This window comes from Terrapene carolina, unplaced genomic scaffold, assembly GCF_002925995.2.
Source record: "Terrapene carolina triunguis isolate 2854851 unplaced genomic scaffold, T_m_triunguis-2.0 Scaffold85, whole genome shotgun sequence".
Taxonomy (NCBI): domain Eukaryota; kingdom Metazoa; phylum Chordata; order Testudines; family Emydidae; genus Terrapene; species Terrapene triunguis.
The window spans coordinates 63,816,737-63,887,870 of record NW_020664436.1 but is presented as its reverse complement, the minus strand read 5'-3'; the positions used below and the strand labels follow the sequence as shown (position 1 = coordinate 63,887,870).

Genomic DNA, 71,134 nt, shown 5'->3' with positions numbered 1-71,134 from the left:
CATGCATTGTCATTACATCCAATCAGAACCCCTAAGATTGAAGCATCTGATGTAGAATCTGAAGTCCAGGACTTAATGCAAATAGAGGTTTGAGAATGTTTGTTGTACTAGAAGTACAAAAGGGGGGGTTGTGGAAGCAGAAAAAGAACTGTCAGAAAAGAACTGCAATGCATGACAGTTTGTTAGCAAGAGTTAGGCTAACTGTAACCCTAATAACGCAAGATTTGTAGAAGCGAGGAATGTGGAGTGGGAGGCAAGTGGGAAAGAACTGTGTGAGAAGTTGTTGCGACCTTGTCTAGATAATATGGAATGTAGACTAAGAGTCTACATTAGTGAGCAAAACAAGATATCAAAATGACCTATGTATAAACAAAATGCAGTTGTTGCTCATTATTGTCTGTAACAAAAGGTATAAATGCTTGCTGTAATTGTTTACCTGTTGGGAGACCTGCTTAGCTCTCTCCCTCTGCACAATTGTGAGAGTTAATAAAGCTTCTGACTTGCTGTACCCAAACAAAAGAGTGAGAACTCAGTTTTTCTCCGACAACTTGAAAGGGGTTGCTAGTGTAGCTATACCCAAGTTTTCTGCGCCAGAGTTTTTCAACTTTAAGAGGCCACAGAATGGCAAAATGGATACAAGAGTCTGCCATCAAATTCAAAGAGGAGGACGGTGCCACCACGGTGAGCTCTCATTTATGCCACAGAAGATGAACACATTTTCAGAGCTTGTGTGTTTGAGAAGCAAGCACAAGTGAATGACTGAGATAGTCCTTCAGAAATTTAATGATTACTTTGTGCCTGAACAAAGTATTATCCATGACAGATCTTGTTTTCACCCACACAGTTAAAAGGTTAAAGAATAAGCCAAAGCATTTGTTAGAAATGTGCCCCTTCTAATGGAACAGAGACTTTGCACATTTGGAACAGAAAACTAATTTTTTTTTTTAAAAAAGGATTTCTGAGAAGCAGCAGCTATCAAAATTTGATCTGGCTTTTGAGAATGCATTTGAGATGGCATGCTCTTAAAAGAGATTAAAAGCCCAGTAGCTAGTCAAGAGACTACTAAAAAGGCTTATTGATATTCTTAACTTACACAACCCCTTTGTGCAGACAGCATTCGAAAGCAGCACCATGCACATGGGACTATTGTGACTCACATATACAGGCATGACTATCCAGCATTGAATGCAAAGGGCAGAAAATGCCAGTCATTTTGCAGTAGAGTGCAGAACAAAATGGGTATCAGAGGTAAACCCTGTGCATGACAATTAGGGCCTGCCAGAAAGCAAATTCCATCTCACCAAAAATGTCAAGGTTTTGAAATGTTGTTTCCATTCTAATGAGGAAAGGAAATGAATATTAAATATTTTTCATGAAAAGTGTATGAGAGAGAGAGAGAGAGAGAGAGAGACACCCCAGCATAACCAATAGCCCATCTGGTACTTCGGGCATGCACGTGGAATGTGGAAAACACAGGCCTGCAAACCTGAGTTTCCCATTTGCTAAGTGATTGCATTAACCACCAGAGCAAAAAAATTCAACTGGCTCCAATAACTAAGCAGAGCCTTTCTTCCTAGGGTCAGTTGTTAGGACACTGAACTATGGATATCAAATGTATTAATTATGACACAGTAGTTGGGTGGGAAGGAATTAATGGGTGGAGGGCATCCAGTTCACAAACTAATAAAATTTGGACAAATTCATTGGCTTAATTTAGAGTTTTGCTTGGACTTTTCAGACTGTATCTGAGAATTGTGTGAAGAGAAGGAGGGACACAGGTCAACCCAAGCTGGCCCAAATCCTCCTAAAGGTTCACTTCCATAACGAAACCCAAGAGCAGGTGTGTCCTGGTTACAGGTTTCATTATGAAAGCTTTGCCTAGGTTTACTTAATTTATTTTATATCACATGAGACTTGATAACATTGTGAAAGACCAGGTTCCTTTCCATTGATGCCAGCACTTCACATCTCACTGTAATTCTATGGCGTGACAAGATTTGATCTGCTTGGACATGTTTATGGTTCTATACATTAGCTGTAAAGATATTGACAAGCCTCACTTTAATCATTTCCTCATAGGAAAGGAAGAGAATATTGAAGTCATCCCAGTGTCTGTACCTCCCTATGACATAGTCAAACCATAAGCTTCCCATAACTGTTAGAGAAACAAACCAAGAAACAGATGTTAATAAACAATCTGACCACTGCCTATTCCATGAGCTATCAATGGGATGTTTGGGTTTATAAACTGGATTGGATGGAAGTTGTGAACTAATTGGCTGATTTCAGCTAATGGAATTACCTTTCCAAATTTAATTACACTCATGTTGGATTACAAAACCTTTTCCCCCCAATCAGATCACAAAATGCTACACCCAAGCCTGCTGTAAATATTCATGGAAAAATGAAAATACAAAATATGCACTAAAAGAACAGGAGTACTTGTGGCACCTTAGAGATTAACAAATTTATTAGAGCATAAGCTTTCGTGGGTTGTAGCCCACGAAAGCTTATGCTCTAATAAATTTGTTAGTCTCTAAGGTGCCAAAAGTACTCCTGTTCTTTTTGCGGATACAGACTAACACGGCTGCTACTCTGAAACCTGAAAATATGCACTATGTATTCAAAAAGACTGCCATTCATCTTTCACACCCTCTGTGACGGGTTGGATCACAGAAACCCCCTTGGGAGCTGCCACCCGATGTGCCAAGACTACCCCTGCTTCTGTTTTCCCTGCCAGCTCAGGACTCCAGCACCCTGTCTTGCTGAGCCAGCCACTCCTGTCTGGCTCCAACACAGACCCAGGGTCTGAATCACTTGTCCCAAAGCTGCAAGTTTACCTGAAAACAGCTCACAGTAGTGTGCTTGTCTTTAGCACTCAGATGCCCAATTCCCAATGGGGTCTAAACCCAAATAAATCCGTTTTACCCTGCATAAAGCTTATGAAGGGCAAACTCAAATTGTTCACCCTCTATAACACTGATAGAGAGATATGCACAGTTGTTTGCTCCCTCAGGTATTAATACATACTCTGAGTAAATTACTAAATAAAAAGTGATTTTATTAAATACAGACAGTAGGATTTAAGTGGTTCAAAGTAGTAACAGACAGAACAAAGTAAGTCACCAAGCAAAATAAAATAAAATGCGCAAATCTATTTCTAATCAAACTAAATACAGATAATCTCACCCTCAGAGATGCTTCAGTAAGTTTTTCTCAGACTGGACACCTTCCAGGCCTGGGCACAATTTTTTCCCCTGGTACAGCTCTTGTTGCAGCTCAGGTCATAGCTAGGGGATTCTTCATGATGGCTCCTCTCCCCCTCTCTTCTCTTCCACCCCTTTATATATCTTTTGCATAAGGCGGGAACCCTTTGTCCCTCTGGGTTTCCACCCCCCTCTCACTGGAAAAGCACCAGGTTAAAGATGGATTCCAGTTCAGGTAACATGATCACATGTCACTGCAAGACTTCATTACTCACTTGCCAGCACACACATATACAGGGAGACTCACAGGTAAACAGCCATCTGCAGACAATGGGAGTCATCAAGATTCCAAACCATCATTAATGGCCCACACTTTACATAATTACAATAGGCCCTCAGAGTTACATTTTATATTTCTAGTTTTAGATACAAGAGTGGTACATTTATACAAATCAGATGATCATACTCAGTAGATTATAAGCTTTGTAATGATACCTTACAAGAGACCTTTTGCATGAAGCATATCCAAATACGTTATATTCACTTATTACCATATTTTCTCTAAAATTATCCCAGTTACATTATATTCACTTATGTTTTTATAAAACCATATAGACTGCACAACGTCACACCCTCCTTCTCTCCTACCCTGTCTCTTCCCCCCATTCTGTTTTTCCATCCTCCCTTTCTTTTCTCTCTTTTCCCCCTTCTGAAGCAGGATTTCAAACAATATCTCCACTTCACCCCCTTGCTAGCCATGGCCACCAAGGAAAATTAAGCAGGTCTGTAAAAGGGAAGCTAGTGCTACTGCTTCTGACTATGCACTTCTCAGGGCTGCAAAGAATAACTGACTCATTGCTTGTTCCTTGAAGCTGCCTCCTGCCCAACACCTAAGGGAAGCAGAGCAGGTGGCAGAGGCTTTCATTTCACAGCCATGATTACAAGCACCAGTGATGATCTGTTCAAAGGTTAAAGATTGGCAGCATGGTGATTGTTTGAAGATGGGGGTGGGGGAAAAAGTCAAGAGGAGAGGAGGGTATTCTAAAGATGGGCAAGGAGGAGAGAAAAAGGAGGAGGAATTGGAAAATTTAAAATTACAAAAGGATTTCAAGTGTATTCTGATATTTTGTTTTTTTTTATATATCTTTTTAGAATTTTTCTGAGATACATGCCAAGCATATCTTAGATGGGTTGTTTTTTAACCATTTAATAAATGCAGTAACACACTCCATTCTACACCCAATGTGCAGCAATTGGCAACACAAGGCACATCCAAAATGTAAGTATGTAAACTGCTGATTGTGCACCCTGGAAAACATTAAGGCTCCTTTAAACAAGCATTTAATTCCATTTTCTGTGTTACGGGTTTATAAAATGACATGGCCTTTTTAAAAAAGAAATCCTCATCCCCAGTGTAATTCTCTCTCTGCTTGGTTAAACAGAAAATGAAACCTTACTCTTCCCAAGTTCCCAGATAAAACCTCTCCATGGAATGCTCCCGGTCTGGTGATTTCTCAAGTCTGATCATCATTTTGGAGAAATGGAACTACTATAAGGTGGGTACATAACTGGTTGGAAAATCATTCCCAGAGAGTAGTTATCAGTGGTTCACAGTCATGCTGGAAGAGCATAATGAGTGGGGTCCCGCAGGGATCGGTTCTGGGTCTGGTTCTGTTCAATATTTTCATCAATGATTTAGATAATGGCATAGAAAGTACACTTATAAAGTTTGCGGAACATACCAAGCTGGGAGGGGTTGCGAGTGCTTTGGAGGATAGGATTAAAATTCAAAATGATCTGGACAAACTGGAGCAATGGTCCGAAGTAAATAGAATGAAATTCAATAAGGACAAATGCAAAGTACTCCACTTAGGAAGGAACAATCAGTTGCACACATACAAAATGGGAAATGACTGCCTAGGAAGGAGTACTACGGAAAGGGCTCTGGGGGGTCATAGTGGATCACAAGCTAAATATGAGTCAACAGTGTAATGCTGTTGCAAAAAAAGCAAACATTATGGGATGTATTAGCAGGAGTATTGTAAGCAAGACACGAGAAGTAATTCTTCTGCTCTACTCCGCGCTGATTAGGCCTCAACCAGAGTATTGTGTCCAGTTCTGGGCGCCACATTTCAGGAAAGATGTGGACAAATTGGAGAAGGTCCAGAGAAGAGCAACAAAAATGATTAAAGGTCTAGAAAACATGACCTATGAGGGAAGATTGAAAAAATTGGGTTTGTTTAGTCTGGAGAAGAGAAGACTGAGATGGGACATGATAACAGTTTTCAAGTATATAAAAGGTTGTTACAAGGAAGAGGGAGAAAAAAGGATGTTCTTAGCCTCTGAGGATAGAAGAAATGGGCTTAAATTGCAGCAAAGGCGGTTTAGGTTGAACGGTTTGCCATTCCAGGCCAATGGGGGCTGCAGGAAGCGGCGGCCAGCACATCCCTCAATCCCCATTTGGGAACCACTGCCTTAAATGGTCCTCTAGAATATGTGCTAACTATTTATGCTAAACAATCTAGGCCACCATGTATTTAGCTGTGACATTCCGAGTACTTTTCCCAGACCTGAAGAGCTCCAAATAGTTTGAAAGCTTGTCTCTTTCACCAACCCAAGTTGGTCCAATAATAGATATTACCTCACCTGACTCAGGTGTAATACATGAAATTCAAACATTAAACCAATGAGAGAAATTTGTTTCTGGTACATTTTTGTAATACTTATTTTCTTTTAAATTAAAAAAAAAGTCTTCAGTCAAAAATCCATTTCCGGATTTACCTCTTAAGATCCAAGAATTATCTGAAATAAACACTTATCATATGCTATCAATACTGTTGAACTGCAGTTAAATTCTAGCTGCTTGTAGAGAAGAACATTTGAAAATTGGATGAAAATAGTGACATGTGAAACCCGTCACTATTTGTTGCTCTTTGGAAGTATGGACTTGTGTAACATGAGCTCTTTGCTTGTGATTAGGGCTCAAATTGATCAATATGCAGCTGTACAACACACCAATATCTCTCTCAAGCTATTTTCTTCTTCCGAGACTCAGCTTTCATTTTTAAGAGTAAATCTCTAGTTACAATTGCAGAAATATGAACCGAGTGTAACCAACGCAGGGATGTCTGTGTGAATCTGCTGAGAGCCCTGAACAATAGCTCCAAGAGGTATGAACTGCCCCCTTCATCTCAGTGAGGTGTTAATTCAGATTCCCTAGTGGTGATCATTTGAATGTCAGCATTCACTATTCCAGCTTCAACTTTTCCAGCTTTCTGTAAAGATCTTTTGCTATGACATGGGTCAAGTAATCCATTGTCTACAGGACCTCTCCGAGAAGTGTCCATTGTATACAGTTCCTGGGATAGTAGATTCTCTTCAATGGGCCATCAGCACATCTGGCTACTCCATTGTTGTACCTGAAAGGCTGGTTGTAGGTGTTCCCCAACCTCACAACATATTTCAGTAACACACACATAGCAAAACATCATAACTCCCCCCACAATGATAACACATACAATCCAACAGGATATTAATGTTCAAGAGATCAAGACTTTTAAAATGATACCTCCCAAGGCATATTTTGTACAAAACATATCAATTATATGACACTGGTGAATATGGGAGTTTCAGGGGGCTGCTTTGAGGTACAGAGTGCCACACCCTAGCTGCAGATTGTTCCTATTACTTCATGTCCACTGAAGATTGGACAAGAAGAACAAATGGTCACTGTCCTCTTTATAAGAGCCATCCTCATTTGTCTGGTTTTCTATACCTTTTATCATTTTCGTACCTTTCCCCTGGTTCCTCTCCAATTTGTTCACATCTTTCTTAAAATGTGGCACCCAGCACTGGACACAGTACTTTAGATGAGCCCTTACCAGTGATGAGCAGAGCAGGACAATTACCTCCCATGTCTTACATACATCCCAGAATGTTAGCCTTTTTCACAACTGCATCACATTGTTGACTCATATTCAATTTGTGATCCACTATAATCACCAGGTCCTTTTCAGCAGTATTACTGCCTCACCAGTTGTTTCCCATTTTATAGTTGTGCATTTGATTTTTCCTTCCCAAGTGAAGTACTTTGCACTTACCTTTGTTGAATATCATCTTGTTCATTTCAGACCAACTCTCTAATTTGTAAAGGTCATTTTGAATTCTAACCCTGTACTCCAAAGTGCTTGCAAACCTTCCCAGCTTGGTGTCATCTTCAAATTTTAAAAGCATACTCTCCACCCCATTAGCCAAGTCATTAATGAAAATATTGACTAGTATTGGATACAGGATAGACTTTTGCAGGACCACATTAGATTCTTCCCTCCCAGACTGACAGCAAACCCTTTATAACTACTACTTGGGTATGGTCTTTCAACCAGTTGTGCACCCACCTTATAGTAATTTCATCTAGACCACATTTCCATAGTTTGCTTAAGAGAATGTCATGTGGGATTGTGTCAAAAGCCTTACTAAAAATCAAGATATATCACAACTACTGCTTCCCCTATTCACAGGGCAGTAACCCTGTCAAATAAGGAAATTAGGTTGGTTTGGCATTATTTGTTCTTGGCAAATCCATGTTGGCTCTTACTTATTACCGTATTTTTCTCTAGGTGCTTACAAGTTGATTAATAATTTGCTCCGATATCTTTCCAGGTATCAAAGTTAGGCTAACTGGTCTATAATTTGCTGGGTCCAATTCATTCCCCTTTTTAAACACAGGTACTATGTTTGCCATTCTCCAGTCTTCTGGGCAGGGCTGGATTTCCAATTAGGCACATGTCTAGGGGTGCCAGCATTCTACGGGTGCCTAAAAGTTAAAAGTGGGTTAAAAGTTTAATTTTTTACAGAAAACATGAAGGTCAGCTGTAGGCGGGGAAGGGGTGTGTGCTGAAGATGCAGAGCCTAAGAGTGCATAAGGTGTAAATCCGACCCCACTTCTGGGACCTCACCCATCCTCCAAGAGTTCTTGAAGATAATTGCTAACAGTTCCAAGATTCCTTTAGCTAGTTCCTAAAGCACCCTAAGATGAATTTCATCAGGCCCTGATGACTTGAATACAACTAACTATTCTTTAACATGTTCTTTCCCTATTTTGGCTTGTGTTCTTCAGAATCCAAACCACCCCAGCTTGTCTCTGAACAATTCAAACACACATGTCAAGTCTGGACTCTGCTGTATTTGGCACCCACTGACGCAGTTCCAGTACTGGCCCAGACTTCTCTGCTGTGTCTTGGCTGCCCCCGGCATCTGGTCCTCTCATCAACCCCTCAGCTGTGGGATCATAGACTCCAAGGCCAGAAAGGACCATTGTGGTCATCGAGTCTGACCTCCTGTATAACCCAGTCCATAGAACTTCCCCCAAAATATTTCTGTTTGAACTACAGCATAGCTCTTTAAAAAACAAACAATCTAATATTGATTTTAAAATCGTCAAGGATCGAGAATCCACCATAATCCTTGGTAAATCATTCCAATGCTTAATTACCGGCACTGTTAAAAAAAAAAATCTGAATATGTCTAGCTTCACTTCCAGACACTAGATCTTGTTATATCTTTGTCTGCTAGACTGAAGGGCCCATTATCAAATGTGTTCCCATGTAGGTACTTACAGACTGTGATCAAATCACCCTTTAACCTTCTTTTTGTTAAACTAAATAGAGTGAGTCCTGTGAGTCTGTCACTATAGGGCAGTGGTGGGCATGCTTTCTAGTCCTTTAATCATTCTTGTCTCTGAACCCTCTCACCATCCTTCTTGAACTGTTGCAGCGGTTGCACCAGGTCCACATACAGAGGTAAAATAGCCTCTCTACTCCTACTCAAGATTTCCCTGTTACATCCAATGATCACAAGTTTGTGACAGTCCTGCTTCTTGCTATCCCTCTACAGCTGCAATTACAGACCTGTGCCACCCAACCACACAGGGCACATCTACCCCACACCACCCCTCAATCATCAGTCTGGGTTCTTCTTCCTTTTGTGGCTCTGGCTGAGTCTCAGGTACAGGATGGTGCAGGCTCACTGCAGCCACATGCTCAAGGCCCAGCCCAGAGCTGACTCTTGTCCTGCTGTATCCCTGCAGCAGTGGCAATCACCTGGTGTTCACACCCCTGCATCCTTCTCCCTCTTCTGCCCTGGAGACCTTGCCACAGGAAGTTGAATAAGAATCTCTTTGCCCAATTCCCGTTTCCTTGTCCCCCCACCAATCAGACCTTCAGAGGATGAACTAGTTTTGGTGAAGGGGAATTCACAGCCCCTTAATTTAATTTCACACCTCTATGACTGGTAAGAGGACACTCCTTCTTTCAAACTCCTGCTTAATCACGTGACAGATAGCCAAGAAAAGATTAAGGGCTGCCTGTTTCAGTCTGGCAGTATCTACAAAAACTAAATACAAATTAGTGAAGGGGAAAAAACCTGAGTGGCCAGCCAGCTGGCCAGCCGGAGGGGGGGCTGGAGGAGGGGGTGAAGAGGCACGAGCGGCAGGCATAGGGGGCCCAAGCAGAACTGGGGGTGGAGCCAGGGCAGGACTTCGGGGGGGGAGAGGGGAGAGAGACTGAGCGGGGGTGGGCCTTGAGGCAGGGCCACGGTCCGGGCATGCACAGCCTCCCCAAATGGAGGAGTCACGCGCTGCCCATGGAGGCTAGTGTGAATAATGACAGCTCATTTAATTGCTCCGGTGGCTGTAGGTCAACCTAAATGAAGTTGACCTAATTTTATAGTGTAGATAAAGCCTCCGTGTTTGGGAGTAGGGAAGTAATGCTTCTTAGACACGGCCAGGTGTGGTGTTAAATTTTCCCAGATTACTGGGTGGGAGCTGAAGTCTGTTCTGTTTTGTATTGTATTGTCAAGAGGAACTCCTAGATAATGAACCCAGCCCTTCTTGTTGCCAGCTCGACCTGACAGAAGAATTACATGTGCATCATCAACAGAATTGTTACCAAAGTTCCAGTCAGTCACATTTGTGCAATCCCACTGATAACAGAAGATTACACAGGGGTGTGGGAGATCATAATTTGATTTGAAGAAACTGGATTCCAGTTGAAAGCTAATAAATACAGTTTAGCACTTAATTCTCAGACTGAGTTTACAGCGGTAGCAATTATTAAAACAAAGCAGAACTTTATCTGTAAACTGAGTATATGAATAAAAAAATTGAGACACAAATAAAACTCCCCCAATACTATTTTTTCAGTCAGTTTTCTGAGTAAAATTGCAATCTCAAACTCAGACATCAGGTCATAGCATCACCAGAATAAATTTTACAGTAAAGTGCTTTTCCCAGAAATTCTATTGATTAATTTTACAATTTCTGTAAATGACATTTCCTTTTATCATAACAGCCTACACCTGGAAGATGCATCAAGGCCTAACGTCGAGACCGTGGGGCAGTGTAGGACTCACCCCTGCAGCGCCTCCTGGTGGTCTCTTCCGGGAATTAGCTCTTCCAGCATCCTGGAGCACCCCCTGCAGGCTGGTGATCCCCCTTGCCACTGACCCCGTGTCCCTCTCAGGACCCTTGTGCCCCTTTCTCTGGGTGCTGCCCCCTGACAGTACCCCCACAGTTCTGGGTCTCCCCCTCCCAGAGGAACCCTCACACACCATCCTCACTTCACCTCAGTCTTGGCTATTGCCCAGTCTCCATCTAGCCCCCGTTCACTGGGGCAGACTACAGTATAAGCCACTCATCACAGGCAAAGGGGTTTGGACCTGCTGCCTCTGCCTACCCATGGGCTGCCTCCTGCAACCCAAGTGCCCCTTTGGCCTTACCCTAGACCTGCACCCTGGGGCTTTCCTAGGCCGGAGCTCCCTGGGCCTTTCCCCAGCCCTGCTCCACTCTAGACACTTCGGTAAGCTCCCTGAAGCCAGACCCTTCTCTCCCTGAACACAGAGAGAGAGACTGTTTACTTGAGCTCCTGGCTCATGCCTTTATAGGGCCAGCTGGACCCTGATTGGGGCATGGCCCCAGCTGAGCCTGCTTCCTCCCAATCAGCCCAGGCATCTTGCCCTTCCACAGCCCTCCTACAGGGCTGTTTTAACCCCTCAGGGCAGGAGCGGGTAACCACCCCGCTACAGGCAGTAAGAAGGTCAATCAGCCAATTATACTGAAACCAGGACATAATCCCAGCTTTATTATGTACTGTAAGAATTCCTCTGCTAAACCAGTATGTCCTGGAACCACGTGGGTTACGGTTGATAAATTTGTTCCAAAATCTATGGGTATCCAAAGCATTCTAATGAGAAACTCTTAAACAGCAAAGGATTAAATCTGAATTTAATTTTTTTCCAGGAAATGGATAAGCGGTTATATACTAAATAAAAGTTCTATAGTCTTTGCATTATGGGGAACTAGCATGAATAGCTGCTCTTTGGCCATGGGGAGCAAACGAAGGCAGGAATTATTGCAAAACTTTGAAGACGATTTCAAAAGCTCACTGAAACACTCAGCCAAACCCTTCATCCCCAGAGGGAGAGATTATAAACACCACCTTAAAATTAATATCCAAATCAGGGAGTGTCCCTCACCAAAAAGGAATAAGCTCTGGGGAAAGCCAGCTTTGAGGATTTTTGAAGACTCGCTGGGCATCAGAGGGGAAAGTTTCAACCCCAAGACACATTTTCAGAAAGAAACGAAGAAACAGAAAATTCAAAAACATCACGGGCACATTTTTTATTATTAATTTATCAAATATTTTTTCCAGATTTAGGGGCTGTTTGCAGGGGTGGGTAGACACTGAATTTGCTAGAGTAAAGTGTGAGAGCCCATTTGGGTATGCTGACGCACTCTGGGATGAGGCGGAAGAGGCAGGTCAGCCCTGGCATCAGCATCATGAGAATATTGCGCACCGATATGTAGTTGTAGACAGGTCTCCCATCCACGTCACGGAAGCGGTAGCGGCGGGCGAGGTCTGGGGTGAGCAGCACCTTGCCGCTGTGGCACATGATGGCGGGATCGGACGCCAGGCCAACCACGCACTTGCCACTCACTTCTGGGCTCTCCGAATTGCCAATCATCTTCTGCAGCGGCACAACCCACGGGCCTGAGCCCTCGGCCTCCTTCAGCACTGCCTCAGTGCGGACGAGGCCGGGCCACAGCGTCACACAGGCCACGCCGTAGGGGCGCAGCTCGATAGCACAGTCGGCGGCCAGGCGGTCGCAGGCGGCCTTGCCCACGCCGTAGGGCACATTGAACATGTAGCGCAGGCCACCGGGCGAGGAGATGACGACGATGAGGCCGCGCCCGGCCGGCACCATGAGGCGGGCAGCGTAGTGGGCGCAGAGGTAGTGGCCCCGCAGGCCCGCATTGTTGATCTGGTCCCAGAAGGCAGCCGGGCTCTCCCAGAAGGGCAGCCCCAGCTGGGCGGCGATGGCATCCACCCCGGAGAAGGCGTTGGTCACCAGCACGTCCAGCCGCCCGCCATCCGCCTGCTGCAGCCGCTCGAACAGCGCCGCCACCTCCTCCTCCCGCGACGAGTCGCACACCACGGGCACGCAGCGCCCGCCCCGGGCCGACACCTCCTCCGCCGCCCGGACCAGCGGCTCCCGCTGCCGGCCCGTGATGTACACGGTGGCGCCCGCCTCTGACAGCTGCAGCGCGATGCCCTTCCCTAGGCCCCGCGAGGCGCCGGTCACCAGGCACACCCGGCCCGCGAGCCGCCCGCCGCCGGACATGCCACCGCCGCGGGAGGGCGCTGGCCGGAGTCGACCGAGAGGCGGTGAGGCTGCACCACAAGCCGGGGAGAGCCGCGGCCACTGCAGCCCGGTTAAATCCCGCCCCTGCCTTCTACTCTCCCGCGATGCAGCTGGGGACACGCCGGAAGTTTCCGGCCCGGACGAGCCTCCCCCGCCTGCAGCTAGACGCCGCCCCGCCCCGCTTACTCAAGGGGAGCGGCCCCTGCGCTGGCGACACCGCTTGGCTCAGGCCAGGCCAGGCCCGTCCCCCCTGGCGCCGGAGCACGGCTGGGATCACCCCTCTGCTATCTTCCCCTCACTGTCTGCACTGGGACGGGACAATATGGCTTCGAGTCAGAGACCAGCCACCCAGAGCTCTTTGCAGGAATACTGCCCCTCCCGTCAGAACCACACTAGCTGCGCCGTCACACCACGATTGAATACACCGGACCGTGAAACACTCGTATTAGGAAAGGCTCTATAGGCAGGACTGGAACCCATCCAACACGTCTTTTGAAAGGAGTGACAGCTTTGAGTTAATCCTTTACTCCAATTTTACTAGCGCTTCTGAGCTCCACCTTTGAATTTTTTTTCCTGCAACACTGAAATAGAAGCAGCAGCTCCACGTGTACAGTGCATGACCATCACGATATGGTACAACTCCTCCCCTCTAAGACATCATCATGGCTATAGGAGAACAAGAACTTTGCAACTGTTAAGGCAGTTATAGATACACTAGCCCCATAGGGTTGCTCCTATACAGAAAGGGTGGTATATTAGAATAGATACTAATAAAAACTGGTGGAAGAGTAAATAAGAGCCTTGGTGAGCCATACAGCAGTGACACATTACAGTTACAACCTTGTAGTACTATTCCCATCCAGAGCAAGTCACTATAATCTTCCATACTCCAGTAAATTGACCAGATTCCCCACTTTATTATCATACAGGGCTAACCTAAGGCCCAACCTTATATTCCTGCAGAGTACACAATGATGAAGCCTATAAATATTTATTATTTTTTGGCAAGATATAATTAAAAATGCTGAAAAATATTAACACATTATAAATAAGATGATTGAAAAGCTATCTAAATGCATTTAAGGTTTCACATCCACTGAGTTCCAGAGAAAAGTAGTAAATAGGCCATTCTTTAAGGAATCCTCGCTGCTGTGAACACTTGAGAAGCCTGGCAGCGAACCTTAAAAAAGAAAATTAGATGCATTCAGAGAACAAAAATATCACTTAACATATACTTTATGTAATTGTGAGCATTATTAAGTAATTTCAAAACAGTATTATAAATTAGCTATAATTTTTTTTTAAGTATTAAATAACTTTAACCTAGAGTTAAGGTTACCTATTTCTTTCCATTATAAACCTTGTTTGCAGTTGCTTATAACTTTACCAAACTTTAGACATTCACGCTGAAGTTTTTCCATGCTGGGTGTCTACCTTAGGCTGACGGTTTAAATTTCAGCTGAAAGAATGAGACTAGGGAAGTAGTTATTTTACCTATATTAAAAAATTCATATAACCGTTTTGTTGAGAAGCTCTAGCACCTTCATGTGGAGGGGGACACCTGGTGTCAAGGATGTGTCTTTTGTTAAGGATAATTGCCCAAAAAGTTCACCCCAAATTTGGCCAAGTTATAAGCCTCTGAAAAATTTGTTTGGATGTGCTCAGCAGAGGCCTATTAGAATTCTAAATCCATGGAGCACTGCATCATTAATGGTCTGGATGATGGGATGGACTGCACCCTCAGCAAGTTCGTGGATGACACTAAGCTAGGGGGAGAGGTAGATATGCTGGAAGGTAGGGATAGGGTCCAGAGTGACCCAGACAAATTGGATAATTGGGCCAAAAGAAATCTGATGAGGTTCAACAAGGACAAGTGCAGAGTCCTGCACTTAGGATGGAAGAATCCCAGGCACTGCTACAGGCTGGGGACCGACTGGCTAAGCGGCAGTTCTGCAGAAAAGAACCTGGGGATTACAGTGGACAAAAAGCTGAATATGAGTCAACATATTGCCTTGTTACCAAAAAGGCTAACAGCATATCGGGCTGCATTAGTAGGAGCACTGCCAGCAGATTGAGGGAAGTGATTATTCCCCTCTATTCAGCACTGGTCAGGCCACATCTGGAGTATTGCATCCAGTCCCCCCCACAGAAAGGATGTGGACAAATTGGGGAGACCCTGAGGGAACTGGGCTTATTTAGTCTGCAGAAGAGAAGAGTGAGGGGTAATTTGAAAGCAACCTTTAACTACCTGAAGGGGGGGTTCCAACGAGGATGGAGCTCGGCTGTTATAAGTGGTGGCAAATGACAGAAGGAGCAGTGGTCTCAAGTTGCAGTGGGGGAGGTCTAGGTTGGATATTAGGAAAAACTATTTCACTAGGAGGATGGTAAAGCACTGGAATGGGTTACCTAGGGAGGTGGTGGAATCTCCATCCTTAGAGGTTTTTAAGGCCCGGCTTGACAAAGCCCTGGCTGGGTTGATTTAGTTGGGGTTGGTCCTGCTTTGAGCAGGGGGTTAGACTAGATGACCTCCTGAGGTCTCTCCCAACCCTAATCTTCTATGATTCGGGCTGAAGCACGATCAGTACACGGCTGCATGGATTGAACAGAACTTTCCCTGTAATTGCTCCGCCAACACTTCTGAGAACTGCTGTGTCTGGCAATAGAATTGAGCAGAGACAGTGTCTCCTAAGCTATCAATATTGCCACTGTTGGGCAAGATGGAGGAGAAAGCAACCTGACTGGAATGCAGAGGGGCAGGGGAATGGACCTAAAGGGTGAAGAGCAGCAGTAGAGTGGGAGGGGGAAAGGGACAGACAGGAGAGACAGGGGAAAAACAGTCTAGTCTAACCACTGAGTACACTCCCCTCCAGAACCAGGAAGTGAACCTAGGCGTCATGAGACTATATTTCTCTGCTGTCAGCCAATACCAGTGTGAAACATGCTGGTGATGTGTGTCTCATCCCCCACTGGTTTACATATAAAACAATAACCTATTGCTACAGCCTTAATCTTAGTGTAGATAAGATCTAATTAAATTCTCTTTGCAGTTTCAATTGGGTATGGTATTCTTTGTTTCTGAGAAGAGCTCAGTATTTCTTTTGGAGAAAATGCTGTATACATGTAAAGTATTATGTACATACACAAAGCTGCAAGCTTTACAAAACTGATTTAGGAAACTGTTTTTAAGAATAGTAGAATTAGTATATATATTTTGGTCTTGAATATTCCTTTAATTAGAATTACAAGAACTTGAACCACATGAGTATAAGAATATGTACTAAAGTGTTTTAAAGATCTTACTTTTATTAGTGAAGAATAAACAGATGGGCGTTTTGTTTTGGCGTGTTTTGCTGGAGTGTGGGGTGGGGAAAGATGAAAAAAAGATCACAACACACCCAGATTATCAACTGTATATATCCAGAGTGGTTAAGACAAAAGGTTAATTCTATTATGTTTCTGTGTACAGAAACTTTTCTGGAATACTTACAACTTTCTCCTCTGGTGAGAGCTCGCCATCTACAGCCACTATTTGGTACTGCTTATCTTTTAAGCTACCCACAAATTTCCTAAGTAGTTTGAGACTGGTATCATCATTGCTTTGTTTTAACAGTTTCTGCATTTCTTGTGATGGACAGCCTGGGTCAAATATTAGTAAACATAATGTTCTATTCTTCCTCTCTTCTATGCCAACAATAGTACGGCTATGCCCTAATTTCAAAACAAAATAATGACAGTTAAAAAACTTGCATCAGGTACTAGGACTTCTTTTATCCCTTTCTTGCTACAAGTCCTTTGGCCAAGTAAAGAATGAGAACATTTTATTTAACAAGCTATTTGCCAATGAAAAGTTGATATCAACCAGTTTAAACCCCAAATCTGGCCTTCAGTCGACTGTAACAATTTTAATCTGATGGGAATCTTATTTTATATATTTCTCTTTACTTAGAACAAATAAGATTAACAGGAAATAAATTGGGAAACTTCCTGCATACAGGGATGAAGGAGGCAGAGAATATGAAATGTCATTTGAAATAATACCATGTTATACAAATATAATAAAATTCTATACAAGAGATCAAGAAACTAGTACAGATTATGCTGACCTTGGTGCTGCATGTAGATAGGTGGTTTGGGGGTACACACAACCTTTGTACCACCTTCTCTGTTTGAAGAATAGTAGCTCAAAACCCATTCAAATAAACGAGGGTGTGTACCCAAGGGGCCAGTTGGCTTGTGAAAGTCAATGATTTGACACCTACAGGAGATTTAAGATGAAAACTCAGAGTATTATAGTAAGTCCAGGTTTTTTGTTTGAATGGTTTGTAGTGCCTAGTCTTTATTCTGAAATGTTAGATACACTTATCACTGCCTTTACAAAAATAGCACTAGCAGTAGTTTCATAATTGTGTGGAACCAGAAACAGACCACAGACCCTGCTGGTCTGGAATGGTCTGATGACAGTTCAGCCAGATACCTTCATATTATGCTTAAATTTTTTTTAAAACTAGAGCAAAAGCTATACTTAAGAAGCAATGTGATTTCTATTGTCCAAAACTGGAAAAAACAAAACAAAACACTATCCCTTTGGTTACAAATGTTCCATTCTTAGTCTCAGCTCAAAGATAATTTGGGGAGTTTATGAAAATACTGTCACCTTCACCTTGAGTTATCCAAAGTGGCAGGACAACATCATATTTTAAGTTTGAGTAGTAAATTGAAACACACGCAAATCAATAGCTGCACTTAAAACTTTTTTCATAAGACTAGATCTCAATTAGGAAGAGTGGCTGTGAAAGTTTTAATGAATGTGAAGCTTTAATTAAAGTGAGTTTTATGCATAGGCGGTATGGAATTTTACTAAGGCCTTGTCTACCCTGCCACTTAAGTGAATGTAAGTTATGTTGCTCGGGGGTATAAAAAAACCCCACACCCTTGAGCCATGTAACTCACATAGACTTAATGCGGTGTCTACACCACGTTATGTTGGCGGAAGAAGCTCTCCCGTCGACATAGCTTCCATCTCTAATTGAGGTGGATTAATTGCATTGATGGGAGAGTGCTCTCCCATAGACTTGTGTCTTCACCAGACTGCTAAATCGACGCTGCTGCTTTGACAGTGGTGCCGATTTAGTGCCATAGTGAAGACATGCCCTAAGTTTTAAGCCGAATAACTGCCTGCAGTTCTATGCAGATTCACAAATTGTGTGGTGCTTTAACTAAGGGCTTGTCTACACTACAAAATTAGGTCAACTTAACTTAGGTCACCGTACAGCCACCAAAGTAATTCAATTGGCTGTTGGTGTCCATACTACCCTCCTTTTGCTGATGAAGCACATCCTCACCAGGAGTACTTGTAACAACTGAATTGGGGCACTGATAGCCAAGTGAGGGGCACTGACAGCCGCAAGGGGCTCACACCTGGAGCCCCCATGCACCTCAGGGTGACAGCCCCAGCTGTGAGCTTAGTACTGGGCTCAATTTCACAGCCGTAAGATTGACATTCTTGCCAATTTCATGCGGTTATTGTCTCTGCTCCACAGGGCTCTCAGCCTGGACAGCTTGGTTTCCACCCAGGATCTCCACAGGGAGCTTGGGCTCTCAGTGCAGGGCAGCCTGGCTCACAGCTGTAGCTGTGAAATTGACAAACTGTAAGCCCTCCACTGGGCTCAATTTCACAGCATGGTGCTTACCAGCCATGGGGCTACAGCTGTGAGCCCCAACAGCCACTGTAAGGAACACAGTGTCTGACGAAGTGGGTATTCACCCATGAAAGTTTATGCTCCAATACGTCTGTTAGTCTATAAGGTGCCACAGGACTCTGTCGCTTTTTACAGATCCAGACTAACACGGCTATCCCTCTGATAAGTGTCTACAGCAGGGGCCAGCAACCTTTCAGAAGTGGTGTGCTGAATCTTCATTTATTCACTCTAATTTAAGGTTTCACATGCCAGTAATACATTTTAACGTTTTTAGAAGGTCTCTTTCTATAAGTCTATAATATATAACTAAACTATTGTTGTATGTAAAGTAAATAAGGTTTTTAAAATGTTTAAGAAGCTTCATTTCTTCATTGGTTCTGCTTTGAGCAGGGGGTTGGACTAGATGACCTCCTGAGGTCCCTTCCAACCCTGATATTCTATGATTCAAAATTAAATTAAAATGCAGAGCCCCCCGGACCGGTGGCCAGGACCCAGGTAGTGTGAATGCCACTGAAAATCAGCTCGCTTGCCATAGGTTGCCTACCCATGGTCTAGACCAAGCTTCAGTCTTATGTGCGTTTAAAGATCAGTCAAGTTTAAAGCCAATGAAGTTGCATAAGTTATACAGCTCCAAAAGCAGTGTGCCTGGTTCTCACTCTCATGGAAAGGAATTTAAAATAAGAAACCCATGGCCTAAATTGGTTTGAGTGTGCAGATATACAAAACACAGCATACGTGTAGGCTAAGAATTTTGGCACCTCCACCACCTTCAAAGTTGATGTGAAGAGAAGAGACATAAGTGTGGTCAATTATTAGCTCTATAATTATAAAATTAGACAAACAACATAGTGTACTATCATGTGTTACTGCTCAATATGTTTAGTTTGGAACCGAAAACATCCCTTATTCTTAAGAGATTATTGAAAATTTTCACGTACTTTAACCTGAGACTGGTTAACAGAGAATAAATTTCACATGCTCCTATCCATGCCTTGGTACCATGTAATCTATTGCTGAAGTGAGATGCTCCTCGAGGATCAAAACCTTCTTTCCAAGCATCTTCAATCATGGACTGAATTTTTGGAATACAAGGAATTAAAGTAATATCTGAAATAAAAAAAGCAACATTTATGTTGCTGATACCATAAACTGAAGCAGTCTCTTATTGCTAAAAGTGCAACTAAGGGTATGTCTTCACTACCGGCTGGATCAGCGGGAAGCGATCGATCCAACGGGGATTGATTTATCGTGTCTAGTCTAGACACGATAAATTGATCCCCGAGCGCGCTCCCATCAACTCCTGTACTCCAGCTCCGCGAGAGGCGCAGGCAGAGTCAACGGGTGAGCGGCAGCAGTCAACTCACCGTAGTGAAGACACCGCGGTAAGTAGATCTAAGTACGTTGACTTCAGCTACATTATTCACGTAGCTGAAGTTGCGTAACTTAGATCGATCCCCCCCCAGTGTAGACCAGGCCATAGTCTTAATCAGTGTTTCATTTATAAAAACAGGAATGACAGATAATCAAAAAGCCTTAATGTGTTACAAAAATACATTTCTATTTCTAGCTCTTTACTCTAAAATATTAATTTCAGTTGTGTCTCCTTCAGTATTCAGTCTTCTTGTCTCAAATTTGTTCCTGAAAATTTGTAGAATACCTGCTAACGATAAAGAAACTATTTCATAGATATCACTAACCTATTAAGTATCACAAAGTTTACACTCCTTGATTTCTAATTAATCAGAATGTTGTATGCAGAAGTTAACATTCAAAATGGTAACTCACTGTACATACCTCTCAAACAGTCATTATACATGCCATTCCTCAATAATGAAGAAAGCAGCATTTGAAAGTTCCTGTAGCCACAACCCCAACCTTTGTCTCCCAAAGATGAGTGGAAGTGATCCACTCCTGTAGAAAGCCATACACGCCTTACATCTTTGATTTCATTTTGATAGTACCCGGACAGTGCTTCAATGACTCCTAAAAGATAGAATATAAATATTAAGCCTACACAATGCACGAGTTAATATTCTGTAGGGGCAGGTTCTCTTTATCTAGGAACAGGTTGAGAAATCAAAAAGACAACACAGGTCAGAACTGATGAATAAGCATATAGCAGTCAGTTAAATTGTGAACTTAGGTCATGTACAGACATTAGACAATCTGGCCATTTCATTTCTCTCCCACGTACCATAACTTGATGAATCAACATATTTCTCATATATTTTAAAAATCTGGCTGAGCTTTTCTGTTGCAGCCACATCAAGTGCCTTTTCTAAGATCAATATACTGCATGAAAATATAACAGCATATGTATAATTGGTCAATTGTGAACTACAGAAGTGATACAAGGGATGTGACTAATTACTACTAATTGTATGACAAGTAATTCCAACAGACAATGCTAACACTCTACTCCCATCATGTTATCCCTTTTCAACCATGAACATCATTATGGATACTATCGGTAATCCTCTCACACTTCTTCCAGACCCTCACTTTTTAAGGCAGTCCTTGAATAATTACTCACCAAGCAACATCCCCCAAAGTAATGTCCAAGAAAACAGTGGCATAGAACTCAAACTTTCAAAAATTAGAAAAGCCACTCATTGTGGCGTGTCAAGTCTATTATTGTTATGCAGCAAGGAAATTCTTGGAAGTAGCTTTGCATTCACCGGTGCATTTAAGTGCCCAAAGGCCATATACTGCCTCATTTGTTGTTCTGCCATAAACATTACCACTTAAAGTTTAAAAAGCATTGCAGTTCACCTTTAAGATCTCAAGTCTTTAAGACCAATTTGTTAATTCCAATTAATGCAGGTGGAATTAAAAGCTAAATTTTAACTATCAAAGGCCTGAATTGAAGTTTCTGTAAGCACTAGTTGCCAACTATAGCTAAGGTAACAAAACCTTGAACTCTGGTTTTGGCAGGCAAATAAAATGAAAGGATTTTCAATGCCTTTTTAAAAGGCACTGGTAATTTTTAGTACACTTAACATACTGGAAGTAGCTTGGGATCTAAACTTTAGCATATTAAATGCTATCTGAATTAGATACTAAGTAAACATCTACCTCTGAAGAATCTTTGAATCTGAAGAAACAAAGACCTGAAAATGTGGGGGAAACCCTATTAGATCATGTGTTATCCAGACAAGCAGGCAGAGGGCCAAATGGACAGACCAGACAGCTAGACTCCAAATTTTTAGGGCCATCGATCGCAGAAAGATGGGACTAAACAATAAGTCAGGCATATGCTGGGCTCTACCTAATTAAAAGATAGTACAAGTAGCTAGGGATATCCAACAGCCCTGAATTGAGACGGAACCCCTCTCTATCTAGCTCAGGTTCTCAACCTGTGGCCCAATCAGCACAGAGCTGCGACCCATGTGACATCTTCAGGGCCGTGTAGGTAGTATTAGATGCGGCCCATGATGGTAAATGGGTTGAGAACCACCGGTCTAATTAAATACATGGTACAGAAACTGAGGTGAGCTACATAGTAGTAACTAGACAGAATGAGAAGACCAACTACGTAAGTAATAACAAGAACAGCAGCAGTCATAGCAATGACAACTTTTGATCTCTATCAATCTGAGCCGAAAAGATGAAAGGATCCATGCTCCTCCAGCAACACAGGTTAAATACTGACCTGAGGTTTTTGTTTTCCCATCATCTACACCAAAAGCCAAAGATTCCATCATGTCAGCTTTTCTCTTATGATATTCAGAAGGCTGCATCCTTCCCCTAGCTACTTCCCTTTCCATGTTCTTTAGTGACTGCTGCTTGTAGCCTCCAGAACTATCCAATCCATATTGTCTCTGTTGAGCACAAAATATGAATAATTTTAATGTGTTTCTTCCTGCTGATTATCATTGTGAATAAAAAAGAATGAAATTAACAGGTATTGTTCTGAACAAATAAACAATGATTTGGAAATGCTCTTAACATGGAACTAATTCTGCCATGTGGCATTTTGTGCTCTGCTGCAGCTATGTCAAGCTTGAACTGATAACATCAGTCTGCCGGAAAGCACCTTTCTGAGGAAAGTGTTTGATTATTATTGGACTCTAGCATACAAAAATAAATTGCAACACATGAATATTATTACTGAAATTTTTATGCTTATTTAGATTAATAAAGCCTACCATGAGCTTTTACTGAATTTGGACCTCTCAAACTCCCATTCTCAAAGGAATTAATTTTACATTCATACTTTATTATGTGACAGCTACTATACACAGACATGACATAGCTACTTAATGCAAATAAATAAAATTAAATAATAATACTTAACATGTATCTAGTGCTTTGCATAATCAAAGCACTGTATAGATATTTAACTAATTAATTTTCAAAATATCCTTGGGAGATGATTCACATTTCACAGTTGGGGAAAATGAGACAAAAGTGAAATGACCTGCCCAAAGGCCACACATCAAGTCAGTGGCAAAGCCATATTTAGAACCCAGTACCTCCTGACTCCCAAACTGCCCATTTCTCCAAGACCACATTACCTTCCCACAAAGGCAGCTCTGAATTTCAACATGACACTCAAACTAGAGACTTCCTAATAGAAGCATTTCCCCCAGCTTATTATTTTGTAGTGAGATTCTGACAAAGGTCACTCAGCCAATCAAAGCAGTTGAGCTTTTTCTTTTTATATACTCAAATTTCATTGGTCAAAAATTTGTTTACGGTGATGTGGTAGTGACTGAAGCAATGAAGTATGACCTGCTGATAGAGCTGGTTGACTAGAATTTCCTGAGTTAGATTCACGGTAGCTATGTTCAGCCTACTCCAAGCCAGAGCTTGACTGCTTTTTATTATATCACTAGCCACGTATTAGAATTTATTCTTACACTATAGATAAGAAAAGCATGACTTTCTCTTCATATGGTACAAAATGCACTGCACCTATAGTACATCACATCTGGGATACTACCAAATTTAATCATTTCAGGTTCAGCTCTGCCTGCACAATATTTATCACAGAGATACATAACTGTGAAAAGCAAGACTATTTTATCACTCATGGAGAAAGGCTCCGAGTCTCACCTTACTCAAATTAATCTGAATTATAATATGAAGTTATCAAAATAAAAATAATGTAAGTTTCTATTATAGCTGTTCAGTTTGTTATTACTAAATTGCTAGCAAATTGTGTCATAGGAAATTACCAGGCAAAAAATGTGAAAAATAGCAAGATACAACAGAAAGATACAAATAGTTATGTGAGATGCTAAAGTGAGAATGCACAAACACAACTCCAAGATACTTGTTTTTAGTTTGTGGTTGCAAAATTTTTCAGTGGTACCGTTTGGATGTCATGGAAAAAATTTTACAGTACCTGCAGTTTTTGGAATTCTTCTCTTTCTCGTCTTGCTTCTTCTAATCCTTGCTGTCTGTCTTCTTCATTCTGGAGCTGCTGAGCCAGTTCCAAATCACTTAAACTTCCACCTACATTTATATCTACTAGTATTTTAAAAGAAAAGAAGATGCATGCACGTTTCAATAGGTTGACATAAAAATATATATTTACCTATAGCAATGTGTTTGCATACACATAGCTGGGTAGAAGATGAAATGGTGAATGCCGAGGTTAAAATGTTTGCTTTCTGTATACTGACAACAAAAGAATTAAAGCAGACATTAGGATGTGTGTAGAGTTCAATTTTGAGGAAGTGGATGGGTATGCCCTGGACAGGTGTATATTGAACTGTAAGGGACTCTTGTGAAGCTAAGGCATCTGTGGATTTGGGTTATGTCTGGATGATAAAGCATGTGAACTGAATTTGTCTGGAAGTTAACTAGTATTTCCTTGTTTTTTAGTGATTACATTGACAGGAAATACATTTGAGTGAACTTAACTGTAGGATAACTCTTTTTGGGAAGGAATTCCCCTATTTTACTAAGTTATTAACAAAAAACTTTAAACAGAATTGGTGTAGGTGTGATCTGATGCTATGGAAGATTATGGGAACTGTTACCTGACAAGCAGCACTCGTAAATGCTATCAAGGAGGCATCTTCTGTGTCTGAAAAAATTCTCCTTTGGTTTGCTAGAGAGGAGCCCCAATCTGTTGGACCTTACTAGTTCCAAAAGACCAGGACTCCCGCAGACAAACTTTATCAGATCCATGACAGGTTGGGTGGCCTGGACTGAAAGTGAGAAACAAGAAACCTGGTGTCAGGGACTGAATGGGAATCTGTTAGAAGGGTACAGAGCTAGGGAACTAGAGAGGCCCATATAAGAGGACAGAAGTAACTGGTCAACCAGCACCAGCACCTACTCTTGGCAAAAAAGAACTGTGACTTTACCATAGGAAACCTACATATGTGAAATTTAGAGCATGTGTGTGTATGGATATGTTTTATGGAGTTGGAAAAAACATAAGGTAAGCAGGGCTAGTTTTTTTAAAGTGTCTCATTATAAATGTTTTAATTTTGCCTAATATGTACACTACATCTGCTCAGTGGTTCCATAAAAAAATAAATTGTGATGGTTTGCGGTAAGTGTAGTTTGTGAAAGTGACCTGTAAAAGGGAATTACAGGGTTTTACCTCTCACTTATTGACTAAAGTTTAGTGTAACCTTAAGTTCAGAGTTGATAGTGGCATCTGCCTAATAAAGTAATAATTTTTCTTGGACAAACCTAGACAAATGCTTGAGAAGTTCAAACTATCTTTTTCTTGATTTGCTTTGGTACCCATAAATAAATATAAATGAAGTACAACTAATTTAAAATACTTTTGATCAATACCAAGTTTTGATCTTTTCATGTACCTTCTGAAAAGCGGTGTTCTTCTAAGTGCAAGTCAACATGTTCCTGGAGAATCTGACCGTTTGCACAGACAAGATCACACATTGGACATTCATATAGCTGTTGATCATTTCCTGTATTTAAAGAAGAACTGATTTAAATGTGATGAACAATGCTATTATTTGGTATTTCATATGAGAAAAAAACAGTTGACAGTATATATTCTGAGAGGGATGTTCAAGCTGACAACAGTGATTAATTTTGTATTGACAACAAAAGAATTTCCTACTGGATAACCCAATGAACTGTACAGAGTAATTATACTCTTAAAATGGATTTATATATAGTTTGTATGTTAAGAAAATTAAACTCTTCCCACTTAAGCTATGACAAGTCTGTTGGTGGAGGGATTCTCTTTTTTTCTATCAAATAACTGTTCATCAAGCATAATATCCTGCCCCATTTAACTTAATGATCAGAATTTGTTACCAATTCTTCCTTTCAGAGAGATGATGTTTAGCTTGAAACATCCATTCAAAAGCAAAAGAAAGAAATGTCTGCTGTCAAGGGAGAAACCCATGTTTCCAAAAGAACATGTGTCCAGCCCTACAGTTGTGAAACCAACATGCAAAGGAAAAACAAATCAGCTAGTAATTTTTCTGCTTTATGATGTATAAAAGAGGTGGGAAGTTTTCCCTACCGCCACCCAAAAGAGATTTTTCCTGCCTATTTTTTTTTTTTAACTTAGAAATATAAAATATATTATGTTTGCCTACTGTTTTTGCTAAAGGTTTCCTTGGAGGACCAGAAGACTGGAATGGGGAATTGCTTATTCCATTTACATAGACAGGATACTGTGATGAATCTTTAACAAAGACTTTTTCTTAGAACTTTTAATCACGTTTTTTATTTTAATGTGTTGTTAAAACCAAAAATAGTTTTACAGAGTTACAAAAATTCACTTTCCTTTCTCAATTCCCTTTCTTGGGACATACTCAATGTATATGAGAATTAATAAATGGAGCATTGTTGTTGCAGGAAAATGGCAATGAGTTATGCTCACCATGAGTAAAAAATCGTAACTATTAGAGACAAGGCCTCTTATGCTCCATGGACCTACATTCAGCAACAAAAGTATGCAGCACTTTAGAATTCTGCAAGAGAGAGAGCGTGTGTGTGTGTGTGTGTGTGTGTGTGCGTGTGTAAGTAAAATTAATGGAAGATGTAGTTATCTTATACACAATAAGCATAGTAGCACCTCCCCCATCTTATTTTTATTAAATTCTAGCATTTAATGCTGTCATTATGTTTTTGGTTTTTTTTCCTGCCACAAATTTTTGTAGTAACGGTACACAACTGTACTGTAGAATTTGTCAGGAGTGAAGCTGCAGGTTTAGACAGTTTAGAAGGGGCTGTTGTGGAAGCATGGAATACAGTTCAGAACTGTGAGATACGCACATTAGATGAATGTTTCTGCTGGAATGATCTACAATGTAATAGTTAATGTTGAAATTTAAATAGTCATCTTCAAGTGTGAGAAATACACTAAGATAGATGCAACAGAGGGTCCTGTGGCACCTTTAAGACTAACAGAAGTATTGGGAGCATAAGCTTTCGTGGGTAAGAACCTCACTTCTTCAGATGCAAGACAGATAAGATAGATGGGACAGTTCATGCCTCTCAGAAGTATCATTTTGGCTACCTGAACATTTAGGAAGTCAACAGAGCAGTGATTTACACTTGGTTCATTTTTCAAGGCAACCTTTGCTTCTATAAGGGCTAAAAATAACTTTAAAAAAAGACAAAAATGAAAGCTGGATTCTAAAGCTCATATCTGCATCAAGAGATGGATTATATGGCAAATCCTGCAGCCATGAAAGAACAGACTACATAAGACCTTGAAATGCTTACAGCTCCCACTGCTCACCGTACTCTCAAACGTCAGTTTGAGATATACACAGTTGGAGCTATTGACTGGACATTGGAATATATGTAAAATGTGACTTTATAACAGGGGTCGGCAACCTTTCAGAAGTGGTGTGCCAAGTCTTCATTTATTCACTCTAATTTAAGGTTTCGTGTGCCAGTAATACATTTTAACGTTTTTAGAAGATCTCTTTCTACAAGTCTATAATATAGAACTAAATATTGTTGTATGTAAAGAAAATAAGGTTTTTAAAATGTTTAAGAAGCTTCATTTAAAATTAAATTAAAATGCAGAGCCCCCCAGACCGGTGGCCAGGACCCGGGCACTGTGAGTGCCACTGAAAATCAGCCCATGTGCCGCCTTTGGCACGCATGCCATAGGTTGCCTACCCCTGTTTTATAACATATAAACGTATCACTGTTCCTTAGGTCAGCTTTCTAAAACTGAAGACAATGTATTGTAGTCACTCCAAACACTCTTAAAAGAATCATTTCCTGGCTGAGATGCCAGGACTAAACATATTTGAAGGTACAAGAAACTGAATATTGGTGTTCAGAATAGAACTCCATCTCAACTTTTAACTACGGCATAGCATTTTGACTACACTAAAATTAAGACTAGGATTTCTGGATGCTCACTGTCTTCTCCACCTTTGTCCCTCCTCTCTCCCAGGCTCATGCGGGACACTGCATCCAATTCAGCTCCTATGGCTTTCCCAGCCCTCTTCCTCAAGCTGAATGCCTTTTTGGTCTCAAGCATTAAGTGTGCATGAATAGCTTGATAGTTTCCGGTCAAATATGTCACTTTACTCTGTCAACTTCTGTTTTTTTGTTTTGTTATTAGTTTATACATCAAATAGAAAGGTAATTTAATCTGTCACACAAAAATCCTTATCCTTTGTTGCCACTATTATGTGTACCACATTTTTGCACGGCTAAGCAATACCATGACCCCAATAAGTGTTGTACTTAGTATTCGGATACATACACGTCACCCATGGCCCTCAAACAGTCATGCCCATGCTTAACTTTAGGCACCACGGTGCCTTCAGCCATCGTTAAGCAGACGCAGGAGCACTGGGAAGGGGAGCCTGTCTTGCGTGAACTGACTAATTGCTAAGAGCTTGTCCACACTTGGGGCGGAGTGTAGGCTACACGTAGCTACACCCGGCACGAAAAGGCAGGCAACTTCCGCACTTGCCGCAAGCCGCAGGGAAAGGCTCTGGCAGCGGGACACTACTCTGCACAGCTCGGGCGCGTAGCGAGCCGTGTGTACAGGAGGGCTCGGGTGTATGGTTCTCGCTGCCTCACTGGCTGTTCATACCCGTGCTGGGGCGTGCGGATCTACCCGGGACACAGAGCCCCAGAGGCTGCCTGAGAGGAGACACGGCAGAACGGGGACCCGCACTCACCCGGGGCCGGCGGGTCCAGGAGGTGGCCGTGCCGGGACCTCACGTGCGCCTCCACCTGCCGGCCCGAGGCGCCGGTCTCCCCGCAGAAGGGGCACTGGGGCCGGCCGCCCGCGGGGGCGGGGCCCGGCCTCGGCTCGGGGTGCGCGCTGTCCACGTGAGCGCGCAGCTCGTCGTAGCCGGGCGCGGAGAACGAGCAGAGCGGGCAGCGGGGCTCGCGCTCCAGGTGCGCGCGCAGCAGGTGGCGCCTCATCTCCGGCTCCGTGCGCAGCGCCTGGCCGCAAAGCTCGCACAGCAGCATGGCGCGGGCAGGCCAGGGACCGGATCAGCAACTCGGGCCGGGCCGGCCGCCGTTAATCACCGCTTCCCCTCTTCACCCGTAGGTTTCGTTTCTGCTTCAACTTCAAGTTAAGCGCAGCGCATGCGCGGTAGGAGTCGCTCAGCCGCCTGACGTCATGACATCACTAGCGCCATCGCCCTATCCCTGGACCCGAGAACTTCCGGTTTGGAAGGGTCAATTGTTTTTTCCCTCCCGCCTGCTACCAAGGCCCGCCCCTCGGTGCATGATGGGACTTGTAGTGTTTTGAGGCGCCGCCGGCTTGTCACTGACTCAACCTCGCTCAATCTCGGCGCGCAAGGCCTGCTGGGAAGGAGGGACTCGGCGGCGGGGCTGAGGCCGCCATTTTGAATTGCGAACCAATACGGGCGCTGCTCTGCCCTCCGGCGAAGCGGAGCGGACCCTTCTGAGGCAGCGGGAGCCGCCGCCGCCGCATAGATGGGTGAGAGGGCAATGGGGGAGCGGGGTGCTTCCGCCCGCGGCTCCGGGTGCCAGTAGCGGAGCTCGGTGGCGCCTGTCACCTTCCCATCGTCTCCCGCGTAGCGCCCCGGCGCTGGGAGCGGCAGCGTCACGCTCGCTCGGGACTCTCGCCCTTCCTTGCCCGTCGAGGGTGCTCAGCGGAGCGAGAGCCGGCGTCCCCAGCAGTTGGGTCTCCGGGCAGGTGACAGGAGGGCGACCCGTGAGACTCCCCGCGGAGCTGGCGGACCGGGCCGGGGAGGGGGCTGGGCAGCGGGTGCAACCCCGCATTGGTCGTAGTTGCTTGTTTCTTGTGGCCGGCACCTGAGAACCGGCCCTGACCCGGAGCGTGGTCTCTTCCCCCCACCCCCGCCTGCGTTCGGGTGGTTCCTCATCCCAGGTCAGAGATGGGGCGTCAGTTCCGGAATGTTTGGAATGTAACATCCCTGCCCCTTTTTATTTCAGTTACATGGCCTCTTTGCTGTCTGCTTTCTAGAGGCACTTGCCCTCACCAGAGAGTTTGGGTGGACTTCATATGGTTTGGATTAGAAGCTGGATTAGAAAATACATCTCGAGCCAAACCCATGTCACACCACAAATTTACAGGACTGAGATGGGGAGATCAGGGTATAACAGTACGCCTAGGAACCCCGTTCTGGCTGTCATTGTGCCAGGACCTGTACAGCAAAATAGCAAAGATGATAGTGTCTATCTCAAAGGTATATGCAGTGTTGTTATAGCTGCGTTGGCTCCGGGATATTGGAGAGTCAAGGTGGGTGAGGTAATATCTTTTATTGGACCAACTTCTGTTGTTGAAAGATAGAAGCTTTCAAGCTGCACTGAGCTGAAGAAGAGCTTTGTGTAGCTAGAAAGCTTGTCTCTTTCACCCACAGAAGTTTGTCTAATAAAAGATGTTGCCTCACCCACTTAGTGTCTCTGTCTCAGAGAGTTTATTATCTAGGTGTCAGGATGCAACAGATAGACAAAACAGCCAGGTGGGTGGAGGGATGAGGTTACAAAATGAACAGCATTCAGCAGAAAAATGGAAACTTGATAGTGGCCTGAATACATTAATTAGCAAAAGCCTGGGCAAAGAGGTTTGTACAGTTCTTCTTGAGAAACTTCGGCTTTATTGTTGGTGGGAAAGAATTCCACATATGAGCGCTTATCGTGGTGCCTTGAGCATCACCTTTGGGTGGTTAGTCACTTTTCAGATGAATTTTTTAATTGTGTGAAAAAGGTACTACCTTACTTAGCAGACCACCTTGCGTGTGTTCAGTGTTTGATTATTTCAATAACAAATATCAATCCCTTTCAACTTGGCAGAGTGGTTGCTGCTAAGAGATGAGGGTGGGATTTAATTTTTTTTTGCACATCAATAGAAATTTTAACTATGTTACTAGTTTAAAACTATTGAAGGCAATGGGTTAGAACAGATATCAATGACATCTTAATTTGGTCTCTGCAGAACTGTCGTTGGTGATGCAAGAAAAGGAAAGGACCCAGGTTGATACTTGGATCCAAGGTTGTTTGTGCGGTGGGCATTTAAGAAAAACAAACTTGTAAACAGAGTACAATTAGTACGTTTAGACATTAACAGACAGTAAACATCAATCTATCATTTTCAGTCACTTTTCACCTTAAAAATGCCCTCACTTTGATGTACAGTTAGCTGGTTATGTTTGAGAGGGAGATGCAATCAATTTCCCATGCTTGTTTAGGAAATGGTAGGCAATAATCAGCACTTCCGATTTCATTTTGAAGGCGACTTGCAGTTGATTCACAGTGTAATATGCTTTTTCCAGCTCACCTTCCTCATAAGGCTGTCAGCTTTGTTTTGCAGTAGTTGAAGCTTTTAAGTGCCTTTCATGGTTAATCTTGGGTAGAGTGCATTGCAATAGTCTAAGCTAGAGTTTACAAAATACAGCTGTTAAGTTACTATATTCTCTCTTTTTGGTATTTTGGCAGTGTTCAAAATGGGGTAGGCCCTGCCCACAAACACAGGAAAACACAGCCTGTGCCCCAAAGTTTCATAATCCAAGAGAAGGCACTTATATCTCTCAAAATATAGATTTTTGGAGGGTAAAAATCCCATTTTGTTTGTTTGTTATAGACACGATGGCGAGCCCAGGAAAAGATAATTATAGAATGAAAAGTTACAAGAACAATGCACTCAATCCTCAAGAAATGCGCAGACGGAGAGAAGAGGATGGAATCCAGCTTCGGAAACAAAAAAGAGAAGAACAAGTAGGTTTCTAACCATAAAATGTAATAAACATGGTTGTCAATTGAGAGCTTTCCATTCATAAAGATTTAGTTCTACATAATATTCATATAAACAGACTGATTTTTCAGTAACTGTAGTTTTTTACGGATACATACTAAAGTTTGGTTTCTAGAAGAAAATCAAGACAGTAGCAGACATTTTGTTTACACGTAAAAAAATTAGGAACAGTCTGCTAAAGCATAAATATTACAGTTGAGGTTGATGTATCTCCAATATATAAACAGATACAGGAGGCTAATATATTAGGCTAGGTATATTCAGGTGGTGATGGTAAATATTTTATATTTTAGTAGTGACCTGTTGTGATGTCAGTTTGGAAATGAATTTCTTTTTTCTTTAAAGTTTCTCAGTGAACTGCATTAAAATAATGTATAATAATTTTAGTCAGTTACTTTGTAATTAAAAAGTAATGTAATGTATCTAATATGTAACGGCCAAAAAGAGTACATCCATAGCTACCTGGAGTGTACGAACTCTAAATAGTGCAGGAAAATTAGCACAGGTAATCAAAAAAATTGATAGATATAAAATTGACATCCTAGGACTTTGTGAAGTTAGATGGAAAGATCAAGGTATGATAACATCTGGAGAAAAAGCAATATTATATTCAGGTGGAACCAAACATGAGAGAGGTGTAGAAATCATCATGAATAGCACTGCAAAATCACTTATGAATTGGCAGCCAATATCAGATAAGCTACTGGCCGCTAGATTCCACTCTCGGCACATTAAGTGCACCATAGTCCAGGCATATGCTCCCACAAACAATGCAGATGAAGCGGACAAAAAGAGATTCCATACAGAATTGAACGAATTGAAAATGAAAGAAATACCGGTACCAAACCACGATCTTGTCCTAGTTATGGGAGATTTTAATGCCCAGATCTGAAATGAAAGAAGAGGTTGGGAAACAGTCATTGGCCCACATACGACTGGAACAACGACAGACAATGGCACAAGACTTCTTGAATTTTGTGCTGAAAACAATCTTAGCATCTGCAGTTCTTTCTTCCAACATAAAAATATGCACAAAAAGACATGGATTTCACCAGATGGCCATACACAAAATGAGATCGACTATATCTGTGTTAGAGGTGGAAAACATCAGTGTTAGATACAAGAGTATTCAGAGGAGCAGATATAGGGAGAGATCACTATTTGCTGAAAGCAAACATCAAATTGAAGTTTAAAGCGTTTAAAAAGAGAGAACACAGATCAGATTATTCAATACACAGAAACTACAAGATTGCAGGATACGAAAAGAGTACCAGATAGAGGTCAAGAATAGGTTTGAGGCCCTTAAAGATCTTGAAGAAAACGAAGTGGAAAAATACTGGGATCTTTTCAAAACAGCTATGCTAGAAGCAGCTGAAAAGATAATTGGTAGAAAGAGAGGAAACAATAGAGAACAGTGGATCTCAGAAGAAACATGGAAAATTATAGACAAAAGAAGAAAACAAAGCAGTAAAGAAACAATGCAAAAAAGATAAGCGAAATTGGATAGAAAGTAAGGCTAGTGAAGCTGAAGAAGCATGGGAAAGAAACGATACAAGAACAGTCTACATGATCTGAATTTTGATCCATATCCTGTTAACTGTTTCAAGAAGTGTCCCAGTGAAAGGGAAACAAGGAGAAATTTTGAAAACACAGATGGAACAAGAAAATAGACCGGTGGAACACTTCAAAGACCAACCAGAACAATTACAAGACTGGAATTTAACAATGATAAACTATTAGACCTAGATATAGATGTATCTGAAGTAAATATCAAAGAAGTAAAAAAAAAAAAGCATTGTGGAAGCTGAAAAACAACAAGGCACTTGGTTTGGACAGGATTCATTCTGAAATGCTTAAATATGGAGGTGAAGACGTGGAATCAGTCATCTGTTTGCTGTGCAATAAAACATGGACGTAGGAGGAAGTGTCGGAAGAATGGACCCTCGGTATCATAATCAAGTTACCAAAGAAAGATGATCTAAATAATTGTTCAAATTGGAGGGGAGTTACACTTCTATCTGTCACAGGAAAAGTATTAGCAACAGTCCTCCTGAACAGAATTAAAGGAAATATGGATACCATCCTAAGTGAACAACAATCTGGATTTAGACAAGGGAGATCATGCACAGATGCTATTTTCACCCTGAGATGGATTATTGAGAACACAATTGAATTCCAAGGCAGTCTTGCCATCAATTTTGTGGACTTTCAAAAGGCTTTCGATAGTGTAAACAGAGAAACAATGTGGAAAATTGTGGAACAATATGGATTTCCAACAAAACTAATTAACGTTATGAAGGTATTCTATGCCAACTCAAAATGCTGCATTAAAATGGAAAATGGATTGAGTAAGCCATTCAGCATCAAGACATATGTAAGGCAGGGGTGTGTCCTGTTGCCTTTTTTGTTTATGCTAGTCATCGACTATGGATTACAACAATGTGACAGTGATACATGTGGCCTAAAATGGAACAATTCAAGGCTATTTGATCTAGACTTTGCTGACGACATGGGTCTTATCAATGAAGATGCCAACAGACTACAAAAATGCACAAACCAAGTAAAAGAAGTAATGGAGTAGATAGGTTTGAGATACAATGCAAAGAAATGTAAAGTCATGTTAATGGGGACTGTAGGGAGAACAGAAATCAAAATTGAAGGAGGGAATCTGGAGAAGGTGAACAATTTTACGTATCTTGGAAGTACCATCAGCCAAGATGGTACTAGTTCCGAGGAAATAAGAATCAGGAAGGCAAACGCTATATTTGGAAGACTCAAAAACATCTCCCTCAAGACAAAACTGAACGTGTACAAAGCAATTGCTATCGCCATCAAAACATATAGCAGTGAGACATGGCAACTTACCAAGAAAGATATGCAAAAGCTGGATTCATTTAATCACAAATGTCTGAAAAGAATATTGGGAATAACATATAGAGATAGGAAGACGAATGAAGACGTCAGAAAAATTATTGGACGAGGCACTCTCTCACAATCTACAAAAGAAGACATCAGTGGCTGGGACATGTGCTGAGAATGGAAAAAGAACGCTTACCAAATACTGCCCTTGAATGGAAGCCAGAAAATGCAAGAAGAGAGGAAGACCATGAATAAAATAGAAACGAACAGTTCTGAACAACATCTAGCACCTCAACATAAAATGGGAAGATTTGGAGAGAAAGGCAGTTGACAGTCAAGGATGGCAAATGTGGGTAGCCCAATGTGCAGCAAAGCACAGGATAGTCTAAGGTAATACGTAATTACCATATGTAAAGAGGGCACAAAATTTCTTAGGGAACTTTTTTGGTTCAGATGATCAAGGAAAGCCTACTGTAAACTAGTGCAATAAGCACCATTTAGACCAGTTTTAGTGACTTTAAAATATCTTTCAGTACACAAAACCATCGAGAAATTGGTTCACATCATATACCCTCCATTTCAAAATCTCTTTTGAATTGCAAGGAATAAAATAGGAAACTATAAGGAAAGGGAATTGGGTTTCTTTGTTTTCTTACCCCTCGTACATTTTTTAAATTTTTTTTCTAATTTAATAAACAGCAAAGTTCCAAGGTGAAAGCCTCTAAGGCAACCTATGGCACGCGTGCCGAAGGTGGCACAGGAGCTGATTTTCAGTGGCACTCACACTGCCCGGGTCCTGACCACCGGTCCAGGGGCTTTGCATTTTAATTTAATTTTAAATGAAGCATCTTAAACATTTTAAAAACCTTATTTACTTTACATACAACAACAGTTTTAATTATATATTATAGACTTATAGAAAGAGATCTTCTAAAAACTTTAAAATGTATTACTGGCACGTAAAACCTTAAATTAGAGTGAATAAATGAAAATTCAGCACACCACTTCTGAAAGGTTGCCAATCCCTGCTCTAAGGTACATTAGCTCTTTCTGGATTACAAATACTGCAGGGGTGTTTGGGTTTTTCCTTTAAATTCCTAAAACTTTTTTTTAAGATCTCCAGTTTCATGAGTGATTGGGGAGAAGAAGGGAGGCAGTATACAGTCATTGTTAAAATTCAGGATTTTTTTGGAAAATTGAGACATTACTATCACTCATCCTAATCTATATGCCTTACTGTTTCATATGATCCACTACTTTCTGTGAAGTTTCTGAGAATTGATGAGAGGTTTTGATGACTGCTTTTGGAAACTTATTTTCTTCAAACTTATAAAAAAAAAAAAATCTATAGCAGTTCATCCCTCTATATGCTTTGCATATCTATCCCATAAATTTTAAAAAAACACAGAACAATGTAAAATTTGACACATTTTTCTTTGTTTAGTTATTTAAACGCAGAAATGTTTCTCTCCTGGGAAATGAAGAGTCTATGGTAGAAAGCCCCATCCAGGATCCTGATGTCAGCTCTACTGTACCTATTCCAGAAGTAAGTAATACATAAATACTTTAAATGTATTTTTACAAATGTGCTTAAAATTGCAAACAACATACCATTTTTACATTTTTAGGAAGAAGTTATTACAGCTGATATGGTGCAGATGATTTTCTCAGATGATCCTGATCAACAGCTCACAGCAACACAAAAATTTAGAAAACTGCTTTCTAAAGGTAAATCAGCATTTTAGGTTTTTTTTTTATGCTGCTTGCTTTATGTTCATATAACAAGTATTAGTCACATTGAATTTATATAGCTTAAATTTGCAACTTTAAAAAAAAAAACGATCTGGCTGGAGCTCCTAGCTATGTTTAAATCACATTCATTTGTACATAATGGCTAAACACAAAAAGATTCATTACAGTAATGTTAAGTCTTTCCGATAAAGCAACAAAAGCAAGGACTTTATGATTAAAGGGAGCTCGGGCAGTGATTGCACACTTACCAGTGCTCATTGCAATGGTTGAATTCCTTGAACAATTTTGATTCAGCTGCTAATGTTAAAATACACTTCCAGTTTATTGTAGTTGGGATTGTGGCTGATACCATAATGGCCTCTATCTCTAATGCTGATTTGTTCCTTTATATGGAACATGGTACACAATTGACTTGTTCTGTATAATCAGATCTTTAGCAAAAGTGAGTCAAATGTTATAATATTTAAATAATTATACATCCGAAAGAAGCCTAGAGAACTGAAATTATTAGGAAGCCATATTTAATATGTTTATACCTACTTATTTAAAGTATCTATCTATCTAACCATTACTGTTTGGTATTCTCCTGTTGCATTATTCCTATTTGATTTCCAAATTAAAGTATTCAGTCTTGAGCATATTTTTGTAAAGTACCTTATTTTTTGTAGTACAAACTATAATATATAGCTACACGTTGCAGCTGGATTTTTGGATATCTTGCTTTATTGGTATAGCAATCAATACATTTTAAAATTGATAAAAGGAAATATATTTACACAAAATGCAGTTAGTTTGTGAAAGTCATTGCCACGATGTATCATTGAAGCCAAGAGCTTAGTAGGATTGAAAAAAAACTAGACTTTTATATTGATTTATGAAAACATTCAGAGTTGCATTAGATAAGAATAAATAAAACTAAATTTGGGATGGATATGAATTGTTGTGCTTTAGGGGAGTGGTCCACAAACTTTTCAGGGTCGTACCCCTCCTTACCTCTGAGGCCGGGAGGTAGGCTGGTGCCGAGGCTGAAACGGACTGTAGAGAATGTGCTGCCAGATACAAAAATTCAAAAGAGAAAAATAGATTTTTTTTCCCCTGTAACCTCTGTTCTAATGTAATTTTAGATGTTATCTGTAACAATAGTAAGGTCATAGAAAATTCAGATAAGTGTAGTTTTTAAGTTGATGGTCTCCCTTAAGCAATTATCTAATAATTATTTCTGCTAGATAATAAATAGCTGTGCAATCTACTATTCAAGTAAAGCGCCACCAGGGCACAACTTGTAGACAAAATTTCAGACTCTGACATTTAGAAACATTCTAAAAGGAAGTGGTCGAATGACATTAGCACATCAGGCTGTGATTTTTAACAAGCTGTATATGTAGTCTGACTTTTACTGGATTCTGAGTTATTGTCTTTCATCTCGTGATTCTGGATCTTCATTGCTTTGATTTTATTTTTTGGATATTGGTGAGTCTTGCATAAGTCTTCTGATAAGTTTTAGCTGAACAATGATCTGCTTGAAAAGCAAACTTCTCTCTGGATTGCAGTTGGGATCCTAACAGCAGCTTCAGACCGGGTGCCTGCTTGTGGCTCTTCAATTTTGAATACATAGCTATGAACAGTAGATTGTACAGCTATTTATTATCTAGCAGAAATAATTATTAGATAATTGCTATTAGCTAGCAAAAGGAAGTAATGAACACTTAAAAGCAACTTCTCAGATTGATTACTTTGATGACATTGCCCTGAAAGATTGGCACAGAGTAAACGGTGTTACAATGAGCTGATTATAGGCCATCATGCAGGGGGCTTGACATATTACCACAGGCTATACACAGTAAGGTACTTAATACACTACAGTAGTTTAGTGGGACTGTATCTAAGTGCTTGTCAGCAGGGAAACTAACAACAGGAAAGCAAAATAGCTAGTGAAGGAATATAGTCTCACATTTGACCTGAGTAAGTTAAATTGAGTTTGGATCTTGACGTAAGTGATAGGCCCGAAGAATGTGACCAGAAAGAGTGAATTGCTTGTTAAACATCTAGTAACCCTGAAAATACAAGTGTTATCTTATTTAAGATTTGGGCTAAGCAATAGAAATAAAGAAAACATGGTTAATTGGGCACCAGGTGTGGTAAATGATTAGTTAGAAAAGCTTAGTTGCTAGGGAAAAATGTAGCTAAGTGAGATAAGGGGAGAGAGCTTCAATTCGGTGTGTCCTAAACTGCTTGAGCTGACTTTAGTTAAGATCCAGTAACCAGCAATGACATCACTTGTTTGTGTCTAAAAAGCAAGGTTGTCTAGCAGTTCTTTGTCTGAGTTTTGCCTTACCACTTTGGAGTCATCCCATGATGGGAATGTGTCTCCCTGGCCTGAACCTGTTGTAAGTAATTTGGCTAATGCTTATGACTATATTGTTGCTTGTTATAGAATATGGGTGTATATGCTTATATTTTGGATTAAACACACACCGAGTGGCCTTTGGAACTAATAAAGGAATGTTTGTGTGGAAACTGAGTAGTAGTAAACCTTAATAAACTTGGGAAATTATTTCCAACAGCTAGGTTGTAAATTTAAAGTGCAATCGTTTTTCTGCACTAACTTCCCATGTAGATGCTCTTATTCTGCACTAAAAGTGTCTTTGTGCACTTTAGGTTAATCTACTTCAAATTAGCTATTTCAGGCTTTTTCCCCCTGTGCAAATAAGTCCTAAGATAATGAATGAGGGAACTAATTTTATTTGAGGTTACAATTATGGCAGGAATTTCCTGAGAACTGTGCTAGGTAATCTTATATTTATGATGTAATTTAAGCTCTTGCCTTTCATTTTCATTAGTGCCAATAATCTTCTTTTTTTCCCCTAGAGCCTAATCCACCTATAGATGAAGTGATACAGAAACAAGGAGTTGTGCAGAGGTTTGTGAAATTTCTAGAGAGGAAAGAGAATTGCACTCTCCAAGTGAGTGAATATTACTGATATTGACTTAGGTTTGGGAATGGGAAAAAACCTCAGAAAACAAACTGAGGAGAATATGGCTTTAGAATTGGATTTAGTAATATGTGGTCATCAGGGATTTGTATTCCAGTTGCATGAGATGCCAGCTTATTGCCACTTACTAGAAATCCTGACTTGGTCCTCAAGAGACTTCCATGCTAGTCTCCCTATATTCATTTTATCAAATCCTTCTTCTGTGTGAATGGCATTCAGTTCAAGAGAGCCCTCAAACTGGAATATCAGAGGCATTGACATAGATGTGTAAGCAAGCTGACACAGCACCTGCCAACACTGTCTGGTTTGAAAATGTTTTTGTGACCATTAACTTCATTCACAAATCTTGTAATAGAAAATTAGGAATAAATGGTAAATCAAAAAATTTCTATTTGGTCCCTCCAGAAAATCTTTACGAAGTTTTCAACAAACAATAGGAATACACATAGTTCTGCCCAACACTTCTTGCCACATGGAAAGCCAGACTAAGGGCATGTCTGCACTACAAAATTAAGTTGACTTAAGATAGGTCGACCTACAGCCACTGCAGTAATTAAATGGTCTCTTTGTGTCTGCGCTATGCTCTTCTATCGGTGGTGCGTGTTCTCACCTGGAGCTCTTACACTGACTTAAGTGGGGCATTGTGGGGACCTTGGGCTGTCAAAGACAGCAACAGGCGATGTAAGCAATGCAGTGTGTATGAGGATGCTGTGTTGACCTAACTATGTTGACCTAAGCACTACGCCTCTCACGGAGGTGGAATTATTTGGTCGGCGTAGCGGGCAAGTTAAATCAGTGGGAGGAACATTGTAGCCGAGACACACAGGTCAACATAAGCTGCCTTATATCAACCTAACTCTGTAGCACAGACCAGGCCTAAGGCTTTGTCTATCTAAGAAAGTAGCACCAGAATTAATTTTAAGCTAAACCTGGTTTAAACTGAAATTAGTGTCCATTCAGGGGTTTGCATCAGTTGAACGAAATTGATTTAATGACACCTTCAGTTAAATCAGTGCAACTTGCTTCTGTTGTCAAAACCTAAGAGCTTGACTACACATGGAGTTGTTACTAATTTAACTCCATGTATGGACAGTCTTATTCCAGAATAAGACTGTCCACACATGGAATTAAATTAGGAACAGTGAATCAGGAATAACTCCATGTGTAGAAAAGCCCTAATAATGTAATCAAGCCAACAAGTTCCTTTGCTAAGATGCTTAATAGGTACTAGATTATTTAGTTATGCCAGTGACTTTCTTCTTTGTAAAAGCATAGTAATGGAGAGATTTATTTTAGTATCAAAGAAGAAAAATCTAATTGGATAATCTGATAAAAATTCCAAATACATAAAATCTACTGTTTAATATGTTTGCTTTCCCATTAATGACTTCTGTTTGTCTTTCTCCTTCAACAGTTTGAAGCAGCTTGGGCTTTGACAAATATAGCATCTGGAACTTTTCTACACACCAAAGTAGTAATTGAGACTGGAGCTGTTCCAGTTTTTATTAAGTTGCTTAATTCAGAACATGAAGATGTACAGGAGCAGGTACATATTTGTGTTTTTGTAATTTCTAAATAACTGTCCTTTTTCTGTTTCCTCTGTGTATGGTTTAAAAAGTTTTGAACAATAGAATTTGTGTACTAGTTTATTATGACTACAAAAATAAGGCTCCACACTGTATGCTCTTTTTTTCCGTCTCACTAATGTCTGCCTTTTTTCTGTGCTGCCCCTTATGCTTCCTTTTCGCCAGCCTACGTCTTTTATCTCATTCGGTTTCCTCCTAAAAACTCATTTTCTGTTGTGATGTTTGCAAGAAGTGAGGGGATCTTAAGGCATAGCAATAGAGAAAATAAAATAACTTCACCACCAAGATATCCATATTCTTTCTTGAATTACCACATCTTGTTGTTTCCCTTATCTTTCCTCTCAACTTCTTCCCTCCGCCCCAGTGTGTCTTGCTGAATTTAGGGTGTGGCATTTCAGAGCAGGGACTGTCATTTACTCGTTTGTAAGATGCCTAGCTCATTTTGGAGTGACTGAAAAATGATAAGCAATAATAGTTCCTGATCTAACAAATCCTTTACAATGACTCCATTTTAAATAGCTGTGTGCAATTGAGTTGCTTAGCCAAAGAGAACTTTATCCTTAATTGCATATGGGTAGAGCCCTGCAAATTTGCTGATATCCATTTTATTTCCACGGATGTGGATATCCACGGACCATTTTTGGAGATCGCAGATCGGATGCAGATACAAAATTTTTATCGTTGCGGGGAAAATGCAGATATCTTTTTTTGGTGGAAGCATATTCACATTATAAAATACCATTCATTACGGATATAATTATTCAAGTGTTTGATATTTTTGTACAAATATATGGCCTTTATAAAGTTTGGCTAAAAGGCTAGCAAGCCCTTTCTTGCGTGTAATTTATCAAGTATACAAGTTTGATTTGAGAAAGTTGTACAATGAGAGGTTTTTCTTTTCTGGACTGTTCAGGTAATAATTATAATCATGAGCTATTTTGACTCCATCATAGGAATTTGTCACGAGAGGAATACATAATGTATAGTCTACGCTATAAAAGTATTTTAGATAAACTTTTATTGTGTTTATATTAGCTTACTTTAGCATTTTGTTTTCTAAAGGCAGTGTGGGCTCTTGGTAATATTGCTGGTGACAACGCAGAATGCAGAGACTTTGTCTTAAACTGTAGAATACTCCCACCACTCTTGGAGTAAGTATTTAAGCTAATATTGTAAGTAAAACATACGGTTTTAGAGAATGGGAACCATATGCTACAAGTTTGTGTGTGTGTGTGTGTGTGTGTGTGTGTGTGTGTGTGTGTGTATGCATTTAAAAAAAACTTTACATAGGCTTTTATACTTTTTATAGGAAATACTTGAATGTAGATTGTCATTTTTGCTTTACTAGCTCTTAGACCAATAACACCAAAAATAAAAAAACCTATATCTGTTCTAACACTTGGAATATCTAGGCTGAATTTGTTTGGATTTTATAATTGATTTATGGGTGGCACGGTATGGTATTGCCACTCTCACTTCTGCGCTGCTGCCGTTGGGGCGCTGCTTTCAGAGCTGGGCGCCCGGCCAACAACTGCTGCTCTCTGGCCACCCAGCTCCGAAGGCAGTGCAGAAATAAGGGTGACAATACTGCAACCCCCCCCAAAATAATCTTACCACCCCCGTGCAACTCCCTTTTGGGTCAGGACCCCCAATTTGAGAAACGCTGGTCTCCTCTGTGAAATCTGTATGGTATGGGGTAAAAGCACACAAGACCAGATTTTGCGGGGGGAGACCAGATTTCATGGTCCGTGACGTGTTTTTCATGGTTATGAATTTGGTAGGGCCCTACGTATAACTTCTTAAATATTCTCCATACATAAATCTCACGATTATGATGACTGGTGAGCTACTGCCTCTCAGTAGAGACCTCATATGCCACCTGCAAGTTCTTACTATGAATATATGTGACATAGGGATCCCTGTAAAACTATGCACCCTTATGCCCCCAACCAGTTGGCACCAAGAGGTTCCTGGGTTACAGAGTTATTCAGGAATAGCTGTTGCGCTTTAAATTTGTACCCTACTTTAGTCCAAATAAACTTTCAAGTGTAGAGGAGCTCTAACGATGTGTTTAAAATAAATAACCTCAGCACTTTACAAACAACTTGAAAATGTCAAACACAGAACAACATGTCTATCCATTCCTTCCCAGTTTTTGCAGCCCAAATATTGCAGCATTGTTTACCATTTTCAAACTTAAATGCTTAACAAGTAAATTTAGATTTAAAAAATTATTCTAGTAACATAGGTAGCAATCTTTTTAAAAATAGCTTAGCCTGAATGTGTTCCTTTAAATGAAAATACCTATGTTAATAAGGAAAGTTCCCACTTGCTGTTCCTGGCTCCTCCTTTTAGCAGCTGCTATATTGCATTACAAGAAACTCAATTAATTACCTTCCTATTATTTTTCATGTGAGCAGTTGCTGTACTTGCCACCGCAGTGTTATGTGATTGTGAATGAGGGGAGAGATGCTATACAGTAGTGTAAGGGGAAGTGTCTCTTGTGAACCACATAATCTATTAAACTGGTCTGTGCCATGAGAATATTTCAAAGCAGGCAAAAATCAGTGTTTGCAAGAGGAAAGGAATTAAACTAGTGCAGGGAGATAGGAATTATTTCTAGACTTCTGACAGTATTAAGAATCCTAGGAAAACAAGGGAATATACCACTCCTTGGTAATGAATGTAATGTGATATTTGTTCTCTTCCTTGGCAGATTGTTAACAAATTCAAATAGACTTACAACAACTAGAAATGCAGTCTGGGCCCTCTCAAACCTCTGTAGAGGCAAGAATCCACCTCCAGATTTTAGTAAGGTATGTAAGGTATCAAAATATTTCACTTTTAAGGAACTTACAAAATTTGAAGGGGCAATACACTTGTAATGTGGTGTTCTCATACAGAGAAGAATCTTCTTGTAGTCAACCCAGTCAGTCTCTGGGGTAAAGAATTTTTTGTTATGAGAAGACATGTTTGCAGTAGATCCATATTATCTATTCTCCTGATTCTGAGCTTGATTTAAATTAAGTCTTCACCAATAAATAGTCACCATTTTGTGTGACGCAACAGAAAATTTAGATGTTACCACATTATATGCAGAGCTTTGTGCATTTCTGCTGACCTTAACGCAAGTGCGAAGAATATTGATTCATTAGCTATCTGAAAACCAAACCAAATCCAGTGTGTCTACATAAGCTATGTTAATCTTTTACCGTGCTTTCTATAAACACGAGAATAAACTATTAAAAGTAGTTGAAAAGTGTCACTTAACTTTTCATCAACTTGGTCTGCAGTATCTTGCTAGGAAACAAGGTTCTTGTATTTTGCTATAGCTCTTCAGCAGAATAGTATTAATGTGGTGATGTTTTAACTTTGAAAAAGCAATCCATCTTTGTAATGTAAATATTTGTTTGTAAATGAGGAACATTTTTGTATCATTATCCTAAAGCTTTTAAATAGTTTATTTAATTAAAGTAAATCAGTGGGTATTCTGGAAGAGGGGAGGGGAGTGAGATCAGGACTCTTGGATTTTAGTCTCAATTCTGCCATTGGCTTTTGTGACCTTGGTTAAGTGAATTGCTCAGCCTCTCTCAATTTTCCCTTCTGCATAACTTTTCTCATAGAGTGTGAGATTGATTATTAATTTGCTACTTTAATTTTACTCTTGTGGGGGAATGTTAACAAAATGGTGAGTAGTTTCCCCATCTTGCTATTCCAATTTATAAGATGCTGCCTTCAATAATAACCCTTTCTGGTAGTGTGGAACAAGGATGCTCTTTGCTACTTACTTATTCTCTTCTCTGGGCAACTGCTACTCAGAGTAGTTCCTTTGCCCGTCACAATAGCAGCATTAAAAGGAGGTAGAGGAAGCAGAATTGTGTAGCAACTGTCAGCTGAAGAGAAAAGGACTCGTAATTCCTGCAAAGAACCCAGTATTCCCAACATTGACCATTGAGGGGAAAAATGAGGGGTGAGGTGGGGCTCAAACTGGCCGCTTCATCAGACAAACTGCTATGTAGAGGAGGTTGGGTTCCAAGCTCTGCCCAGAGATACTGCAAGTGAATGGGAACTGAGATCAGAAGAAATTTGCCTGGCTTGGTTCTGTAAAACTCAGTAGTATATGGGCAGCTGAAAAACATATGATCCCTTTTTGTAAAGTGATTATAATAATGTAATTCCTTCAAGTGGGTAGGCTGAAAAGCAAGCCTTGATAAATAAATTCTGAAACACACAATAAATCATTTCCTTTTCATGCAAAGACTAGCATTACTTCATGGTTGCAATGTCTTTGTAGCAGACTGAGTGATAAAGTAAAGGTAATTTCTGCAGAGTTCTGATTTGGGTTTATCAATCATCCTTAGCCTCTGACCATGGAACAATCCATTCTGAGACAGTAAGCCTACTCTACTCACCATACAGTGCATGTAATTTAATTCACATTTTCTGTTAGCACAGGGAAAACAAATTTTAAAACAAAAAATAGAGGAAGCATCTAATCATGTATAATTTTTTTTTAACCTAGGTTGCTCCTTGCTTAAATGTTTTATCAAGACTGTTATTTAGCAGTGACCCAGATGTATTAGCAGATGCTTGTTGGGCCCTCTCTTACCTTTCAGATGGACCCAATGATAAAATTCAAGCAGTTATTGATTCTGGAGTCTGTCGAAGATTGGTGGAACTTCTTATGTAAGTGCCTTTAGTCAAATCTCTATTTTAGGATGTTGCCAACATGAACATGAGCTCAGACTGTGGGCCTACAGTATTGATGGGCTGTCCTCCAGGGCAGTGGTTCTCAATCGGGAATGCAGAGCTCTTCTGGGGGTACATCAACTCATCTAGATATTGTATTTGCCTAGTTTTACAACACGCTACATAAAAAGCACTGATTAAGTCAGTACAAAGTAAAATTTCATACAGACAATGAATTGTTTATACTGCACTATATATGATACGTTGAAATTTAAGTACAATATTTATATTCCAATTTGATTTATTTTTAATTATAATAAACATGAGAAAGTACACTATTTTTTCAGTAATAGTGTGTTGTGACGCTTTTGTCCCAGTAGTTTTTAAGGGAGGTGAAACTTGGGGTATGCAAGACAAATCAGACTCTTGAAAGGGTTACATTAGTCAGGAAAGGTTGAAAGCCACTATTCTAGGGTTACTCCATTTTTTTTCTGTCCTCTCTTATGGCCCATGTAAAGTGCCTGTCTCTTTGGCTGAGGAGGACTGGACATAGCTTCAGTCTGAAGCCTTTCAGTGCCACTTCTGGCTTGATCAGCTCCTTGAATTTTTCCTAGGTTGCTAGTGAAAGATGCTTCCTCCACAGCACTTGTAACCTGGAAAGCAAGGGATTGTGCTTGAGACGTGAACTGTCCCGAAAACTTCAGTTTTTGAGTTTTGTATTTGTTTTCTTGCTGGTAATATTAAACTTAAGGGGTCCACTAGCAGAAAGATAGACAGTTAATGGGTGCATAAATCCCAGAAATAGACTTGTGCTATTTTTCACATTTTCCCAGTTTACTAGGTGGACAGTTCATAGTCTGCCAAGAGGGAAAAAAACAGAAAACCACTCTGCACTATGAGACTGCAGAATAGCAGAGTATGGATCCCTGAGCTGCTCATTCAGCACTACTCCCTATGAATAGATGGCTAGGATACTTTTAGGGAGAGAGTGTTAGACATTTTTTCTTTTTTCTTTCATGATTGGTGAAGGACAGTTCAGTAGACTCTTGTCCTAATTGGTAATTGCCGGGGGAGCGGGGGTGTCTCCATGCTACTGGTTTGTGAGACCGGAAGGGAGTCTGCCTCCCAAAAAAACTAGTTGGAGGAAGGGGGAGATTTTCAATTTCACTGCCTCTCTATTTAGGCTAGATGGCTACTTCAGGAATTTTGCTCACTGGATTATGTCATTCCCAAAGGCCCAGTTATTCTGTGAAATTCAGGCAGGGTGAAGTCATTCACATCCTTGATTTGTAAACATAGCTTTCTCTGTGACAGACCATCACTGTTGCAACTTCCAAAGGGAAATCCTTCCTTTAAAATAATCAATTGGACTTAACGGCTATGGAGGAGAATTTGGCCAAAAAGTGGAAGATTGCAAGAGATGGCTTTCTGTTGCCATGGCCATAAGTTTAAATCCTATCAAAAGCCTAAACCCTCCAACTGTAGTTATTGTATAAAGTTTGGCAGCCTCAAGCAGTTTAACATTTGTATTGTCTCTAGGCACAATGATTACAAGGTGGTGTCTCCTGCATTAAGAGCAGTTGGAAATATTGTGACTGGTGATGATATTCAAACACAGGTAAGACCAACTTCTAACTTGAGAAATATAGCTAATTTGGAAAAGAACATAGAATATTTTTGGTGTAGGAATGAATTGTGCTATTCAGGAAACTGATTAAGGCTATTAGTTGTATTCACATGTGTCTAGCAACAGGTGTTCAGATACTGTAGTGAAAGGGGCCATATAAGAATGTAGACACATTCTGTATTACCAGTCTGACAAGATATTAATACTTTTGGCCAAGGACTTTTACATGTAATTGCTGTGAGGATAAGGTTAATTTAGTCATTCCACTTCTATGGGTAAAATACTGTATTCCATTTTAAAATGTTACTCTTTTTTGTTCTTCCCAGGTATTAATATAACACGTTTTCAGTAATTATTAACAGGAGTCATCTATATAATGACCCACTTGGACAAAGTGTCTTTTGTAGCCATTCTAGTTGCTTTCTTAGACACATGCGAACTGATTCAAAACTTCCTCTCTTTCTCCATAAAAACTTCATACAGAAGTATCAAAGTGGACTGTAATTATGGCTTCTACTTCAGTATGAACCTTATAAATCACAAGCAATAAACGAATGTTTTATATTAACCAACACTTATAGAATGGCTTTAGTTTCCTGTATGGAAACTGTACTCCATTCTTGTATTTATCTGTTGCAGTTAGGTGGTACACTAATTATTTGTCCATACATAGGAACCTGTGGTCCCACTTGTACAAGGTTTCCTAAAGATTAGTCAAGTGATGACATTGAATTTGAGGCTGTGCAGATAGTCATTCCCTGCTTTAAATAGCTAGTAAATAGCTTACTGTCTAAAAGACTTAGAGAAGAGGGGGTTGATTTAAATAGTTATGTGATTTTATTGGGCCTCACAGAAGTAAATTTTTAGGAGGGATTTAAATGGAATGGCAAGGTCCTGTAATGCACTGTGGATTAAGAGAGTAAACAGGCTGGCTAGAAATAAAATTTTGATCACTGCAGTTTTGGACTCACAAGAGGGGAACAGTATAGGTTTCAGGGATGCTAGAGAGTAGGCGATTACTGTAATCAAGACTGGAGATGTGTATGCCCTGGACAAAACTTTAAGCATGTGGAATAGAAAGGAAGGCTGATGCTTTCTAAAATGTTGTATAGAAAGTGTCAGGATTTTGTGACAGCCTGGATGTGTCAAAAGAAAGGGGAGGAGTCAATTGACTTAAGGTAAAGGCCTGAGAGATGGAGATATTGTCAAAAGTAGTGGAAGGAGGAAGAAATGGGGGGCTTAGGAGGAAAAACAAGAAACTGTGTCTAAATTGAATTGATGGTACTACATAGGTCAGGTGTGAAGAGTGATTTTTGAGTTGCCATCATATAGCTATTGAATCAGTGGAGTACATTCCTTCCCAAAGGATAAGTAAAAGACAAGACCAAGCAGAGGGAAATGCAAACACAAGGGTGGAGGGAAAGATAAACTGCTAAAAGAGACTGAAGCAGCAATTGGCGGCAGAAGGCGAATCAGGATAGGATAGGGCCACAAAAATTGAGGAGAGTGGTTCCATAGGAGTTTCATTTGCATAACTGAGTGCAGAATATGGCCCTTAATAGTTAATTATTTGTGCATTGAGCATTATTGGAGGTGGGGGGGGGGGGTTGGTACCTCCATTATATCTGCCTTTTTTTTTAATTTTGTCATTGGCATGTGCATTTATTTGGTTTTTGGATCTAGCTTCAGTAACTTTAGTGTAAAGTAGGCATACAGTTGCCCACCTAAGTTATTTAACAATTTGTATACTAGTCTTTCAGCTGGTCCTTCCCCCCCCTCCATAACAGCTTTCCTATTTTGGCCTAATCAACTGCACCTCTCCCCAAATCACCAAATTATCTGTTTCTCTTTTTGTGGCACTATGCTGTCATTAAACACCTTCATTTTGGAATACAGTATCTGATAGGTGCTATAAAGTATTAAACTATTCTTATAAAGACTGTCTGTTTTGAATTCAGCTGTAAACTGTGAACTATACCTTTTTATGTTGTATAGGCAGAAATTTTCAACTTTCAAATTATTTTAGGTAATTCTAAATTGCTCTGCATTACCCTGTCTCCTTCATTTGCTGAGTAGTCCTAAGGAATCCATTCGAAAAGAAGCATGCTGGACTGTTTCTAATATTACTGCAGGAAACAGAGCTCAGATTCAGGTAATGAAATGTTAGTAATCTAACCATCTTCTTCCGACCTAGCACTTAATGCTTTTCTCTTGGAAGGAAAAATGTAGTTAACATATTTTACCCTTCCATTTTGATTTTTAGGTCTAGTTGGAGTTTTATATTTGTTTTTCCCAGCCTTTGTGGTGCTTATTAGAAATTCTAATCTAAGTTTACAACTAATTACATAAAAATAAAACCATGTGAATATCTGCATTGTTTTTGTGCTAACGATACCAATTCCTGTTTTGACTTTTTAAAGGGACTGATAATTAGTTAATGATTATAAAGTGAATTGAAGATTTAAAAGATGTAAAGTTCTAAGTATTATTGTTTGCAAAGAATATTTACGTGCAAGTGCTTGCTTACAAAGTTTTAAATGACCGGTGCTTAAAAATGTTTATGGAGCTTTGCAAAAAATATACAAAGTGTGTATTACAGAATGGATTCGGAGTAGGGAAGTCTTCTGGGGGTGTACAGGATTTTTATATGCAACATTCAGAATTATGTACTGGGTCTGTTGTTCCCAGTTATTGAAAAGCAAATTGAGTTTAAATGCTATTTCTATATTAAAAGGACATGATTAAATTCGACAAACATGAAAGATGCAAAGGAAGCTTATAAAATATTTTTTCAACAGTATTAATATGACAGTTGCTGTTTTTCCCAAGTTACTATGTTAATCTCTATTAACATAATTCATAAATTCTGTCAACTGAATACATGTGAAAGTAGCTTGATGTGGCAGACGGTGCGTTATAGCATGTAGATAATTCACTTCAGTGAAAGACTTAAATTTAACTTAATTTAAATCAAAATTTTCTGTGGGAAGATGTCTATTTTGATACTTTATTTTTCTTTTTGACACAATCAAAAACAGTTTTGTTGTTTCAAGTAGACTTGTAGATTCAAAACAACATTTTTAATTTAAACCTTATTGATTTGAAATTTCTGGTGTTTTGTTGTTGTTTTGTGAAGTTTTTCAATATTTTTACATCCTGTTTTGATTTGATATGGAAATTAATTTCAAAACCTCAAAATTTTCCACAGGAAAAAAATTCCATTTCCCAAGCAGCTCTAGTTCTCACCATGAAAAAGCCTCGTAATTCTAGATTAAGATATTGCAATTTTAATGTAACTTCAAAAAACAAATTTGGTGAACAGTATGCAGTGTAAAGATACATCTTTACTAACTAGCAAACCTGTGAAAGACTTTTTTTTTCTTGTTTTGCACAACGATAATCAGCCTGGTATGCATTTGAACATTTTTAATCCCACAGACATCTAGCCTAAGTGTTCAGATATTATGATGACAATACACCATTTTAAATTGTCAGATTTTCATTTACAACTTACAGCCAACTTCAATGGCTTTCTGTAATTAGTTGAGTGGCCCTAATGTGGGGACTGAGTGTAGTTGTGCATCTTCTAAGTTTTTTTGTTTTTTAAATACATTTGTAGAAATGTGGCTTTTGAAGAGAACACAAGCCCTTTTTGTCACAAAAGCTCTCCGAGCTGGTTGGTCTGGCTGAGGCTAAATTATTTTATTCAAAGTTTTAACTTCAAATCGAAATCCTAGATTTTCATTAACTTTGTCAGGACTGTATCAGGGTCTTAAATATGTTGACCCAATCTAAACATCCTTATTCAAAAGGTACTATTCTTTGTACTATAACTTTTGAGATTCTCATCATGAGGCAAATCTATAAGTAAAATATTCTTTAGAAAGATACTCCAGGACCTTCCTGAATATAAACTAGTGTGCACTGGAATCTTCACATGTTAATAGACAATGGCTGATTGGTACACTCTTAAAAGGATGAATATCTTTAACAAATAATTTCAAAATAAACAAGGATTGGCTGACAGATTCTACCGAATGGTGGTATTCTCTATTCTGGAAACATCTTTAATGTTCTTTCTCGCATTTATATTAGCTTGGTTGTTTTTGCTACCATTTAAAGCCTATTGTATAATGTCACTGTTTCTTGTTTTAGACTGTTATAGATGCAAATATTTTTCCAATATTGATTGACATTCTTCAGAAAGCTGAATTTCGCACCAGAAAAGAAGCAGCATGGGCCATCACTAATGCAACATCAGGAGGTACTCCTGAACAGATAAGGTAATGAATTAGAAGTTGATTCAGAGGAGTATTAATATGTGAAATTCAGTTAGTGTTCATCTGAAAATAACCCAGTGAATTGAGACACAGTTAAGTATTTTGCCACTTACCTTTCTCTTTGACCTCAAATGTTGTTTTCTTAAAGAGAAAATTCTTAGTCCCATAATTGGATTCTAGCAAAATTCACAATAAATTCTTAAAAACAAAGCTGTCTTCTTGGAACTAGTTGTCTTTATACAGTGATTTTTTTTTTATTGCAACTTAGAAAATGGATTGTATAAAGTATGTGCGAAATTTTGGGGATCACCCAGACCACTACAGGGCTCTTTCACCTCCTGCCCTGTAACCTGGGGTGCCTTTATGCTGAGCAGCTTTGGTTCAGACCCTTGACACCAGTAGCCTGCCCACAAGCACAAGATCTCACCCTGGCTTCCACCGCCTAGTTATTCCTTGCAGGGTGACACTAACATCCCTTCCGTTTTCAAATCTGTCTTCAGAGTTCTTTGCTACCAGCCATTCGGACTTTTCCTCACTGTTTTGTCAGTGACACCAATCCCCCAGACACATCTTACTTTAGTTCACACACTCAACATAGTTTACAAACCGAACACCTGTTTGGGGTAAAAGTAAAAGAAAGATTTACCTAATAGAGAGAGAAAAATCACAGTTTCAAGGATAAAATAGTAAGGAATAGCAAACATATACAAGTTACACAGAAAATAAACAAAGATACAACCTCAGGCTTTAGACTAGCAAATTAGATAGATTCCCTTTTCTAATACAAATTACCTGTTGCCTCTGAACAGTTTCCCAGTGTACCATCTAGTCTTAATCCAGTGTTTCATGGACAGCACCTGCCAAATGACTGTCCCTCAGTTTTGGATATTCTTCAAACCCCTTCTTTTTTAGAAAGTGTGTGTGTGGGGGGGGGGGGGGTTGTTTTTGTTATGAGTTTGGGGATTATGCAGATTGGGGAAATTCTACTGGGATGTCTCATTGTCTTCCCATTAAATCTAATGGCCCATCATTTGTCTTTTCTCGGGTTGTATAATGCTAGGTGCTTGGACCCTAGTCTCTGGTTGTGGAGGTAGCTTCTCCCTGCTTGACTGCCTACTGCCGCACTGTGAAGTGGAGCTGAATGTTGCAGCATAAATTATTAACATTGTTTTATTTATACACAAATACAAAATACAAAAAAAGTCGTAATTATACGTATACGTAATTCGTAATGACTATAAAGTTCAGAACATTACAAGCTTTCATAAAATACCTCACTCAATATACTTTTATAGCACAAACTTTGTACATAATTAGTTGAGTCAACTGCTTATTCTTTGGGATTCAATCCCCTCCCCCCTATTCTTCCCTTAATGTGTCTGTGTCTGGACCCTGATTGTCACAGTATGCAACTGAATTAGCAGTACAACTGAAATACTGTAATTTCACTCAGTGAAATTCACCCTTGTGAAAGCTCTGAACACTGAAGTTAATAATCCCCCACAAAGAGTTCTGCTAATGGCATATTGTCAAAGCAAAATTTGAGCAGTTTATGAACAGCAAGTGTGTCTAGGGTGTATTACAGCCACATGAAACTGGGTCATGCCTATTTATTGGGAGACATTTAAAAAAATATATTCTTGACTCCACGTTCAGGCAGTCATGTTACATAAAACTTAACGAGAATATTGTTTTTAAATAAACATCTGACTACAGCTGCAAAATGTAGCTTAATCATTTTGAATCTGTTCAGACTACTTTAATTACTGTTGGGATTCTCTCTGAGACTTCTTTCCATTCGGCTTTCCAAGAACTCAATTCGACTCCAGATTTTTGTCACTTGTGTATCTTTACTTGGCATACGGGAAATGCTCAGCTATGCTGAGTTGATGAGACTTAAACATAGGGGGTGGGTAAGGAGCGTACCATGCATCCAAAGTTGCATAGAAACCTCTTCCTTTATATACAGTTACACGTTACATTGCATTTACTATATATTGCATACCTTTGGTTATTTTGTAAGAACCAAATCTCTGTGCATCATGCTCTGTCCACATATGACATATTCTTTACCTCATCTTACCTTCCAGGCGTACCTTGTCTGTTGTAAATGGTTCCCTGGGTGTTCCCCACCCACCCTTCTCCTTCCTCCTTATATTAGGAAGTTACAGACATTCTGTGTTTTAGCTTACTGACCTATTTATTTATCTGTCTGTTGCCAGCTTGCTGATCCATTTACCTCCCCAATGTTGTCTCCCAACAAATGAGGCCTCACCCATTTTTAATTACTCATGTCAAGCCAGGCCTGTAATTACTAGGGTATTCCCACAGATAATCATCTGTATTATTATGATGGTCTCACTTGGAAAAATAGCTTTGATCTCTTTAGTGACAGAACAGAACCAAACATTTTTCTGGTTTATCTGAATACCTATAGTTGGATTATTTTTGTTAGTTTAAAGGACTTATTGATAATATGTGACTACCCTGGTAACTAATTCTATAGATGTGTTGTAAACAGTCCTTTTTAAGCAAAAATGGCAAGGGCCACAAAAATAGGCTTATTTTTGTGAAACCGAAAGTGTGCTAAGTACTTGTACATTTCCTGGAAACAGTTAAACCATTTTGCACCACTACAGCTGCTAAATATTCTAATCAGAATGCCAGAAAAATAAGGTTGTTTTTTTAAATTGTTCTCATAATTTAACATTTAAAAATATAATACCCTTTATTTTAAATAAAACTTTGGAGATTTGATACAATATGTGATGTGGATTCCTCCTGAAACTTTGATTGTAAGTTAAATATTTGTTTGGTGCCATAAATGCACATTACAAAACACGGAAAAAGGTATGATCTCTGTCACACAGAGCTTACCTCTTAAGTACTCTGCACTTAAGTAATGGCACCTTGAGGATTTCAAAGTGCTTTATGAACATAATTAACTAAACTTCAAACAATCCTGTGATGTAGGTAAGCATTACTGTCTTAGAGTAGCAGCCGTGTTAGTCTGTATCCGCAAAAATAACAGGAGTACTTGTGGCACCTTAGAGACTAACAAATTTATTAGAGCATAAGCTTTCGTGGGCTACAACCCACTTCTTCGGATGCATATAGAGTGAAACATATATTGAGGAGATATATATACACGCATACAGAGAGCATGAACAGGTGGGAGTTGTCTTACCAACTCTGAGAGGCCAATTAAGTAAGACAACTCCCACCTGTTCATGCTCTCTGTATGCGTGTATATATATCTCCTCAATATATGTTTCACTCTATATGCATCCGAAGAAGTGGGTTGTAGCCCACGAAAGCTTATGCTCTAATAAATTTGTTAGTCTCTAAGGTGCCACAAGTACTCCTGTTCTTATTACTGTCTTAGTTTTACTGATACAGTAGGAACTGAAGCACAAAGGTGGTGACTTCCCACGGTCACACAGGAAGTTTGTGGCAGAATTGGGAATAGAAACCAGATCCTCTGAATCCCAGTCCTTTGCTGTAGTTACAACATCCTTCCCTTTTTGGTAGCTAATTTTCAGAATTATTTAAATGTGTTCTGTTCATATTTTAATGGATTGATATTGAATTGAAAAAAACATTCTTGTCTCTTTGAAGAGACTTGCCTAGATCTTTGGCCATTACATATTACTCTTGATTCGAGAAAAGAGGATGTTGCATCATACTGTTACATACAGGAGAAACATTCTTATATAATCAGAAGTGTCTGAAATGCATGTTTTTAGAACAAGGTAGAATCATGTATAAAAGGGATTGAAAATGTTTACATAATCCAAACATCAGTTATAAGATCAACTGCTGTATTCTTGTCCCATTAGAATAAACCAAGGTTTGACTGTATTTCAGAGTAAGGTTGCCTTCATAGGTTATAGAAATGCTCTTATTTCAGCAGGTTAGTTAGTTTCTAGCAGAATTCAATACCATAGAATGGTGTGTCAAAGTTGTACTTGATTATCAGTCCTTCTTTTCCCCCCTCTTTTTCCTCCATCATTACAAAGGTATTTGGTAGCATTAGGTTGTACCAAGCCTCTTTGTGATCTCCTGACTGTGATGGATTCCAAAATAGTGCAGGTGGCTTTGAATGGACTTGAAAATATTCTGCGTCTTGGAGAACAAGAATCCAAACAAAATGGAATGGGCATTAATCCTTACTGTGCCCTTATAGAGGAAGCATATGGTAAGCAATTATTTCTTGTGAAGCTGTGCGCTTACAGTTGCCTTATTTGTAACTGAAAAGGGATAATAATGTAAAACACTTAGCTAACATAGTTACAAGTTACTTGGACCTACTATTTGCCATACCAATTTCTAGCCATATTTCAGACCAAACTAAATTAATATGCTGGAGTTAAAATTCAGCAAATATCTAATTTAAGGCAGAACAGAACAAAGAAGAGTTCTTAAAGTACCAAACGTTAGTAAGCCAGAAACTCAAAAGTAAAATCAGATCATATCTATGAAATTTAGGCAGATTACTTTTGGTTTCACAGAGTTAGTGGTAAAAATAGATTTAATGTTATTATGAAAACTAATCTCTTCCATAAGGACCTGGCTAGCCAAAATTAGTCTTTGCAACTGCTCTACTACAAAATCTGTGCAGGCTTCTCTGTGCTTCAGAGGAGGCTAATAATTCTTAGGGGGAATCTCCTGTCTTCAGTGACTGGGGAATACCTGATTAGATATTCCATTATGCATTTTTCTGTAGAGCAAAGTCTCTGATTTCAATGAACCTGGATAGTGGGTTGGGAATTGGGCTTTTAAGATGAAGCAGGTTTACGGAGTCCTCTCGACAACCTAATATGGAAGCAGAATAACTTCTGGGTCTCATAATGGGTTAATCAGATGGGGAGAATTAAAGGGACCTAAGCTGAATTTGTTCTGCCCTGGCTGTCAGGTTTGTGCCTAAAATCTTCAGCCCTTACTATTGAGAGGCAGAGGAAAATAACTGGATTAAATAGCACTTTCGGGCTGAGTTCCAGAACATACCTGTCAACCATGGGAGAGCAATAAATAGGCTATTCACAGCCCGTAAGATGTAATAACTACAGCCTCACGCCACAAAAAGATTGAAACTTGTCTAAAAACATTACAAGTTTTCTACCTGTCCTGTGTCCATACTTCAGCCTTTCTTTATTCACCCCTTTAAAAAAGGGCAAGAATAAGCCACTGGACTTCCCTTAGTCGCCACAGGTAGGGAAATATAAAGTTAGACAGAAGCCAGAGTTGTTGAGTATTGGAGGAGGGAAGCTAAGTTCTTTTGGAACTGCAACATGGAAATAGGGATATGGGGGGGCTTCGCTGGCAGATTTTTTTCATAAATCACCCTGCTTTCAGAATCAGTATTGCATACTAATATTTTTTTAATTCTGTGTAAGTAGATATTTGAGCCTCCTTCTATTTTGCTTTTTTCACGTTCATTTCATATTGTTTATAAACTGTCAAATTGAACTGAAAAGGTAAAAGAAAAACTAAGTCTGTAAGTACATGATTGATACATTCTCTTATCAGGCGGTTGGGAGTATTTGGCATAGAAGAAATGCACCTTGTTTTTAAAATAATAATCCTGGAGTACTCAGGGCTAATGTATATCAGTGATTTTACAGATTGGTTCAATCTGGGTTGTTTTTCTCTTAAACTAGAAAGTTCCAATATATTTCATATTAAAACCTAATTCTTTGATTCATTCATCACACAACTTAGTGGTAGTATTCAAAACACATTTATGTGCTTAACTCTGTTTTCATCCTGGCTGTGTACTTCACCTTTAAATCTTTTGGAGCTGTTGGATTTAGAGCATGTCTTTTTGTTTGTTTGTTTTTAAATTTAGGACTGGATAAAATTGAATTTCTTCAAAGACATGAAAACCAAGAGATCTACCAGAAGGCTTTCGAACTTATAGAACATTACTTTGGTGTGGAAGAAGAGGATACCAGTATTGCACCTCAGGTGGATGAGAGTCAGCAGCAATTTGTGTTTCAGCAGCAGGAAGCACCAATGGAAGGGTTTCAGCTATAACTATTAAAGTGAAGACAAGGCAAAAATATAAATATCTGTAACTTTTCAGGGGTCTCCTCTTCATGGCCAAAGTTAGAGGAGAGGTTTGAATGTGTTTGGCAGAACATAGTTAAAGAAGCAGCCAGTGCACTGTTATACTTTTCTGTTAGATACAACTTTTCATTCAGTGTTTTTGGTTTTGGGTTTTTTTGTATTTGTGTGTACTTCATATGTTCAGAAAACTAACTCTGTGAGTAATCAAGTCTAATATAAAGGCTTATGTGATTTAACAAGAATGGTTAAGCTTGAATAATAACTTTAGTAGGATTTTAGGTAGTGGTTCTGAATTTTTCATGCAATTTCTGCAACTGCAGTAAAGCTGTTGGCAATTGCATTTTGGCAGTAAACTTGACATGCCCAATCTATATCAAATCTACCTCTATATTGAAGCAAAAAAGTTGCTTCAGAACTAAAGCATGAAATAAAGATGAGCTTGTCAAAAGCTAAATTTAGAATGTGAAAAATATTTATTTAAATTGTGAAATGTAGTTTTATGCATTATACTTTGCATAGAGCATAGACCAGTGAAATATATTTATAAAACATTTAAAAGCATAATGCAGATTTTTGTTTAAGTATATACTGTTTAAATACCAGATGTAGCTTTGAATATGTGACAAAAAAGCTGTTCTGCATTATGTGGTTTTCAAGTTGTAATCAGCGAGCTGGCTGGTCATGTGATGCTGGCTCCTTATTTCAAGCTGCTAAACAGCATTAAAGGTAAGCTACAAATAAAATACTTTGCTGTGTAAGCAATTGCTGAAGTTTGCCACAGGGATGTTGTAATTGTAAATGAGAGAGGAGGTAATTTGCGCAGTTGTAAATGATAGGGGAGATAGTCACATAAACCATCTCCATATTAAAATGTGGTAACAATATAAAAGTTTGACAAATCTTGCAATACTTGCCTTTCTTGAAACATTTACTTATTTAAACAAAGTTTAGACTGTATGTACGTATTGTATTTTTAACCAAATATGCTACCACTTTTTGAATTTTTTTTTTAAGTCAAATGTCTCCATTTTCTTTATTTTAGACAAGGCTGTAGAAATGTGCCCTGTTATAATCCATAGTGTTGCTGCAACTGGGGGAAAACAATCTCTTTTCCATTTGATTGAAGGAAAAAGGTTTGCTTTGTTGTAAATATTAAGTATATGAACACCAAAATGAATCTGAAGATGTCTGCTAAATATTTAATTTCTAAAACACTTAATGTCTGGTTGCTACTACCCGCCAAAAGAAATATATCTAAGAATTTGAAACAATTCTTCTGTATGCTTTGAAAATCTACATTAGATTTTTTTGTATATTCAAAATGTCTATACCACACTGCTTGATCTCACTTACCAGTAGCCAGTCTGAATTTGGATTAATGAAAATGTATAATTGTGGTTAAATATATTAGTCAAATATTGTGTTGAAATAATAGTGAAAGCTTCTTTGAGCTATGAAACTATTTGAACCATGTACAATAGTTGAAATTTCAACAGTTAAAATCACTCTTCCCATGGTAGTGTGCTTGTCACTAAACAAAATGTTGATACGCTGAGAAATCCAAATTAGAGCATGGTATCATTTATATACTGTGTTCTGGATTTAAACTTGTTTATAAAATGTGCAAATACTGTTTTCAGTTAAAATTCATAATGTGTTTCGCTTGGAGACTGTTAAAGCACTATATATTGTGTAGTAGTTTCAAGGTGAGAATTGAATCAGATTTTATAAAATTAATAGTCAGTTGTGACTATTAATATATTTAAAGTAGCAAGATGCAATTCAAAAAATTCATCCTCATTTGAAATTTTTCTCCTGGAAATAAAAGGTATGTTATGAGGAAAGGAGTGAATATAGGAGTGTGGTTACTTTGCAAATTCTGTATAATGAAAGATTTAGCAAACACTTTAAACCTAGATTTGTATAATATACAGCAGGTTTGAATACTGTGCACAATGCTGAGCCAAATTTTTCTTATGTTTGAGAATTGTATTTGTGTCCTTTTTTATGATAGTTGGAGACTTTACTATACTGGCATTTTTTGCATCGTCTCTTTAAAGTTCAGGGTAATAATATTGGAAATTTACAGGATTACCGGTTAAATTATGATGATTTTCACTGTTCTTTTAGTGCAAGAATAATCATATAAGTATTCAGGTAACAGGGTATTCCACTGTTTCTTGCAAACATTGTTTTGATATTACATAAGCCAGCTGTGCCTGCTTTTATTTTGAGGACCCCGTAGACACTACATTTATAAGACTCTTCAGTTAAGCCAAATCTAAACTTAAAAAAACAACAACCCTAATTAAGACTTGTAAATGGAGGAAACGGGGGGGGGATTTCAAGTATTATACTATTTGAGAGGATTACTTCATTTTTGTGGATATATTGTGTATGTCTGAGTAGTTAAAGTGACTGCACTTTATGTATGTAAATACAAATTCATGCCTCTGGTATATTCAAAGTAGTGCTTTTAGTGTAAATAAGAACTAAAATTGGTGGACTTTGGTTACTGAAAGGGACACTAGTTATTTAATCTCAACATTTGGTTAATCCTAAAATTGTTAAATCTGGCATTATCCTATCATGTTGCTATGTGTGTGTATATCTAAAATCCACCAGTCTCACTGGGAACACTATTTTTTTAAATAGCTATTGTTAATGAATGATCATGGAATAAGAATGTTTTCACAAGTTAACAAAACCTGTTGTCAGAACTGACACTGATGGCATCAGTGATGCTTAGGAAAACAATGACGCTGACAGAAAAAAAATCATCTCTGCTGTGGAAAGCATTTAGGAGTAGGGGATTGAGCAGGGGCTGTGTTTGCTAACTAGATTTTTTTTCCATACTGGTTTTATCCAAAAGGCTATTACAAGTTTGGGGGTTTTGTTTAAATAATAGACAAAGTACTAAAGTGTCCCTTTAGTTATGCAGCTTGTTCCAAAGAACAAGTGTTTTTCAAAATAGCGTACCATTTGTTCTGTTTGAATTTGAATTCTGACAAGTTAATCTATGCAAATATGCCACATCTGTTTTAGTTTCATAAACTGTTTGACACTAAATCATAACTAATTTTCTACTGAATTTTTATCATAGCACTTTCTGTCTTTGAGAACTTTGTTCATACTGCTGTTTAATTTTGTAGTATTTCCTTTAAACACTATTGCTAGCAGCAATCAGAAGAAGAAAACAAAAAATAGTAATAATGTTGGTGCAGAAATAACTTTACTGTAGAACAAGTTTGGAAAAATGATTTCTACTGGGTCTATGTGTAAAAGATGCACTATCCTTTTTCCTCCATGGTCAGTTATCTCAGTTGGGTTTTTGTCTTCAATCTTATGATTTAATTTTTGTAAGTGAGACTTTTTTTTAAAGTTCAAATTGATATGCAGGGTAAAATGCCTGCTGCTTAGCACGAAACCAGTGCAAAGGTTAATTGAAATCTTAAATGAGAAATTTTTCATTCTCATTCATGGCATTATGGTTTTATGTAATGTATGAATCTAAAATGCCTATATTGACTTTAAGTAGAGTGATAGTGCATCTTTTAATCCAGACTGGAGGCCCATTATTGTGTATCTCTACAAACCAACACGTGAAAAGTATGCAATATTATGGAATGTTTCAATTCAGAATACTATACAAAAACTAATAAAAGCTATTTTACAGTGGTGAGTGTATTCATTAGTATTCTAAAATTAGTCCTGATTCTTAGAAAATAGCAAATATAAATACAATCTCTATACTAATGTAAGAGCTGAATTCAGTAAAAACTGTGGCTGACTTCCATGCTACATAATAGTGTGCCATGCTAGAAAAATCAGCTTTATGGAGAGGGGTTAAACAAAATATTGCATGAAGTGACTTTTAAAACTAGCCTTGAAAATATCTCCTCCCTAAGCATCCCATGCCTCTGACCATCACCATCCTCCGTCCTTTTTTCATTTGCAAAATTAATGGGAGTTCCCAAGAATTTTCAGAGGAAAAGTCTATAGACACTAAAATGCTGCTTATTGTGTTTTATTTGCAAAAGAACTAAGTAAACTTTAGCAAGACAACGTGGGTGAGGTATAAACTTTAGTGAGACAAGGTGGGTGAGGTAATAGCTTTTATTGGATCAACTTCTGTTGGTGGGAGAGACAAGCTTTTGAGGTTGGTCCAATAAAAGAGATTACCCCTCCCACCCTGTCTCTCTAATATCTGGTACTGACACAGCTACAACACTGTATAAGTAAACTGTGTCAGTTCAGCCTGGTCTAGTAAACGAGATTCAACAGAGATACTGTAGGGATGCTATTAATTTTTCCAACTACATAGTCACTGGCTTCCCTAGTATTTAAATGATTTGTGGCTTGCACAATTTTTTTAGTATGCTTTAATTTCTTTAATATATAACAGTTTTCAAATGGTGGTTCTTGTCAGTAATATAATTTTGTGTCGATAGAAAAATGTCCAGAATCAAATCTAGCAGGAAGAGATTTCAGGACAGGGTAGGTGATGTATGTGTTGTCTTTGTGGACAATTACATATTTTTTTATCAAATTGAGGCAAAAAAAATAGTCTCTTGAAACTGGAATTATTAGAACTTTCTAAAGATTTGAACTGACCTTGGTCATCTGCTGCAAGTACTGAAAATACCTCTGTGTAATGTAGAAAAAGACACCCTATTCCCTTCGTTCCCAACATTTTTTTGAGTGCAACATTGTTGGGCTCCAATGTGTTGATATTTAACATAGCAGTCTGCTAACTAGTTACAGTCACTAATTATGCCAAATAACATTTGTTTGTTTTTTTGTGGTGTTTGCTCCTACTAGCAAATCCACAGCTTTTAATAGAAATATTATTTAGTCTTAAACTCTGCTGATACTGCAGCCTCTTCACGCCACTTGGCTTTCTTTGCTAGGTTCCAGCTTGTTAGGGACTCATGGTGTTCAGCCTGCAAAAATAAAACATCAGCTTAAGAGTAGTGTCCTGTGAATCACCAAATTACACTTAAGAAAAACCTTGCATCATGGTAGTAGCTAATGTTTATCTCGTGCTTTATGAATACAGGTTTGTGGAGGGAGAAGTATTAACTAAAATACATACATTTGATTTAAATTTCTCAGTAGCAACAATTTATATACTGTATCCATCTATATATATATAGAGAGAGAGAGAGAGAGAGATCTATATATCTCTTGTAAATATTAATGGAACTTATCACCTTGTTTTTTAAAAATACATGGCAATATACCCACCCTTCTAGCTGATGCAATCACAGCAAAGCAGGCGATAATTGTGAGTCCAATCATTAGATAACAGGCTTTTACCCGAGCTTTGTTTCTTGCAATGTCCAGCATTTCTGGCCTACAATTAAAATTGCATTGAACAAAATTAGCAGGAAACATCAAGAAGTTAGTTCAGCACACCACAGATATAACTTTGGTTGATTTTTTTTTTTAACAGAAATTAAATACCCTATAGCTAGGAATAAACTTCCAGCTGCTAATATGTGACCATTGTGGGCTTGGCATTTATTACTTGGCATTGTCTAACTGTTGACTGTTTTGCACAGTAGAACCTAATCCATCTCTAGTTGTAAACAATGCAAGATGGATTTGAGATTCTTGATCTTTCCCATAACTACTTGCAATGCTTGAGATAAGCAGGGCATAAACCACATTTAAAGTTACTGGTCAGTAGTGATGTGGTGAATTTCAAATACTTCCACATATATGAAAGGACTCTGTTAGAAGGGAACTGACATTGCTTGATGTGAGGAGTTCTCTTGACTGTTCCGAAATAGATGCATGTATTAATTGTAATACCTAAACAGCACTTCAAAAACTGCTTGAAGTTTTGACTGTATCCAATCTACTATAGATCTGGGATTTCACATATTTGGTTATGTTAATAAAACTGATCAGTTTCACACCATCATGGGTTTTAGTTTTATGCATTACCCGTTTATTTTTAAAAGGGTAATTTTGGTATTAAATTAGCACAGGCAATATTTGCATGCTTTCAGTTTTGCATGCCTAAAAAAGAGCAGATCATCGTGCTGGCCATGACAGAGGTAGTGTGATTTGTTGACTCCATAGAGCATAGACAGGTCTTTCCTTGAAAGGTGTTTGCCACACTTACATTCAAATACAGCTTTTTACCTACCAAAAAACCCAACACCCTCTTCCCTCCTTATCCTGGTTTTCAACAATCCCATCCCCTGCTTCAGATCTCCCCCATCACTTCCTGATTCTCTCCTTGTTCTCAGTGTGTGCATTCCTGATTTTAGCTTTCTCTGCTTTCTAGTTCCTGAAATAATTGGGAACAACTAGTGGACCATGCACTAAACACATGCTGGGAAGCAGAAAAACAGAGAATCTCTCCAAACCACACACAAATGGTCTCGCAAGTTTGATTTCACCCTTTTGCCTGCTGGATACGAGGCCTGGAAACAGTATTCTAAAGATTACCCTTGCATCTGCAGGATCGGGAATCATAGGGTTAGAAAGGACTGCAAGTGTCATCTAGCCCAGTGGTTCTCAAACTTATTTGATCGTGCCCCCTTCTTTGTCTGTAGTAGTTTATGCCACTTCTCTCCCACCTCCTGCCACACAAGTGCATATACTGCCACCCTGCTTTGAAGGCAGAGCGGAGAGTGGCGGCTGCTGGCCAGGCACCCAGCTCTCAAAGCAACGCCATTGCCAGCAGCACAGGTGTGGCATGGTATGGTATTGCCACCCTTACTACTTTGCTGCTGCTGGCCACAGCGCTGCCTTCAGAACTGGGTGCCCATCCAGCAGCTGCCACTTTCCTAAAGCTTCTCATGCCCCCCATCCCCCAGAATACATCCCTACCCCCCAGTTTGAGAACCTGTGATTTAGTCTAACCCCTTGTCACGATGCAGGATTTGCTGTGTTTAAACCATCCAATTTCATCTGTTCACTTTTTGCATTAAATGGTCTTTTAAAATTCAGTTTAGTTTTAATTGGCTCTTCATTTTTTTAAAAAATACATTCTAAAAGGCATCCCATATGAAAAGAGAGACTTTTAAAACTACATCTAATGAGCTTAGACTACAATTTTACACCTTCCCTCCAAAAAATAACCCTGTGAAGTGCACAAACACGAGAACCTGACAGCATTACTAGCAGACAAAGCATTTGGTAACAAGCTCTGCAAAATCTACCTTAACATAGAACAATTTTAAAAGGGAAAGGGTATAGTGAAATTGTGGGGCCTGCAGTGCTTCCCTTCAGCCCATAAAAACTTAACACCATACATAATGGCAGATCTTACAAGCAACTGAGCTTACTGTAAATGAGGGTTATGAGTTGAAGGTGTAGTGCACCTCCAAGGGGGTTGTCAGGGCTTGCAGGTTTGATCATCAGTGAGGATACTGTAGCTGTATTTCATAATGCTAAACACATTAGGTATGAGATCAAAACCAGACTAGCACATAAAACTATTAATCTAGGATCCATTTGGAGCAGCAGAAGCCAAATATAAATGCATTACTTGTTTGCCTTCATGCCTTAATCATATTTCACAATGCACTAATTGAACTGTTCTGAAGCAGAATCCCAATTCCTACCTGCTTTCTGCCACTGTTTCAAGGAAACAGATCTAATTATGGTTTTCTGTAGTCTTTCATTAAGGACTGTATCCCACAATCCTTACTCAAGCCAAACTTCTACTGAAATTAGTGGAGATTTGTTTAAGCAAATCTTGAATAAGGACTGCAGGATTTGGTCCTTAATGCCAAATATCTTACAGGAGCAGATTTTACTCACATGTAACATTTGCTTTGCCATTGCAAAAGGCCATTTTGATAGCTAATCATTTTTGTTTTTAATTGCTTTACATTTGAATCTTCCAAAAATACATATTACATTGCTCTCCTATTTCTCTCTAAAGGATAACTCTCTTGTACTGAAGACTGAGTGTGAATTTTTGTCCCTGTTGAAGTCACGGAAGTTTTGCCATTGACTTCAAGAGGTCAGGATTTCTCAGTAAGGGAGGAAATTCTGACAAGAGTGAGATGAGTAGGGAACAGCCATGGGATTAATATTAGACAAAAGTTGGGGCTATTGTTGCTTGCAGAGATGCTCTTGCTTATTTTCTCAGCTGCAGTAGGAATGAAACTTGGGAACAAAGGAAACATCCTGGAGTCATCCTTGAAACTGTCTCTCAATAAAGTCCAATATATTATATATGGCCAACTAGGGATGAAGGTTGATGATAAAAAGTACAGTTGTTCTGTGGATGAGTTACATTTTGTATCAATGAGGCTGAGGAATGAACATTAACTAATGTTATATGAACTTCACATTTATATTTAACTACTTAGGGAGGGAAAAGGGAGAAGAATTGTCAGTGACATGAACTGCGCTGGTGGTGGTTAGTGGGGGAGCAATATTTTGGCATCAAGACTTACTCTCAGGGTATTCAGTATTGTCCTAGAAATACCTCTTTTAAAGTACAGTATTTTTTTAACAGGCAGTAAGTACATGCTTCTATCTCTCCTCCCGCCCTCTTTCTCAAATACTTCCTTGCCTTGTAATAAAGTGTATGGAATGGATGATCACTAAATGATGACATCAAACAAGTTAGAAGATTTATTTTGTTTATGTAATCCGTAAACAGAAAATACCATTTACTGATACAGTCTCTCTCTGATTACACATTAGATAAACCAAGCAAATAAACAAGTTGGTCTGTAAATACAACCAAAGCTCAAACCACCACTGCACTTAGGGCCAAATCCTGTCTATCTTGCTCAGGGGCATAGTTCTGTTTACTTCTGATGATGATGATGAGCAACTGTAAACTGTAAAACCATCTAAAAATACCTGAAATCCTCAAGGGAAACTTGGGGAGGGAGAGATCTGGAAAACTTTTAGCCATTGGCTTATATTTTAGCGTTTTGAGTTTTCCAAATTTCAGAGATCATATATTGAAGGTTTAACACCCTTGTCTCATTGATTGATTGCACCTAGCCTTGTTTGGACGTATTAACTGTTTTGATAGTATGTGCTTGGCTTCTCTTGGAAATTCTGTCATGAGCCGCTAATAAGCTTCTGGCCACAAATAAGGGGCTGCTCAGTGAAGGAGCCAGTTCTGTCTCAGGAATCCACCACAATAGGATACAAGATTCTATCCCTCAGCAGCCACCTGACTCCCAGCAAGTGAGGATACAATGGCAACCTGGGGTGCAAATGGAGCTGGGACCTAATAGTGAGACTAGAAGCCAGTGGGTGGGAGAGAGGAGGTGATATGGAAGCAGAGGAAGAGGGGGCACAGCATCTCCCCGTCCCTTATGTCTGTCTCCTAATTTTTCATTGACCTTTCAAATGTTGTAAAACGTTGACAGGTTCAAACTTTTGGGGCAGTTTGAAAAGGAGGAACCGTCTTTTCAGCCCAGTAAGCCTCAGTAGGAACCAATGATGCACTTACGGGATCCTTGAGGGAATCTCTTCTTCAGTCTTGAAGCGTCCTGTCCACATGAGGATTTTTTTGTCAAAGTTGGAAGGTTTGTAACTACCAGGTACTTTGTACATCTTCTCAGCTGAAAGATGAACCAGAGAAAAGCCCCTCATCACTTTGTGCACTGGAGAGGTAATGGGATTGGTGGGGAGTGTCCCTAGCCATGGTCCATCTCTGTTACTGGGTTCAGGGCTTTTTTTGTTCTGGTAAAGACCTTAACCTTTACTGTTGAGTAACCTTTCTTGTACCTCAAATCACCTATGTTCTCTATGTTTGCAGTGGTGGTGTGGCCAAGATGGTCCCAGGATACTAGAGAGACAAAATGGGTGAGGTAATGTCTTTTACTGTACCAACTTCTGTTGCTGAAAGAGAGTGGAAGAAGAGCTCAGTGGAGCTGAAAAGCTTCTCTCTCTCATTTTGGGTCACCCTTGTCGATCTGGGTAGAAATTGGATCTACCTGGAATCTGCTGATTGTTGTACCCATGTGCCTGAATTGTACCATCAACCTAAAGAACAAGTCTTCCTGCTCCTATTGCACCTCAAAAATTTAAACCCTGCTGCACCATGACACATGAGTATTGTAAAACCTCATTTCCACACCTGGCTCCAGCCAATTTTTAACCCCACCCCCAATGCTAAAGCCTCATCAGAGAACAAGTTTAGCTGCTTCCATTCCAGCAAAACCATCCAGATGTTAATTCAGCCTGGGTGTATGACAGCTGCTTGAACCGGGATCTGGTAGCTGGATCCTGCAAGACTTTGGCCCTAGTCACCCAAATTCCACAGTTTAACATGAGAACATGTTCAGCTGTTTCTGCTGCATCTTAAAAATCCAGCCCCAGTGGCATCCTACTGTATCAGCACCTTAAACTAGATATTCAGACTGAGGCTCGGGAGCCACAAGTGGCTCTTCAATGTGTTTCTTGTGGTTTTTTGCAGGACATGATATTAAAAAACAATGTGATTTAATTATTAACCAATCAGGATGCTTTTAATGTGTTATTAACCAATTGTAAAATACTTGCTTAGTCATTTTGCTCGGGGCTGTAAATGAACCAATGAATTCACACTACTCTGGCTCTTTTGGGTAATGTTGATCGCCAATTTGGCTCCTGAACCACTTGGGATCCCACTACCACTGCCTTAAATGCTCAGATCAAGCTGCTGCATCTTGGCAAGTTTTGGCCCCAACTCCATAAATGTTGCCCTCAAAATCGAGAACAAATGCCTCTACTACTCCATCATCAAAAGGTAGCCCCTCTCCTTCTGGGGCAGGCCGGAGGGTGGTTTAATTTGGGGGGAGGGGAGAAGTAGCTTTGTTCTCTGTGTTAAGGGTACAATTTGGGGGCTTGGGTCCAAACGTTGGCTGGATCGAGGCAGTTCCAGCGTTTATTCTCTCTCTCCCACCCCCCCCCTTTACTGGCCTGAAGCAGAAGGGAGATCCGGAGCGCTGGGCAGAGCTGCAAACGCCCCGCTAGGACACGTCCCAGCGGGGAGCCCCGGTGCTTGCCAGGGCCCTGGGGCAGGGCGCAGCGTAGCGGGTGCAAGCAGCCTGCAGCCGGAGAGAGGGTCTCTGTGAGTCACAGCACAGGGGAGCCCCGGGCTCCCCGTTTACTCACCCGAGCTGATGGCCCCTGGGCTTCGGTTGTGGGCGCTGCTGGAGGAAGCTGCAGTGGCCGCGATCCCACGGGCTGCCGGCCGGAGCAGGGGGGCGTGCAGCTGCCCTTCGGCCAGGAGCCGGCCCAGGCAGACGCGGCTCCCAGCTGCCGCCAGCATGGCGAGGACCGCGCTGCTTGGCTGCCGCCTCCGAGCCGGCTGAGGCTGGGCAGGCAACGCGGAGAGGGGACCCCGCACCCCCTGCAGTCCAGAGAGCAACCGGCACCAGCTCCAGCCCCTCGCAGCCTCCCTGCGACCGCCCCCTCCTCCGGGCCGGGGAGCGCCAGCAGCTCTTCCCAGCCTCTGCCCCCACACCGCTCGCTAGCCCAGCTCAGGGCTGCAGCCCCCTCGGGATCTGCCTCCTCCCTCCAGCCCAGCGAACTTCACCAGGCCCCCAGGCACTTCACCCCCCCGTCTCATAATTTCCCCCATGGGAAACTGCTAGTCCCAGCTGCTGCAGCTCTGGACCAGCAAGCAAGTGGCTGGTGCTTCCCTCTCACCCCTTGGGGAATGCTGCTGCCACTTCTCTCATCTCCTATGCAGGAAGGAGGGAGGGGGCTGTTTCTCTTCGCTCATTAGGATGACCCATCTCCATGTGCCTGCTCTCTGGGCCGGGAAGTGTGACTTCTTACCTGCTACCCCCTAAAACTGCTGCCCCCAGCAAGTCTCTCGTTTCTGCTCCGATGAGCTGGATCTGATGGGTGCGAGAAACCAGGGAAGATTTTGCTTCTCGCTGGGCCAGGGTTGAGAGGGCTGATCCAGGCTGGCAAAATGTGAAGGAGAGAGAAACAACAGCGTTTGCTACACACTGGTAAAGGCCTGTGGTCAGAAAATACTTCACACCAATGTGGGATAGACCCATTGTAAATTAGCAAATGGGGGGAGGGAGAAAGGGGGCTGAAAGTCAGTGCCTGCACATCAGACATCCCTCTTGCCAGTCATGAAGTATCAAGTAACTGCCCCTGTGTGCACAATGCCTAGAAAAATGGAGGTCTGATTCTTGAATGGCACCATTAGATCAACCACAATTCAAATAATAACAATAGGTCCTGTCCCTGCATAGACTCTCACTGCTGCCATTCTAGGAAAATGCCAACAGCAGCACAAATAAAGGGTTTGCCAACATGAGAACTCATCATGTTCTGATATGCATGAAATGACCAACAAGAAACTTTAGATGTTCTGTTTAAAAGGGACTCATAAATCACCTTGCCTCTAGCAACTAGTGCCAGTGCAGTGTAAAATAGCCATTAGCATGCAAAGCCAACAGCTAATTTTCTGAAGCTTCAAAATATCAGGGCTAATCTCAGTGTTGCTAAATTATGTTTCTAGTCCTTTGCCATGTAAAAATGGTCTTGTGAATGAAAGTTAACAGACTGCAGGGACTGAAAGTCATCACTGATTTTTCTTAAAGATCTTGGATTATACATTGTACCCCTTCTGCCACCTTCTGCCTTTGTCCCTCTATGAATCCTATGGTCAGAGGTCCCTCAGTCATTGGAAGGAACCCCACCAGTGCCAGGCATGATGTAACTGATAGCAACAATGCTGCTTCATGCAGCCTCCCAGCAGAATTTTCCCTTCTGAGAGGGGTCAACTATCTCAACAGGTTATCACAGTGCAGCTTCATTGCTGTCAAAGGTCTTGGAAGGTCATGGTGAGTTTCTATGCTTGCTTACCTGCTGTGGAAAAATATCAGAACTGGCAAAAGGTGTCACTGTTTGTCAAATGGCAAACAGTTCTTTAGCGCACAGGCTGTGGGATCAACCTAGCAAAAATTGTTCCCAAGTTTACTCTCCCAGCACAGTGTTTCGCTCCAACAGCGTTAAAAGCCTGAGGCTGGATTCTCAGCCCTATGGTGCCTCTTTTGTCCTCCTCTGGCTTTTCAAAAACCTGCGAAGCCAGCTTAACTGGTCAGCTGATGATTTCTCCTCCATGATCTAGAGCTGATGCAGTTCCTGGTGTAGGGGCATTCCTGGGAGAAAGGGGGGAGCTCTCTATGTCCTGGTAATCCTATTGCCAGACAGTCAGTCCCTTTGGGGCAACAGGTAGCTTGGCACAGCTTAGAGCAGCCCTGAGGCTGTAGGGACCAAAGTGGCCTCTTGCCTGCCCCAGGATTGAGGGAACCCAAAGACGGCATAAAGCCACCTTCCCTTTCACCTCTTTCCCCTCACTGAGTGCAGCTCTCTAGACTAGAAAATCTAGCCCCTGGTACACAAGAGTGTTATAATTCTGGCTGCTTTATGATAGCAACCTTAGGGAACTCTTGAAATCTTCAGGGTGCAGTAAATAGCATTTTTTCTTCACTTTGCTGTTTATAGGGGAATCAGGGCCGGCTCTAGGCACCAGCGTCGCAAGTATGTGCTTGGGGTG

The 71,134-nt window shown here is 40.1% G+C and overlaps 4 protein-coding genes across 7 annotated transcripts; 1 reads left to right on the top strand and 3 right to left on the bottom strand.

Annotated features, from left to right (window-relative positions):
* Positions 1 to 11,855: 11,855 nt before the first annotated feature.
* Positions 11,856 to 13,526, bottom strand: DHRS1 (dehydrogenase/reductase 1). Its single transcript, XM_026649760.1, has 2 exons — positions 13,441 to 13,526; positions 11,856 to 13,083 (listed from the first exon to the last, which is right to left on the bottom strand). The coding sequence occupies exons 1-2, from the start codon at positions 13,524 to 13,526 to the stop codon at positions 11,895 to 11,897; spliced, it is 1,275 nt and encodes a 424-aa protein (XP_026505545.1). The 3' UTR covers positions 11,856 to 11,894.
* Positions 13,527 to 13,877: 351 nt separating this feature from the next.
* ZUP1 (zinc finger containing ubiquitin peptidase 1) lies at positions 13,878 to 29,257 on the bottom strand. Of its 4 annotated transcripts, XM_024205380.3 has the most exons (11): positions 28,702 to 29,257; positions 25,387 to 25,497; positions 24,592 to 24,762; positions 23,952 to 24,076; positions 22,254 to 22,422; positions 20,396 to 20,584; positions 19,540 to 19,708; positions 17,006 to 17,157; positions 16,390 to 16,610; positions 16,203 to 16,252; positions 13,878 to 14,082 (listed from the first exon to the last, which is right to left on the bottom strand). In XM_024205380.3, the coding sequence occupies exons 1-10, from the start codon at positions 28,997 to 28,999 to the stop codon at positions 16,208 to 16,210; spliced, it is 1,650 nt and encodes a 549-aa protein (XP_024061148.2). In that variant the 5' UTR covers positions 29,000 to 29,257; the 3' UTR covers positions 13,878 to 14,082; positions 16,203 to 16,207. The 4 variants fall into 4 exon arrangements, with proteins under 4 accessions (XP_024061148.2, XP_024061147.2, XP_024061150.2 ...); XM_024205379.3 differs by lacking the exon at positions 16,203 to 16,252 and having other exon boundaries at positions 28,702 to 29,255; XM_024205382.3 differs by lacking the exons at positions 16,203 to 16,252; positions 24,592 to 24,762 and having other exon boundaries at positions 23,952 to 24,073; positions 28,702 to 29,253.
* Positions 29,258 to 29,364: 107 nt separating this feature from the next.
* On the top strand, positions 29,365 to 61,704 carry KPNA5 (karyopherin subunit alpha 5). The gene is made up of 14 exons (XM_024205383.3): positions 29,365 to 29,477; positions 31,605 to 31,738; positions 36,079 to 36,180; positions 36,263 to 36,362; positions 39,255 to 39,349; positions 40,794 to 40,925; positions 42,028 to 42,116; positions 43,682 to 43,781; positions 45,488 to 45,651; positions 47,194 to 47,272; positions 49,308 to 49,433; positions 51,437 to 51,564; positions 55,581 to 55,759; positions 57,410 to 61,704. Exons 1-14 carry the CDS (start codon positions 29,474 to 29,476, stop codon positions 57,595 to 57,597), a joined length of 1,620 nt encoding a protein of 539 aa, XP_024061151.2. The 5' UTR covers positions 29,365 to 29,473; the 3' UTR covers positions 57,598 to 61,704.
* A 107-nt stretch (positions 61,705 to 61,811) lies between these two features.
* Positions 61,812 to 68,881, bottom strand: FAM162B (family with sequence similarity 162 member B). Its single transcript, XM_024205392.1, has 4 exons — positions 68,725 to 68,881; positions 67,076 to 67,187; positions 62,878 to 62,986; positions 61,812 to 62,573 (listed from the first exon to the last, which is right to left on the bottom strand). The coding sequence occupies exons 1-4, from the start codon at positions 68,879 to 68,881 to the stop codon at positions 62,478 to 62,480; spliced, it is 474 nt and encodes a 157-aa protein (XP_024061160.1). The 3' UTR covers positions 61,812 to 62,477.
* Positions 68,882 to 71,134: the final 2,253 nt, after the last annotated feature.

Excerpts from the sequence above, each read along its gene's own strand:
- DHRS1 (XM_026649760.1), bottom strand. The coding sequence starts at position 13,526 with ATGGTCATGCACTGTACACGTGGAGCTGCTGCTTCTATTTCAGTGTTG. Across the intron at positions 13,084-13,440 it reads GGTGGAGCTCAGAAGCGCTA|CGGGGCGGGGCGGCGTCTAG; the intron begins GTAAAATTGGAG and ends CCCTTGAGTAAG.
- ZUP1 (XM_024205379.3), bottom strand. The coding sequence starts at position 28,999 with ATGCTGCTGTGCGAGCTTTGCGGCCAGGCGCTGCGCACGGAGCCGGAG. Across the intron at positions 19,709-20,395 it reads GTATAATGACTGTTTGAGAG|ATATTACTTTAATTCCTTGT; the intron begins GTATGTACAGTG and ends TTTTTATTTCAG. Across the intron at positions 16,611-17,005 it reads TATCTACATGCAGCACCAAG|GGCATAGCCGTACTATTGTT; the intron begins GTCAGCATAATC and ends TTTTGAAATTAG.
- KPNA5 (XM_024205383.3), top strand. Across the intron at positions 42,117-43,681 it reads ATACTCCCACCACTCTTGGA|ATTGTTAACAAATTCAAATA; the intron begins GTAAGTATTTAA and ends CTTCCTTGGCAG. Across the intron at positions 43,782-45,487 it reads CACCTCCAGATTTTAGTAAG|GTTGCTCCTTGCTTAAATGT; the intron begins GTATGTAAGGTA and ends TTTTTAACCTAG.
- FAM162B (XM_024205392.1), bottom strand. The coding sequence starts at position 68,881 with ATGCTGGCGGCAGCTGGGAGCCGCGTCTGCCTGGGCCGGCTCCTGGCC. Across the intron at positions 67,188-68,724 it reads CCCAGGGGCCATCAGCTCGG|CTGAGAAGATGTACAAAGTA; the intron begins GTGAGTAAACGG and ends TTCATCTTTCAG. Across the intron at positions 62,574-62,877 it reads TGATTGCATCAGCTAGAAGG|GCTGAACACCATGAGTCCCT; the intron begins GTGGGTATATTG and ends TTATTTTTGCAG.